Source organism: Desmodus rotundus, chromosome 12 (genome assembly GCF_022682495.2).
Source record: "Desmodus rotundus isolate HL8 chromosome 12, HLdesRot8A.1, whole genome shotgun sequence".
In the NCBI taxonomy this organism is placed as follows: domain Eukaryota; kingdom Metazoa; phylum Chordata; class Mammalia; order Chiroptera; family Phyllostomidae; genus Desmodus; species Desmodus rotundus.
In genome coordinates, this window is record NC_071398.1 from 61,690,227 (window position 1) to 61,742,186 (window position 51,960).

Sequence of the window (51,960 nt, forward strand, 5' to 3'; positions counted from 1 at the left end):
GCTGGGGGTGGGGCAGAGCACTCCTGGGGAGATGGCGGGGGGGGGGGGGGGGGGGGGGGGTGCTGAGGGGGGCCTGGACCCTGGCTTCTGTCTGGACCAGTGCCAGTGCCTCAGCTTCCTCACTGACTAATAAAAGCCTCCTTCATTTTTATTTCCATCTGTGGCAGGACAGGGTTCTGAATTCCTCCTCAAGCAAAACTCTAAAGCATATTTCTGTCCAAACCTTGGGTTTGTAAGTATAGTTTTCCCACCTTTTAGGATTCAGGTCCTCCTTGGGGTTTGGACCAGGGCTAGATCTTGCCCCTTGAGGTCTCTGTAAATCTACCATGGTGACTGGGGCTGGCACTTCAATCTGGCCTTATCTACCAAGAAATGGACACCCTCACTCTCCCTCCCACCTGGCAGTTCTCAGGTCCGACAAGGCCCCTAGACTGCCATCAGTTACACTGTTCACCAGGCGTGAGTTCCCGCCCCTGAGACCTGGCTTCAGGGTTTGTTTCTGATGCTCCTTCTGCGCCCTGGCAGTGCCGGACTCTCCTTCTACCCTATCTCAGAGCATGCCTTCTGCAGGAAGCTGGCCTGGTCCCCGCCGGTCCCGGCAGTCCTTCCACCCTCCACAGTCCCTGTCCCATCCAGACCGCTGAGCTGTTGGCATTGAGGTCTCTGCTCCTTCACCCTACATCTCGCGTAGCGCTCACCAGCATCCCCTTTCCTGGGTTAGATGCAGGAGCTCTAAAAAAGACACAGATTAAACTCCACAAGAAATATTTTCTAAATTGCACAATGACAATATGGCAAAACACTAAGTGAAAAAAATGGGAAAAAATTGAAGTAAGTATGAGGGAGAAAATATAAATTATATAGTACAGGGAGAACTCCTAAAATGCAATACCGAAAGCATAAACAATCCAATAAAAATGGGCAGGTAGAGGCATGTACACACCCTGAAAGTGAGCGCAGGCTAACGGGGCAGGAATCCTGGGTGTGCGGGGTCTCGGTTTAGAAGACAAGGGACGGGGCTCCGGGTGGGTGTGCCACTGGCCTTGCAGTCTCCTCACCTCATGGCGAGTTGGGGTGCAGCTGGAGGAGGACCAAAGTGGAACTATTAAAAGCGGGGGGCCAGCACCCTGGCTGGTGTGGCTCAGCGGACTGAGTGCCAGCCTGCAAACCGCAAGGTCGCTGGTTTGATTCCCGGTCAGGGCACACACCTAGGTTGCAGGCCCAATGGATGTTTCTCTCCCTCTCTTTCTCCCTCCCTTCCTTTCTCTCTAAAAATAAATAAATACAGTCTTAAAGAAAAAACGCAAGGGACCGTACCCTATGGCCCTTGGGTCAAACTCAGCCCGTTGCCTCTTTCTGTAAATAAAATGCTGTTGGAACACTGCCAAGCCCCGTTTGTTTATACATTATCTATGGCCGCTTTCTCTGTCCAGTGGCAGAAAGGAGAAGACAGAGCATGGCCTGCAAAGCCTAAAATATTAATTTCTTGCCATTGACAGAAAAGTCTGCATTTCTCCCTCTGAAGCACGGTGTCAAAGAGGGGCGAAGGCTACCCCAGCCTAAGGCCCACACACCCTAATTCCAGGGTAAATTGTGTGTTTTCCCACCCCTTCCAATCCTTTCCTTCTAGAAGCAATGATTTTTTCTTATCCTACACTTTGAACAACACTTTTGTGTGAACTTTTTTTCTAAAGTAAAAATTCAGTCTATTCTTGTTTTCGGCACAGTACACAAGAGGCGGAGTGTCCCCATCATAGATTTCACTCCCAACCCCTTGGAACGTTCATTTCTTTGGCTAAAAGGAGAGACTAGCTGGGAAAGCAGGCAATGCTGGGGCAGCTGAAATAAGGATGGGCAGGAGCAATGCTAACATCACCCTCACAGGGGTGGGCACAGGGGACCATTAGTCTCAAGCTGATTTTCTAGAATCACTTGCTGGAAGCACAGGAGCATCATCCCTGGATGCTCGAGCCGCCTCGGGCCTCGGTCGTCCCCACCACACAGGAATAGCAGCGCTTTCTGGTCGTCACCCTTGGTGTCTTGATGGATGTAATAGTAAGGGACTTGCCGTACTTCTTCTTGGGTTCAGACCTGATTTTCAACCTGTCCGCTTCCCTGTGGGGGGTCACAATTCTGATCAAGACCTTGCCGCGTGTCCCCTTGCCCTTCCTGGAGTCATACAGTCAGTCAGCAAAATACAGGGGCTTGTTCTGGATGCCCTGGACTAGGTGCAGGAAAGCATTTCCCGAGTCTCCCTTGATGTCCTTCTTGATGCTCTCTGACACATTATAAGGGCCGTAGCCCTTGTACCTTTCAAACGCTTTCTGGAGGTGACACACGCTTTGCTCGGTCACGATGCTGATCCACTTGGGAACGTCAGTTCCTTTCCTCTTCACTCCAGCGTCATAGAGATCCCGGGCATCTTTGTCAATCAGTTCATAATCAATGACAGAGTCCTCTTCTGCTCCTCTACCCTTGGCAAGGGCAACCATCAGCTCGTGGAAGTCACCAGACGTGTCGGAAATAATGTCCTTCTCCAGGTCAGTCTTGTACATTTCCTTGTAAACTCTGTTAGTTTCCTGCAGCTCCTGGTTGGTCCTTGAGCGGGTGATCTCAATGAGAGAGTCCTCATCAGTCCCCAGCCCCTTCATGGAGGCCTTCAGCGTGGAAGCCTCATACCGCGCAGGTGTTTTCAACAAGCCCAACATCACTGTCTCCAGGTGGCCAGACCAGACTGACTTGAGCACTGACAGAAGTTCCTTTTTAGTCCTTCTCTGGTAGGCGAAGGCAATATCCTGCCTCTGTTCATTGCTGCAGTTGGTCAAAATGTTGACGATGGTGACCTCATCCACACCTTTGGTTTTGACGGCCGTTTCAGTGTTCAAAGCATCCCGGTGGGCGCCAAAGTTGGTGTCAGGCTTTGACTGACGGGTATGCATTGGCGGGTATGGAGAGATCACCCTCCAAGCTGAGCTTGCACAGAATTTCGTGAACAGCAGACGTTTGGAAGCAGTGGGGCTGCGCACTGAGAGCTGTGAGCGTCCCAAGGAGCAGAGCCTTGTGTGAATTGTTAGTCCTCATGGCGTGGGAAGGAGGCCACGTAAGCCGAATTTGCAGGTAAACTCAGGACTCAGGGGACGCAAGGTCACACAGCTGGTAAGTGGGGGCAGCGCCAGAGTTTCTGCAGCGGAGGGCTTTAGAGACGGCCACGTGACCCGAAGGGGAGCGAGAGTGGGAACACTAGGGGATTTATTTCAAACTGCTTGATGTTCTCTTAGGACTGAGGAAGCCCCAGATATATGTGCTGTAGAGCAAGGGTGGTGAGCACTGCTGGAGACAGGGGGGGCCTACTTCCCGGAGCCCCTAAATGCTGCCCAACGCTCAGACCTCCTTGCTATGAGGTAGGTGTTGTTTGGGCGCCTCCCTGGTTCCTACCTCTGGCTCAGTCCTTTGCTACCTCTGGTCATCATATTCTCAAGAAGCAGAATGGTTGAGTTATTAAGAGCACATCTGGAGTCAGGCTGCTTGGGTTCCCACCCCGGCTCTGTCACTGGCTTACTGGCTGTGTGACCTTGGGCAACTTACTTACCTTCTCTGTGCCACAGTCTTCTCCTCTGTAACCCGGGGACAATGAGAGTGCCTCTCTCCCAGAGACATGAGGGAGCAAGTTACTATTTGCAAAGCAGTTAGGCTAGTGCCTGACACATCACAAACACTTTTTGTGTCTGTTGTAACTTTGATTATTATGGACAGTGGCCCAACACATTAACCTTGGCCTTTTTGGAGCCCAAGAGTCCAAGCCCTGAACTCTACGTAGCCATCTCTCATACCTGCTGCAAGCAGAGAACCATTTACTTTGCAAACACCCAGAAGATTAAGGTGATAACGGCCTCTTGTTTAGCTCCTGGCACATTGTATTTGCTGAATGAATGTAAGCTGTTATTATTATTTCCAAGATGGGCCCAGCTCTGCTTAGTCAGGGCCTCAAGTTCTTGGCAGCCAATGACTACGGGTTCAGCCAGAAGTCAGCTGAGCTGAATGCCTAAAGAGGCTCAGGGGAGGCTGTGGGTAATCAATAACCCTGGGAGTGCCATCAGCCTTTTCGTAACATGTACCAATGTCTGGAGGACCCCTTCCTGAATTTTCCATGACCCTAAGTTGCCCTTACATGGGGCTGGACCAGCACCTTTCAGAAGGACTTGAGAACTCAACGGGTGTATCATTAAGTGGGAGGAGTCCCCACACTTCCTCTCACAGTGCCCCCCACAGTGCCACTGTCCTAACCAAGGTAGCACTCTGGCTGGGTGGATGCCTGGGGCTGGTGTCCCTGTGAAAGGTAAAACTGGGCCCGCGGTGGGGGAGAGCATTCCTTTGCTCTTCTCATTGCCTTCCGGGGCTGAGGGACCCTCAGATGTGGTCTGGACACATGCGATGTGGCATCCTGGTGGGCTTCCTGTAGGTGCCTCCCTTTCTGTATGGGTAGTATGGCTGGGAGTAGAGTGGAGTGGAGTGGAGGGAGATCCTAGGACATTATAATTCTCAGCCTCAATCCACAGGCATTTTTGCAGCTGTCTCTTCTCTGGTTCACACGGCTCCTTGTTCCGGGCCTCGCTGCTTCTCCCTTCTGAGTTTAAGCCTAGTTAGACATATGTCTGTCCCCCGTGAATTTCCTCCATTCTCTGTCAACCGGGCCACCTTCAGTTAAACAGAAGCAACCAGGGCAAGTGCTGAGAAAGCTAGTAATGCTCTCGCATTCCAAACCTGGGGAGACCTCCCAGACGTCTATGCTCCCTGAGCTCCGCGGCTACAACAGAACTGAGGAGGTGGAGCATGGGGGGTTGGCCACACGGCACGGCAAGGTCAAATGGCTGCCTGACCTCCCTTGTCCGTACTCCACCCTCACAGTCCAGCTGGCGTCTTTGACATGTGGGGCCTACTCTGAAATGACTTTGAACTCTAGGCCAGCCTCATACCGGTGCGGGGAGGGCGATGGATAATGCTGGCGAACCCCGTCGGAGGATGATGGAAGACTTGGGCGAGCCCCCTCCATTCTCATGTTCTGTGATTCTCCTTCACTGCCAGCCACAGAGCATAAGCTCAATGCATGGACTTGACCAAGGACTATCAGCTGACAGGAGCAATTAGCAGAGAAAAAAATGGATGCGACAGATTTTATCTGAATATGCACTGTGGGGCCCGGTGAGAGGGGTCTGGAGAGGGGGCAGAAAAGCCTTGAAGAGGGAATGCAGTCCCTCCTGTGCTAACTCATCCCCAGAGGCGGTGCCTGCACTGGCCAGCAGCCCAGGGAAAGTGGTCAGTGGGCGGGGCACAGCAGCTCATCCCGCAAATACATGGTTGGGTGGCTTGAAAGGGAAGGAACCTTGGAATCATCATTTGAGTTGAAAAGCAGAGAGAAGTGGTTCTAGAAAAGGTGAGTTGTAGTTCTCAGTGTGAAGAGGCTGCTATGGGAAGGTTCCCGAAGCCCGAAGACCCCTTCTCCACCTCCAGCTGCTCCTCTGCCCTTCTGCACCAATTTGGCCTATCTTTGGGGTACAGTCATTCCACACATATGGATGGAGGGTTGACTATGTCCCAGACACTGTGCTGGGCAGTGGGGATTCAGCAGGGAAAGCACAGTCCCTGACCTAAAGGAGCTCACAGTCCAAGGAAAGACCAATAGACAATTATCTGTCAGCATGATAAGTTCTGTGATGGAGATAAGCCACCACAAATACCAAAGCAGCCTCAAGGGAGAGCAGAGACCCCGCCCACATGCCACCTCTCTTGGGAAGACCTCCAGGACTTGTTTTCATAACACTCTGTGCACATCACCATGTTATTATCCATCACAGGCTCGGCTCTCCTGTCAGGCTGTGAGCTCCTTGTCTAGATGTTTTCTTCTTATCTGTAGCACCCAGCACTTAATAGGAGCTTGTTGAGAGAATAACAGTGAATTTTTCTGGTTCCTGAGCTGCACACTGTCACCTGAGCTCCCAGGCAGCTCCCTGGATGCCTACGACAGCCACCTTCCCCCAGAGCATCATGGGAAGGTCCACGTTGGGAGAGGATTTCTAGAGCAGGGGGTGGATATCGGGCTCCAGATGCTCTTCACTTACCGGCCAGTGTTCCCCAGGCCTGGCACACTCCCTCCAGGGAAAGGGTGAGCCTGCCACCCTCTGACCGAAGTCTCTTTTCTTCTTCAGGATTGGCCCTCCTGCTGCAGCTGGGTGAGGGCCAAGCGTGAGAGCGGGCAGTGCCAGGGTGCCTGGGGGAAGGCAACAGTAGTCAGGGCAGGGTTTGTCTCTCGCTCCTGCCATTCCAGGCACAGCGACCAAAACTGTGTGTTACCTCACCAACTGGAGCCACTACCGCCCTGGGATCACCCGCTACATGCCCGAGAACGTGGACCCTTGTCTCTGCACGCACATCACCTACACCTTCGCTGGCATAGCCAACAACCAGATCAAAACCACCGAGTGGAACGATGAGGCATCAACGGCCTCAAGAACTAGTGAGTTCCAGGCTCGGCCTCTGTGCGGAGTTGGGGGCTTCCATGGGGGCCCTTCAGGAGTTCCCCAGAGACATCAACACCAGAATGTCTGGTCTTCACACCCTCATGCCACCCTGGCAGTCCCCATGTTCTGCACAGGAGAGGCAGGTTGCTGTCGTTTTTCTGGCTTGTTTTCTCACCAGATTCTCAGTGTTGTAGCCTGTGTGTCCCGGCAGGTGTGAAGGCTGCCCCCTGGAGTTTGCCATGCTACAGTGCATCCCACGCCAACCTAGGAGCTGGCTCCCAATATACTGTAAGATAGTTCTCGTGCCAGTTAAATGCTGAGCATATTTATCAGGTGACAACTGCGTCAGGCATTTTTCTAGGTGCTTTTTATGTATTATTTATGTTACCCTCACAGCAAACACTGCAAAATAGTCACATTAAAGATTTAAAAGATATTGTCACCCTGACACTCTGATAAGCAAGCAGCAGATGAGAGCCCCTTGTCGGTGGAATTTCCTTTACATCAGTATCTTTCTATTGCCAGCAACCCAGAACTGAGAACCCTGCTATCTGCTGGCGGCTGGAACTTTGGGACCCAGGGGTAAGACCTTGTACTCACGGCGGAATCACTCCCACGTTACTCAGTCTCTTCCAAGCTCCCAGGGCTCTGTGTTTCTCTGAAGTGTGTGGCCGGTGACCTCGGGTCTCAGTTTAGACACCCCAGAAACCTGGTCAAAGCTCTCCTGCAGCCTGTCCTTCCTCCATCACAGCTCTTACAGCACTGCAGCTTAACCGCCTGTTTTCTTGTCTGTGCCCTCCTGTGTATGAGATTCTCCACGGCAGAGACTCTGCTCGATTCGCCCCCCCCCCCCGCCCCCGCACTACTCAATGTGGAGGGAAAGACCAAATGACTGAGTGTCTGTCCAGACAATAGTCGGGGGCTAAGCGACGAGGCAGAGGATCCAGGCGCTTAGGCCACTGTTGTTTCCCCCTGTGCCTGCCCCATGGGAGGCTCCTGCCCTTCCTTGAGAGAGTCCCTGTCAAAGCCCATCACCGACGCTGTGACCGTAGTGATGTGTTGACCCCAGATTCTCCAACCTGGTGGCCACTGCCGAGAACCGCCACACCTTCATCCCGTCAGCCATCCGGTTTCTCAGGAAGTACAACTGCGATGGGCTGGACATTGATCGGGAGTATCCCGGCAACCGTGGCAGCCCCGCAGATGCCCAGCAGCTCTTCACTGTCCTGCTGAAGGTGACTCCTCCTGCCCGTGTCCAAAGAACACAGGTTCTGGCCCACAGCCGTCCAGGGAGAAGGTCTCTCTCTGTCTGGTGAGGGGTTCTGAGACAGGCTGACTGCCCTACAGAGCTCAGTCTTTCTGGCTCAAAGCCCGATTTCCTTAGTGCAAGATCAGATCTTTCTTTCAGGGAAAACTCACATGGCCAAGCTACAGGAAGTGGTATAAGGCAGCATAATGAAATTTAATAGACTTACAGTGAGAAATGTAACAGCCATGGGGACAGAAACATTCATGTCCTACCTCTAGGCACAGCAGTGGGAAGTCAGAGAGTCCTCAGACAGGTCCTCAGAGGGCAGGGTGGAGGGAGCGATGGACCAGCTACAGACTGAGGTGTTCAGGGGCTCCGTGCCCTGAGAGGTGGTGCAGACACCTCCAGGGCCCAGGGGACTTCTGCCCCTAGCACTGGACACAAAGTTGTTGGGTGAGCGCGCCTTCTGCCCTGGTCACGGCTGGGTTGGGCACAGATGTTTACTTTAATTCTCTTACTTCCTTTTCTTCCATGCCTGAGTTTTCTGGTTGTTAGACTCAATCACATACAGTTTGCAGAGCTAGGAGCCATTTTTGTCTAAACATAACCACTCTTTTCTTACTTTCCTGCCTTGACATTATTTGTTCATTTTAAAGTTTAACTCTCAGAGAGTCATCAATGTTCCTTCATTTGCAAGTTTTGGGGAGACAACTGACTGCTGTCCCCAGAGACCAACAGCAGTTTTGGGATCAAAGGACTCTAAACCGAGCACTTGGTGGATTTCCTCCTAAGAATGTGACCTTGTCACGTGCTCCCTGGGCCCTCCAGCCTGAGTCCAGTGTCCTCTGTTCTGTAGGAAATGTATGAGGCGTTTGAGCAAGAGGCTGCCCAGAGTAACAAGCCCAGGTTGCTGATTTCTGTGGCTGTGTCAGCTGGCAAAGGGACCACTGAGACTGCCTACCAGGTCCCTGAGATGTCAAAGTCAGCCAGCCCCACGCCCAGAAGCCCAGGCAAAGCTAAGCAAGCCTGGCACTTCCCCCATAGATTGGCCAATGCCCAGGAATCCTGGACAGGGAGGGCTCATCCCCAAAGGAATACATGATCCTAACTCCTGAGAGACATCAGAAGCCAGCCTGAACCATGGGCTCACTTCCAAACCTGTTTCCGAGATTCTCAATGACAAGAGGCTATTGGAGAAAGTTAGTTGCGTCTCTAACTCCCACCGGTTCTGAAGGTCTGAGCAAGGCCCTCTATATTGATGATGGATTGTGTGCCTTCTGTGTGTCAGGTGTCCTTGACATCAAGGCGAGGGAGAATGGAATAAAGAATAACAAAGCACATTACCTTGTGACACATCCGATAGCATAATTACAAATGACACATCCGATAGCATCTAGCAGCTTTAGGGGGAGCGGCATGGAGAGTGTGATTTCCCATTGGTCATTTCTCTTCTGTGGTACCTCAACCCCAAGCACCCGAGGTACATGGACCTCACCAATGAGATGACCTACAACCTCAGGGGCTCCTGGGAGGGCTTCACAGGCAAAAACAGCCCCATGTTTGCAGGACCCAATGACCAGGGAGACTGCAAATTCTTTAATGTGGTGAGTGATGAAATGGATTCAGGACAGCCAGTCCTACTGGGTCTCTTTGAGGCATGTCACGGGATCTCTGGCCAAGGACGCTTGATGGACAGGAAGAAGATGGCAGCCTTTCCTAACCCAGGTGGTGTTCCCTGCTTCCCTGTCCTTTTCACTGATTGTATTCATTTATCTTTCATACCAAAGAAGGCAGGAGAGTGGCTTGGGGGTTAGTCCCAAACAATGGAAAACTTTTTTTCTTTTTTTTAAGAAAATATTTTATTTATTTATTTTTAGACTGAGGGGAGGGAGGGAGAAAGAAAGGGAGAGAAACACCGATCTGTTGCCTCTTGCATGTCCCCAACTGGGGCCTTGGCCCACAACCCAGGTGTGTACCCTGACTGGGAATTGAACCAGCGGCCTTATGGGTTTATAGACTGATGCTCAATCCATTGATGAGCATCAGTCTATAAACCCAAAAATCTATTGATGCTAGGAGCCCATTTCGTGACCCACCTTTCCCCAACTCTTCCTCACCTCCCTTCCAGCCTCTCCCTATGCTGTGAGGTTTAGCTTCCTGCCTTATTATGTGTAGGCAGGTGTAACAATGAATCTACTTAACGATTTGTAGGTGGGTAAATTGGCTACATGTGATTTCAGTGAATTCAACCAGGAACTTAGGAACGGGTGTGGGAAGGTGTCCCAGGTGCACAGCCAGTCCTCGAACAAGTCTGAGCTGCCAGCAGGGGACAAGGGGACGCATGGCTGAACTCCAGTTGTGCCACCAATGCCCAGCCCAGGGTGAGGGGAAGGAAGGTAAGAGAACACTTCATTCCCAGTTGACACTGGGCCAGATTCACTACCTAACTTAACTCATGTGCCTCTAGACCAAGGTACCTCTAACACCCAGGTCTAGCGGGGAAGGCATTCCTTCCCTTCCTCTGAGGTTGGCTTGACCACATGCGATATTTGAAGTGGCCAGGGAATTAGGTAGAAAGTATAGGCTTTTCCACAGGCCTCTGGGACATGCTCAGCTGCTACTTAATAATGTCTTCCTCACCTCGTCCCCAGGATTATGCCATGAACTACTAGAAGAACCAAGGAACCCCCGCCGAGAAGCTGATGGTGGGCTTTGGGGCTTACGCCCGGACTTTCACTCTCACTCACCCTACTGACCATGGCCTGGATGCTCCCTCCTCTGGCCCCAGGACTGCCAGGCCATATACTTAGGAAGCTGGGACTCTTGCCTACTTTGAGGTAATGTCCCAGAGGGCCTGGGATACCTGGGAGAGCCCCTCTCTCTGTTCTAAAGGATTGGAGAAACCTCCATGAAGAGAGAACGAATACCCTGATTTCTAACACAGAGCACCCCGAGTTGACTTCTCCGAGTATACATGGTAGGGAGGGAAGGGTAGAGTGACCAATTGATGAGCTGTCTTAAATTTTAACCTTTTACAGTCAATGTGCATCTTTAATTCCAGGAACAGTTAACATTTACTGAGACAGCCAGGCTCTGCTCTGAGTGACTTCCATATAGTATCGTACCTAACCCTCACCACGAACAATGAGCTGCTGATTTTATCCTCTTATGCAAGAGGGTACACTGAGACACAGAGGGATTAAGAACTTTGCTCGAGATTGCAGAACTAGTAAGTGGCAGAGCTAGGATTCAAATCTACCATATTTTACTGTGTATAATGTGCACGCATGTTCTGTGCACATTATACATAGGGATTATTATGCCTATGGTATGTAATCATTATGCCGACACATAATGTGCATCCTTATTTTTCCCTCAAAAATTTGGGCAGAAAAGTGTGCATTATATACAGCAAAATGTGGGGTAAGTTGTCAAGCTCCCAGCCCTACCCTTATACTCTATCATCCTCGTGTTGGCTCTTTGTGGTGAAAAACCTTTCTAATAAGAGCAGGTAAATTTGTTTCTAAGGGAACCAGGGCACAAGGTACCAAGAAGCTGCCCTGCCCGTTGTCTCGCAAATGACTGCTGGCAGACCCAGGACAGGAACCCATGTCTCACCTCCAGCCAGGGCCCTTGCCACTGCGCAGCTGGAGGGGAAGCAGAGCCAGGGAGTTGGGATGAAATTGTAACCATACATTCTTATTTCCAGCAAAGAGGGGTGGGGTGGGGCGTACATCCAGGAAACAAACACAAGGAGGAGGAAGAGATGGGCTGAGCAGAGGAGGGGCCAGCTGAGCTGTGCCTCTCCTCCTGCACCGGCCCCAGGTCTGCTCCTTCCTGTGAGGAGCCACTGAGTTGTGGAACGCCCCCACCCCCCAGGAAGAACCCTATACCTACAAGGGGAACCAGTGGATTGGGTATGGCAACCCCAAGAGCTTCACCCTCAAGGTAAGGCCCTCTGCGCCCTTCCCTCTGCACATTCGGAGGGGTAGGGCACCTGCCCTCCAAGGGCATTTGAACTACACTCCCGGGAGACACGTAAGAGAAGGCAAGGCTTTAGGTTGAGCCAGCGGCCCGGCTGCAGAGGCTACATGTGATTTTTCCCCTTAAAAATAAAATAAAAGCTAATAATTGAGTAACACTCACTACGTTACATACCAAGCACAGTGGAAAATGTTTCAACGAATAATTCTAAGAGGAAGTTAGAACTCTGTCGCTGGAATTCTGTCCCTCCTCCCGTCCCATCATTACAAGATGGACCTTGAGGCTCAGAGAAGATAACAGCATCTTCACAGTCACATCGCTCGTGGCAGAGCTGGGCTGTGAACTTGGGTGTCTGGCTCAGGCCTAGAGCCAGTAACCACTGATTCAGGTAGGGTGCGCCCTCCGCGGAGAGGAGCCCCCAGTGACCCTACCACAGACCTGACCCTTGTCCTGGGAAAGGGGTCCCTTGCAGAACCCTTTTCTTACTCTCTTCCAGATTACAGAGTGCCCGCCTCTACCCTGGGCACCACCTCGGCCCCCATCATCACTGCGGCTCCTGGGGGTGGCAGTGGCGGCGATAGCGGATTCTGTGCCAGGAAGTTCGACGGTCTCTACCCCAGCCCCACCAGCAGGTGAGCCTTCTACAACTGCATGGATGGGGAAACCTTGCGCAGGCTTGTCAAGCGGCCTGGTCTTTGATGCCAGCTGCTCTTGCTGTAACTGGCCTTAGCCCTCCACCCATTGGAGCCATTGGGAACTGTAGGACAGAAGGATGATTAAATGGAAGTTTTGCTTCAGAGTGCCAAGTTGTCTATTTTGATTTATAGAGTTGAGTGATTATTGCCCGGCATATACGAGAAGCCCCACCTTCCTGCTCCCCAGAGCTCTGCAGAGGCTGGGGCTGGGAGAGAAGGAGGGGCAGGGGCTGGGACCTCTCTGTGAGGAGTTCTGCTTCTCTGGGCCCTCTGAGGCAGGAGGAGAAAGGAAATGGGAGGCAAGGAAGTTCAAGTCCTTATTCTTTACCAAAAACATGCCTCCAAAGACCTCACAGAAAGATCCAGGAAAGTGGCTGGACTCAGGACACTTAATTTACTGCCTCACCTCCTTCAGAAAGTCTTCCCTCACCAAGTTCACTCATCTCCCAACTCCAGCAAGCCACCCTTGCCATTTGGGGATAGAACAGGACAGCCACCTATAGGCTAGTCTACAGACTCCATGCTGCCCTTTTGAGGTCAGGAAGAAAGGCCATCAGCTCGGACTCCAAAATGAGCTCACGTTTAAAAACTAAGTCCATTACCACAGATGAATGTACCCTTCAGTGCCCTTAGGGACCAGATCACTGGGGGCAGGGGGAAGTTCACGGGTTGTGTCCTTTTGACGAAACCAGCACCAACAATGCGCAGAAGCCCCGGGACACATGGTTAAATCTGAACATTCATTTGTGATAACCTCTCTCTCACTTCCTGGCCCTGTCTGAAGGAGCTTAAGTGATAGCCTCTTGCAATGACCACTTGACGGGTGCCCGCTGATAAACCAATGTGTGCTCGGATGGAAGTGGCTAGGGACAGCTGTCCTCTGGTCTCCAGGACCGGTGGGGGAGGCACTGGTACCGCTGCCCTTTGGTGGACCAGCCACTTGTTCATGGCCTTCACCACGGACTGCGAGATGCAGAGTCACCAGGCCACCAGTGGCAGGCTCGGTGGGAACTGTGGTGAATCCTGGGTTAGGAGCTCATGGAATCTGAACAGGGAAACAGAAGCCAAGCAGTCCCACCGCTGAGCTAGGACAGCAGTCTGCACAGCCTGGCTACAGGGTTTGTCATTTACTCATCCGTCTACAACCACTTGTTTATTTTATTGTTCGACAACGTATTTCATTTTGCAAGCTAATGCTTGTGTCAGCAATGAGCTGAGAACAAAATCGTGGTGGTAGAATTTGTGGTGATAATAACAAATTCAAATATTGATGGAGTACTGCATTATCTGAAAACAATATTCTTTCTAAATTAAGAAACCTGCAGAGCAGGAGTATCCTGGGGATTGGTTGTAGTCCACAAACCACTTGTTAAAATGCATCGGGAAAAAAAATGGTGACATCCTATCATTCAAAATCAAAGTTGCCAAATTTTCAACTGTTTCTACGCAGATGGAATAACTGCTCTATAATTCTTTGACAGTGCTGATGTTGAACACAAGAAAACGCGCAGCGACCCGGGAACATGGCTTTTCTCTCTTTGCTGCCCGCCATGTGTTGGGCTTCAGAAATGCTCACTTCATTGGAGCATTACTTCTTAATTAATTCAAGTTCTCTGCAATGGTACTAAAGCTTTTTACATATGTCTTCTACATTTTCTGTTGCATTTTATTCCAAATCAATTACAAATATTTTGTCCAAGTAGTCAATGAATGAAGCTCCACAACAGGAAGCTCCACTTCCTGTTGAAGTCTTAGGAAGTTAATATTAATTTTTAAAAAATAAAATTGCAAATAGACTCTGAAAGAGGCATTGACCAACTGAAATGAGAAGTGTTCAAATGCTGTGTAATACACAACTTTGAAATTCTAAAATTGCATTTTGGAATATTTTAACCTGTGGGAAGGATCCTTTGATGGAGTCACTATTTTTTAGCTACTATTTCTAACTGGGCACATTAATTGCTATATTAGATTAGAAAGAGACACAAGAGACCTCCCATCTTGTTGTGTCTACATTTGGGGAAACACTCAGAGGAGTCGTAAAAAGAGATCACGACCTTAGTGAGTTTGTCTTGTAAAGATACTTGCTGAAGAAAGTCTCTCTGGATGGAGACAAAAAGATATCACCTGTGAAAATATTTGAGTTGAAATATTCAAACATTTTAATGGAAAAAAATGGAATTGAAAATATTTCCCATTCAGCAGAAAATCCTCTGAGCATCTGTAGAGAGAGTTTTTCTTAACTAAAAATTTTCTGTCCTGCAAAGAACAATCAATACAAGGTGTAGTGGGGCTGAATTGTGTCCCTAAACAGTCACATGTGGAAGTGCCACCCCCAGGGACCCTAAAGAGGTAACAGAGGTCAAGTGAGGTTCATTTGGGTGGGCCTAGCTCAATTTGGTTGCTGTCTTTTACAAGAAGAGGAGAGTAGGGCAGAGAGATGAGGATGTGACCACACGGGGAAGGTAACCATCTGCCAGCCGAGGAGAGAGGCCTCGGAAGAAACTAACCCAGCAGCCGCCCTCATCTCAGACTTGTGTTTCCAGAACTTGGAGGAAATGCGTTTCTGTTGTCTAAGCCGCTCAGTCGGTGGCCTTGTTTATGGCAGCCCGAGCAGACTAACACAAATGTTATCAGTGTTTTTGAAACGATGAACCATGGAAACCAACTTTTAAGAAGATTTCAGGCACTGTTATGAAAAAAAAATTAAAATAATAAAACTGTATTGGAAACAAATTCCAGTCTTCAGTAAAACGCCAGAAATATGGCTAAGAAGCTGAAGTCTGTGAATATATAGCAAGAATAATTACTTGGACTTTTCAATTTTGTGTTACTAGGCAGTTATATATTTTTGCTGTTTAGAAAAACTTCTTTTGAAAATAACTTTAATAGAACTATTTGATAAGTTTATTTGTATAGCAAAATATCCATCAAAAATAAATATTTTGAAAATCACATGATTCTAACACCCTTTCACTCTCCCACGCTTCTGGGCTTGGATGAGAGCTGAGTGAAGCGACCCAGAAGTGTCGATCAGCTGTCCCGCTCTGTCCTCAAAAGTCGGCAGAAAAGAAGCCCCCAGGTTTGCACCAAGCGCCTGACCTAGCCATTTTGTAGGCTAATTATGAGAACATGGACTTAATTTCTCTCAAATTTGACATATCTGGCCCATATTTCACAGCCATTTAAGCATCTCTGGCCCATGATTTCCCTCTGTGGTCCCTGTGGTTTGTACTTCAGCCATTTGTACGTGTGTCTGGTGGCTGTCTTTATCTTAAGAGTGTGCACACGGGAATGGCTCCTTAATGCCTGGCCCTGGCTGTGCCAGGAAGGAAGTCGCCCTCGGTATTCCCCCAGTGCTCCCTCCAAGCCCCTCCCTGCTGCTCCATGCATACAACTGGCACTTATGAGCACTCTGGGAGCCCTCTCTAAACATCAGCTTGCTGACTTCTGATACAGACGCCCTGAGGTCGTCGTGGTGGAGAAACACGGGACAGAGAGGCCAAGAGGTGGCCTGAGGTCACGCAGCATGGAAACGCACATCAGAGCTGGTGGTGTGGCTCCCGAGTCCAGGACCTTACCCCACACTCCAGGCTGCCCTTCAGCCCAACCCCACTGCAAGACCGCCTCTCATTCCCAGCCCAGGCTGGATAGTCTCAGGGCCACGCTTCTCCAAAAATGGTTTGTGGATTCTCTTCACCTCCCTCGGACCATTTCTTTGGAATCTTTAAATCCAGACGCGTAACTGCCCACTCATCCAGCTGGACTCCTTTCTATTTGGTTCAGATGGTTACTCTGGACTAACTTATCCTGCAGCCCTTCATTCACCAGGTGACACTTCCATTCATTTATCTGTTTGGACCAGTGTCTGTTTACTCAGCCCAGCACACACATGCTGCCTGATATAAATAGGCCCTCACTGGGTCACAACTGAGCAGGGGAGTGAACATCAATGAAAAGTTCGGTACGGGGCATTCCCATGGTATCCACTCCGTGTGCGGTATTGACTACAAGGTTGTAGGAGACAGGAATTGTGCCTCTTCCCTCTCTTCTTTCCAATCCTGACTCACCTTTTACTAAAAGAATACTTTTTCTTCCTACCTGGTTTCCTATATGCTATGGGAACACTCAGTATATACTTGAATATTTTAAAAAGATTTTATTTATTCATTTTTAGAGAGAGGGGAAGGGAGGGAGAAAGAGAGGGAGAGAAACATTGATCTCTTCCTCTTGCATGTGCCCCAACCAGTGACACGGTCTGCAACCCAGGTGTGTGCCCTGATTGGGAATCGAACCAGCCACCTTTGGGTTTGCAAATGACACCCAACCCACTGAACCACACCAGTCAAGGCTACTTATGCATTTTTTAAACAAGGAAATAGATTGGCAACCTAGAGTATTTAGGTCATTTATATTTAATGTAACTACTGACATATTTAGGTTCAAATCTATAAATAAATATATACATACATACATATATATATATGTATATATATATATATATTTATTTGCTGCTCCAGTCAATAACTAAAGGGAACTTTTGTTGAGGCCCCATGGCCATGGGACTTATGCAGGAGACCACTCTGCAGGGCAGGGTGGTCTGTACTTGACCTTCTCCTTGGGGCGTAGGCTGGTGGTGGCTTGTGACCTTTGATAGCGTAGGATTGCGAGGGAAACTCTTGGGACAGATTATTTTGTGGAAGTTGCATTTCTGGGTGAGCTGGCGGAGGGAAGCCTCAATAATGCCACCTGGCAGGCAGAGCACCAAGTTCAGGGTGAAATGTTGCTGGATGTTAAAATCTGAGCGAGGGTGGCCATCCTCCAGCTGTTTGCTCGCAAAATTCAGGCACTGCCGACTAGGCGGGATGTCCTCCTTGTCTTGAATTTGGGCTTTAACATTCTCAGTGGTGTCGCTGGGTTCAATTCAACCTCAAGGGTGGTGAGCTTGCCCATCAGGGTCTCAGAAAGACCTGCATCTCTACATCTGCCGATCGGCTGCCATGTTGAACAGAAAGAGCTAACTCCTTTTTGACTCACATTTTAAATATTTTCTCTCCTCTGTGGGGAGAATAACAATTATGAAAAGGAAGCAAGGAAGGAAAACCTTCAGAGTGCAGACTAGTTTTCAGGCAAATAAATTCTAGCCAAGTGTGCATAGGAAATTTGAGAATCTGGATGCTTATTCTACTTAAAAGGGTTGTGGAGGAGTCCAGCACCAGAAGTGAAGGCGCAGGGGAAAGAGAGAGACAGAGCGAGAGCATGTTAACCTGTCTCTGGAAGGGACTGTGGAAATCACTTGCTACGAATGCCTGAGTGTGAAATAGCCAATCATTCGCTACCGAAGCAGAGAAGATAGAGCTCTGCACGCCAGCCGTGCTGCGTTTTGAGAGCTATTCCATAGCAGAGCTTATTAGCATAGTTTCTGAGCTTGAGCCCAGTCTTCTCTTCTTGTAAACTGAAGTCAAGATAATATGATTTACTGGTCAATAACGGGTTCTTAAATGGGTTTGAGGCTTTGGAACGCTACCCGTGTCAACATTGACTTTAGAAGCAATCTCCATCCAGGAGAACCTGATGAGTCTGGGGAGGGGAGAGAGGCTATAAAAGGCAGGCTGAACTAGGGAGTCGTTACTACTGAGGAAAGATGGCCAAGCTCAGCCTCCTCACTGGTAAGGACCCACCGCTGCTCTGTGCCTGGGAACCACTCCCCCACTCCTGTTTTTCTGCCCCTTTAAAACTTTCTTTTACCTTCAAACTCAACCAGCTCGCCTGAGATGATTGCTTTGGGCAAAAAAGCTCACTTCATTCCCTGGTGATAGGCTTTCCCCAGCCCTTCATTCCCCTACCCCCACCCCCAAGCCTCAAGGCCCAGGAGCTTTAGTGGTCTCGTGAGCTGAGCAGGAGTAGAGGGGAGTTGGCTTCTAGGAGAGACCCTGACACTTTGTCAGCCCCAGAGGTTGGGAGTCTACAGAGAGTGTTAAAAGGACGCAGAGTAAAACCCCGGAAACCCTGCCTCCTGCAAACGAACTCGGTGTGGGAGGCTGCCATGGTCATAGGTGGCTCCTCTGGCTCATTACTCTCTCTGTGGCTTTAAGGTCTGCTCCCCGTGCTCACAGCTGAGACAGGTACGCATTCTTCTCGGGAGGGACCACCACTGGCATTCCCCTTTTGTTTCTCTGTCATTTGGAAACTCTGTCCTTCTGCCCTCTGTCCTTCTACATAAAACAAAGACTATTCATTAATTTTTTTAGAGAGTTCAAAATTCCCCGACCAAGTTAAAGGACTGGGATCATTGGCCTAAAAATCCTGAAGCTGAAACCGGCTCAACAGGTGGTCTTCCAAATACACAATAACAATAAAAAGTAACATGATGAGGCCTCTCCAAGGTGCCTTCAGCTCTGTTAAAGTATTTTCAAATCTGTCCCCTTCTCGGTGTTTAAAATAACTCTTCTCCAAGAGGAGGACAGAAGAGCATTTCCACCCCGCCTCACGGACCAGTTCGCTAAGGCAGCGCTGACTGTTCCTGTGACTTGTCCCAGGAAATACAGGAAGGCCACGGCAGAATCTAAACCTGAAGCCAGGACTTGACTCCAAGTGGATGGTCCATTTCCCCCTGAGTGAAATTATTCCTCAGGGAGACAGCTACAAGAGCTAAACAGACTATCACCCTTTTTGGGTGATAGATTCCAAATGAGTGAAGTGGGAATAGTAACAATAATACCTACCTCACAGGGTTTTGGTGACGATGAATGAATGCATTTAAATAAACTACCGACAGCACTGCTTGGCACAGAACTGCTGAGCGAGCATAGTGACCGCCAGTATTAGTGTGCAGAGGGAGCTGGAATACATTTAAGCCAGAGCTTGCAGCTTTAAGATTTCATTTCAGCAAAGGGCACTGATTTCTAAGGCTCTTTAATTCTCTAGAGGGACAGAGCTGCCTCTGAGAAACACCTTCCTCCCTGAATTGCCTGCTAATTACGGGTTTGCTGCCATACACAAAGATCTCAACTGGGCTCATGTAGAGACCAGAGATGGTGTCATAAATCACGTAGAGATCTGGGGACATAACAAACACAGATTCTGCAAATGTCTTACTTGCTGTAAATGCCCTCTTCACCTTAACTGTAATTCCACCACGATGTTTTTTAAAAATGCTAATGAATCCTCTGTCATTAACATCATACAATTTACCTGTCAAAAGAGGGGTTTAACGTGACTAAGCCCTGGGCCATCTGCCTGGAGGGGGCGCTCTCACTAACCTGCTGCCATTGCAGGATTATATCATGAACTACTGGAAGGACAATGGTGCCCTCGCTGAGAAGCTCCTAGTTTGATTCCCAACCTACGGACACACCTTCCTCCTGAGAGACCCCTCCAACCACAGAATGGGGGCTCCGACCATGGGCCCCGGCCCTGCTGGGCCCTACACCAGGCAGTCTGGATTTGGGGCCTACTATGCGGTATGCTCCTGGAAATCTTCGAGAGGAGGAGGAAAGTGTCATTCTCTAGGCCATGGATTTAACAATATAAACAATTCAACACTTCTTGGCTCACTTCACATCGTTGGCTCATTTCAGGAGGCAAGATGAGCTCTCCTGTTGCACGTTAGGCTGGATTCCAAATACAGAGAGAGTAGGAAGAAAGGGTATCATCAATGAGATTATATCAATGTATAGACACTTCTTAATGCCTGCCAAGGCATTCTTTGATTTAAGAACTTCTCCCAAATGGGAGAAAAGATCAAAATCCTGCGTGAACTGAGAAATGTGCTGATAGAGCTCTAGGTCTTCCTTTCCAAGTAGCTTTCGTTTATCTCTTCTCTATTCCACACCACCCCTCCATCCCCATTGCTCCCGCTGCACAACCTCCTCCTCATCTTCTCTTAGATCTGTACCTTCCTGAAGAATGGAGCTACCGAAGTGTGGGAGGCTGCTGAGGAGGTCCCCTATGCCTACAAAGGCAATGAGTGGCTTGGCTATGATAATACCAAGAGCTTCAAAATCAAGGTAGGCTGTGATGCCCGTGAGTTTGTTCCCATCTGTAGCCCTGAGGCCCCTGGTTGGCCTTGATGTCTTCATATCATTGGATTTCTCTCTAATTACCGCAGGCTGACTGGCTGAAGAACAACTTTGGAGGCGCCATGGTCTGGGCCATCGATCTGGATGACTCAATGGGCACTTTCTGTAATGAGGGCAAATTCTCCTTGACCGCCAGGCTGAAGGAGGCCCTGGGCCTGCACCCTGGAAGTGACTGACAGCAGGAGGGTGCTCAGGGGTCTATAAATGCTCCTTCTCCAACTGAAGACAGTTCTCACATCTGCCCACCCCCCATTGCCCAGGGAGCCTCTTCCCATTTCGCCTCCCTGCTCTTGAGAGGCCGGTGCTACAATCTTTCCCTGCCCTTGAATTTCCATGCCAGAAATTTCATGCTCTTATGGGAAACCAAGCCTACCTGGGTGGGTTTTCCAGGTCTGCTAAACATCTGAAAGGTATGGCAAAGCCTCAAGAAATTATTAGGCTGACCTCACCACATAAGCATGTGCTTCTCTATGATCCCCTTATTAAGTCTCTTGCAGCCACCTGGGGAGGTTTAACAAGAAACGCTCAGCAATATTCACATGTTTCCAGTCTGTGATTGAGGAAAAGTACCAACTCCCTGAACTTTTCCCAGATTTTCTTTTCGAGCGTATTTACTCAAGACCTATATTCAGATCCTAGAAAAGTATTTGGCCCATTTGGGTGCTCAGTAAATTTGTTTTAACGATTTTGGCATTGTAAGAGAAGGGAGAACTTTATAAATTTAAAAAAACAGCCTGGCTTGACATTATAGCTTTCCCTGTTCCTGAGTGTGGAGCTATCCCGCCATCTTTTCAGCTCTAGGGACCCAGAGCTAACTGTACCCGACCCCCTCTCAGCCCATCACAACAAGAACTCCTCCCAGCAGCAGCAGTGGAAGTGGAAGCGGAAGTGGCTCCGGGAGCAGGAGCATACAAAGCCAATGGCCTCTACCCTGTAGAGGGCAACAGAAATGCCTTCTGGCACTGCCTAAATGGCATCATGTACCTGCAGAACTGCCAGGCTGGGCTTGTCTTTGACGCCAGCTGCGACTGCTGCAACTGGCTCTAAATCTGACCTGTCTCCATTCCCGTGGGCTCTGAACAGTCTCCTTTGTTCAGCACGCCTTGCTTCTACCCAGAGTTCTGCAATAAAGTCCATCAGTCAAAACATGAGTGGCCTTGGTGTCCAGTGGTTTGGGTGGAGACCTCTCTGGATGTGGAAATGCCGGCTGTGCATACGGCGGAGTGGCGGCAGTGAGTAACATGGTCGAGACCGCACACAGCTCTGAATCTGCCTGTGCCGATTGGCACGGAGGTTGGAGACTGTCAGGGGGACGGTCTGAAGGCTTGGTGCTGGGATGGGATGGGGACATGAAGAAGATAGTTCCTGTAGCCTGGTGATGTTCCTCAGGGAGGAGCTCATGTGATTCCGTGAGACTTGGGGGTAGGGGCCTGCTTGGCTCGCTCAGAGAGCAGAAGACAGGGGTGCTCTGTCCACATCCCCTGAGGTCCCAGAGCTGGCCCAGCCCCTCCTGGGTTAGCAGCTTTGAAAACACCTGTGCTAAGGAGTGGACTCTTTCTGGGGTGTCTGCCCAGCCCATGGGCCAGCAGTGTCCCTTTTTCAGGTGTCCCCCTCCTTGAACCCAAAGTGGTGATCACCAGCTACTGTGCTGGGCTGTATCAGGTCCTCCTCTGGCTTGGCCGGTTGACTGGAATGGACATTGGACTCCACAGGGCCAATCAAATGACCACCTCTTGGGATCTGCAACGGGGAACAAGACCGGTTGCCAGTCCGTGAAAATGGCTGCCCTGTAACAGGTCAGCGCAGGAGCCGTAGCAAGAGACGAGAATGGAAAGTCGAGCTGTACACAGAGCAAGGACGCTAAGGGGGAAGTGCAGAGAAAAGCCATAGCGCTGTGGAGAAAGAGCACCTACCAATGGCTCTCCAGCCAGATCCTGGCTCCTCGCCGAGGCCCAGAGGCACTACTCCCGGTAGGCTCTGGGAAACTCCCCTGTAACTATCTAACACATTCTTTGCTCCTTATGGTGGCTCAAGTTTCTTTCTTTTAGTTGCAGCTAAAAGAACTTTAATATAAAAAGAATGTAATAGCTCCTGCTGACTATGTGTCAAACACTGTTTTAAGTGTTTTACATGTATTTACTTATTGAACTCTCCCAGCAACCTTGTGAAGAAAATTATATTAATTCCAGGAAACTGAGGCACAGAGGAACTGGGTGGCCTGCCCACTATCACACAGCTGATAAGCTGCAAAGGCAAGATCCAAAGCCAAGCAGGCTGGTTCCAGAGCTCAGAGTCCCAGTGACTGCGATTCACTGCCTCCCTTGACAGACCTCCCTGTCTTCGAGGAGGTGGCCGAGTTCTGGTAGTGATGAGGCACACGCACGCAACTTTCTGCGTAATGACCATTCATGAGCTCGCAACACTCACCGACTATGTATTATCAGTACATGTGTTCCAGCTAATGTCCTAGGTACTATAAAGACAGTGGTCCAGTTTGGATTTTATTGTTAAGTGAAGCCACTAGAAGGGTGTGGCAGGGATAGAGAAGGGGCTGGAGGAGAGTCATAGAACACAGAGAATACTGTGCATTGTGACATATTCTGAGCACTCCCATGACACACCTTGGAGATGGAAGACATGGGTATGGGAGACTAGGGCCCTCAGTGGTCAGGTGAAGGCAAGAGTCAGTAAAACTGGGCATTGTTATAAATGTAATTACATTTCTAGCCAAAGAATGATAAAGCTTGGAGAAATGCAGAACATAGGAGTTTGGGGGAGTCATTTTGGAAGGATTTTCCTGTTTAGGTCGCTACCAAGGCAGGTGGCAGGAAGCCATGTAACAATGAGCTGAAAGGGGACTTCACGGGTGGGGCTACTGCTTAGCTGCCAGTTTCAGTGTCTCCCTTCATTTTCTCGGTTACAGTCCGCTCAGGAAAGTGGTGACTCATGAGGATTGGACATGAGGAAAACCGGATTTTTGAAAGCTCCTCTCAGAGACAGCTCTGGCTCAGAGGTTCTCGGAAACTTTCCAAGTCCGAGCCATTCGATCGACCTAGGAACACACAGCACCAGAATGCCACGGGTCTCCCAGCCGTTCCTCTGGAACTTCGCCCACGGTAATCGTGTTCCTGAGCTCTAGCACATTGTGAAAACCCGGTCCTGCAGTATTGGAGTCTTACATGGGAAGAGGTGACATATGCACAAGATTACTTAGGGACCGATCCAGGCGGGGGTGAGGAGGTGTTCGTCTCACTAAGTCACGGGCCTTGCCTTGGGGTGGCAGCCACCCGAGTGCACGGGCACCATTTTTTAAAATGGCATGAAGGTACCCTGGGAGTTAGCCGTAGCCCTGGGCACAGGTGCTAGATTGGAAGTGCACTGACATTGGTTAAGTGCCAATTATAAGTCGTTCCCTTGTCATGCAAGATTTGTCCCATGGTGTCTCCTAAATTCTCATGGCAGCCTTAAGAGGAGAGAATGATTAGAGCCATTTTATTTTTTTTTAAGATTTTATTTATTTATTTTTAGAGAAAGGAGAAGGGAAGGAGAAAGAGAGGGAGAGAAACAGCAATGTGTGGTTGCCTCTCGAATGCCCCCCACTGGGGACCCGGCCCGCAACCCAGGCATGTGCCCTGACTGGGAATTGAACCAGCAACCCTTTGGTTCACAAGCTGGAGCTCAATCCGCTGAACCACACCAGCCAGGGCATTAGAGTCATTTTATAGATGAACCAGGGCTTAGGTAGATGGAGTTATTTCCACAAGGTCACATAGCTAGTAAATGACAGGCTAGGACCTATTGGGAACCTGTTCAGAGTGGCTTCAAAGCCTGTGTCATCTTCTGTCCCCAGAAGGGAGAGGCTGGTGTTTAAAAAAGACTGGCAGGTGGGATTTAGAAAGTCTGCTTTCCTCTCCTCCAGTCTGGATACGTCCATCCTTCAGCAGAACCTGGATCAGGGGTTTTCAAGCCTATTCAGATCCAGGTCCCGCTTTGAGTAACAGGTTATTTTGTAACATTTTGAAACATCATTTTGTAATTATTTTATCCTAAAATCAAATTCAAGGATAGCATAATCTACCACACATCATTTCATAAACAATACCATGCCATAATGTTAATGTAAAAGAGGGAAAATTCCTAATAAAACAGTGTATATACATGTTCAGGTATGGCTAATTTAGAAGACAAGGAGGAATTCCAATAGTTAGGCTCTTACACTGGATAATGGCTAATGGATAGTCTAGGGTTAAGAGAGAAGGTTAATACCATTTCATACAAGCGGTGTAGGAAAATAGCAGAATTATGACAGACACTGGCATTTGTGTTAGGAGGATCACTAACACTCCAGATTTACTGGTTTCTAATAACAGAAGAAGGCAAATAGCTTTAGTTAAAGTAGGATAACATTTACAAACCATCCAATTACAAACCATTGAATTAAAAAAGGGAAAAGGGTATGATTATGCTATTCTGTAAAAATAATTAATGTTAATGTGTTTCCTCTAGGGTGGCCAGATTTTAAAAAATAAACTATTTTATTATTCATATATACCAAAAAGGGCCCACAGTGTAACTAGACAGATAAGTGAAACATGCAAGGTGAACACAGAGGTATAAGCAGTCAGCACCCAGTTCAAGAAATGGGACACCATTGTCACTTCAGAAGCTCTTCCCAGGTCCCTTCTGCTACCCCCTCATCCTCCTTTACAAAGCTATCACCTTTCTGACTCCCGGCACATAGACAGCTTTGCCTATTTCTGAACTGTATGTAAATTTAATGTAAAAATGTTCATCTCTGAATTGTTTCATTCAACACTGAGATGAATCTAAATTACTATGCATGCAGGATTTTAGTCATTTTCATTGCTGTATAGTATTCCTCTGTGTGAGTCTCACAATTTATTTTTCCATTCTGCTACTGAGGACAATTGATTACTTCAGGTTGGGACTATTATGGATAATGTTGCTTTCCTCGCCCTTGTACATCTTTCGGCACACAAATGGATGCATCCCGGCCGAGTGAAAATACCACGGAGTAGAAATTATTGACCATAGGCATGTGGCTGTTAAGCTTCAGTAAATACTGCCAACAGTTTTCCAAAGTGAACGTGTCAGTTTGTACTTACACTGAAAGTGTATTCGAGATTTCCAGTCGTTTGACGTCTGTAGCAGCAGTGAGTGTTGCTGTATTTATAATTTTAGCCATCTGTTGGGTGTCTCATTGTGGTTCTAATTTGCATCCCTTTATGACTACTGAAGTTGAGTACTTTTTATACGTTTACTGGTAATGTTTATGTGTTATCTGGGTAGTCGTTTTTCTGAGGTGCCCTTTTAAGTCTTAAGCCTTTTACCCATTTATAGTAGGTTCTTTTTTCTTATTAATCTGTAAGGGTACTTTACATATTCTAGCTCCACACTATGATGTGAGTGATGTATTTTAAATTTTCAATATCCACATTTAGAAAGAAACAAGGGAAATTAATTTTATTATTTTATTTAACCCAGGATATCCAGAATATTATCATTTCAAGATTAACAATATAAAATTTCTTAATGAGATATTTTGCACTCTTGCTTTCATTTTAAGTCTGTAAAATCTGTTGTATATATCTTACACTTTTTGCACATCTCCTTTTGGACCAATCACATTTCAGTGCTCAGGATGTGCATAGTGGTTACTGTGTTGGAAATTGCAGGTCTAAAGATGCTTTTTTATGCTGATATCTTCTCCCAAACCATGGCTTACTTTCTTACTCTCTTAATACTATCTGTTAAAAAAAAATTATTACAATGAAACAGTTTCAAACCTAAAGGAAAGTTGTAAAACAGTATAAAGTACTATCCCCTTCACCCAAATTTCTCAGTTGTTAAATGCTACTTCTCTCTCCCCCTCTACATAAACTTTTTTTCTGACAGAATGTCCCCATCTTCCCTAAAAACTCTAGTAACTCTCCCAGAGATTCTCTCCAACATTATGACCACATTTCCCTGCCAATCAGAAAATCAACATTGATATAACACTACCATGAAATCCACAGACCTCATTCAAACTTTCCAGCTGTCCCAGCAACCTACCCTTCCTAACTCATCCAGGATCCTACCCAGGAATACGTGTTGTATGAGATTGTTATGCTTCATCAAAATCCTTCAATTTAGAATAATTCCTCAACTTCTCTGTGTCCTTCATATCCTTGATAATCTTGGGATACATACATTCACTTTCTTTTTGCCAGTCTTCACATGAAATGTGGATTCCATTCTTTTACCATTATTTCTTTAGCACATGAAAAAACTATTCCATTGTCTCCCGACTCCCATTGTTTCTGTTGGAAACTCAGCCATCATAAAAGTAACACACCTTTTGCTCTGGCCGGTGTGACTTGGTTGGGTGGAGCATCCTTTCATAAACCAAAAGGTTGTGGGTCAATTCCTGGTCAGGGCACATGCCTAGATTATGGGCCCAGTACCAGTCAGGTCGCATACAAGATGCTACTGATCAATGTTTCTCTCTCACATTGATGTTTCTCTCCCTCTCTCTCTCCTTCCCTTCCCCTCTCTCTAAAATCAATAAGCATGTCCTTGGATGAGGATAAAATAAATAAGTAAATAAACACACCTTTTTAACCTGATTGATCTCAAAAATTTCTCCTTTGGATTTTCATTAGTTTTATTATAATATGACCAAGTAAATTTCCTTTTTTTTTTTTTTGGTCTTGCTTGAGCTTGCAGCATTTGTTAACCTGTGGTTCAACTTTTTTTAATCAATTCTAGATATTCTCAGCCATTACCTCTTCAACTCTTGCATCTGCCACATTCTCTCCTGCCCTCTCCCTCTCTCTCCATTCCTCAAGGAACTTCAAATACCTGTGTACTAGACCTGGCTGTTGTTTCCCTTCTGTCCATTACACTTTTTCCCCTGTATTTTCTGTCCTTCTGCCTCCCCAGCTTCAATCTTAGTACATTTTTCTGATTCATTTTTCATTTCATTTATCCTTTTTTCTGCTTTTGTAATTGCTGTTAAACACAAGCATTGAGTTAAGTTTCAGTGATGACACTTTTTATTTCTGCAATTTTCACTTCATTCTTTTTTATTGCTTCTAAAATTCTCCATCTAGTCATTTAATTTCTGGAATCAGCTTTATCCCCTCTATGGAGCTGCCTTGTTATCATTTAATCTGAAAAAATTTTTAAAAAGATTCTATTTATGTATTTTTAGAGAGAGGGGAAGAGAAGGAGAAAGAGAGGAAGAGAAACATCATTGTGTGGTTGCCTCTCACACGCCCCCTACTGGAGACCTGGCCCACAGCCCAGGCATGTGCCCTGATGGGGAATCGAACCCATGACCCTTTGATTCATAGGCTGGCACTCAATTCACTGAGCTACACCAGCCAGGGCTAATTCAATAAATTTTTAAATGAGACAAAAATCTACTTAAAACATTATAGCAAAAATTGAATCTACTTAACCTCATTCAATTAGACCCTGCAACAAAGCAGGTGGTTTCCTGGAATAATTATTATAACAGCCTCATAGTAGTCAACTAAGAAAAGCAGATAACTGTCTCATAAAGCTTAACAGACAGCCTCCATAAACATCAGGCATGAGGTTATAACTATGATTAGAAAATATACATTGTGGGAAGTTAGGGACTTCATCAAAAGTGTCCACAGTGTCAAATTTTGTCTAAGTGTTCTTCTGTACTGAGCAGCCACTTGCATAGCTTTTTTTGTACATGATCATCAAACACTGGATCCTTGACGGTCCTTAGAGCTACCTGAAATTCTGCCTTCGCTTCTCAAGGTTGACATTAGACAATGGGTTGTACAGGAGATACACGTACCATAGAGACAGTCCATCTTTGACTGTAGCATGTTCGGGTTGGCTTTATCGAAAAATTGACAGATTTGCATCAGTTAGGATGCAGGTGTGCCCAGAGGAGGTTTTATTAGTAACACAACCAAGAAGATGGATGGGGGAAATTCTCTGTCCTTGAATACACAGGGATCTTTATTAACTTTGCTTTTACGGTCTGATCTGTCTTTTTCCTTTGGCCTCTAACTTCAAAAGCCAACAATTTACTTCATGGCCACCTATTTTTCCTGTTTTCTTTTGCTTCCTATGCTCACCCTGTAGTCTTGAGGCTTCCTCTAAAATCTCAAGACAAGTACTGTGGTTTTAAAGTCCATGTTTGATAATTCCAAATGTCTGGATTTCCTTTGGGTTTATATCTACTTTTTTGTTGTTGTTGTCAGTTGTTTTATATTTCATGTCAAACATTTTGCATGAAAAAATAGTAATTAGTTGAGACTCTGGGTGATGTTATGTTCAGAGATGATGTGCTTTCATTCCCCGTATGCAGTAAAGACAGAAGCAGATCGCCTTCATGTGCTTAGGGACTGCCGATTGAAGCTTTGCCTCCGGGGCTGTTGCGAGTTGGTCTGTTTCTTACTTACCTTCATTCCTAGGGTTCTCTCTTCCCCAACTAAAAGCCCAGGGTGCTTTCCAGTCCTCCCTCCTCCATGGGCAGCCTCATTTTTGCTCCCCAGCTTTCAGAGATGGTTCAAAGTTCTGCCCAAATCTGCTTCTCAGTGGCTTTTTAATTAGCAAATGGTCAAAGGGAAGAGCCGCATCAACTGTTGTGTCCGCTGCATCGGGCTTGCCCTCCATCTGGGATCTTGACCCTGCCCATTTTTTGATTCCTTAGTATATCTCTGACGTCTTCAAATATTTTATTTAGTCTAGCTTTTTTATCTCTTCTCAGCCAGAGGATTAGTTGGAACCAAACCAAACTACTCATGAGGGAACGGGTTGTCATATTTTCAAGGTACTTTGTAAGATATGTTTCATGTCACTACACAAACACTAATTTCTTTTTAAAATAATCATCAGCGAAGGATATGTTTTATTGATTTCAGAGAGAGGAAGGGAGGGAAAGAGAAACACTGATGTGAGGGAGAAATATCTATTGGATGCCTTCCGTAGGCACTCGACCAAGGATCAAACCCGCAACCCAGGTATGTGCCCTGACTGAGGATTGAACCTGCAGCCCTTTGGTGTGCGGGACGATGCTCCAACCAACTGAGCCACTCAGCCAGGACTGTAAACACTAATTTCGAGAACATTGCAGGAATCTAAAATATTAATAAAATTGAAAGTTATCCATCAGTGCCAAGATTTCTGTACGTGTTAATTACCAGGGCATTGCTGCCATGTGAGTGGACAGAATGCCCGGAATAAACCATGCCGCACCTTAGAGACAGTATCTTTGTTGCTCATCACAACCGTGTCCTGCATTACTAGCCTTTCTGCCTTCTTTCTCACTAGAAAACACCTTCAGTGTTATTATATGTGTCAAGTACAGCCAATTATGTTTGCAGAGTCCAGCAGCTCATCTGTGCGCTGTGTGGGACATGTGACAAGGCACTGCCCAGCGTCCAGCCTCCCTGGCCCACGGGGCAGGGGCCTCCTTCCAATAATTTTTAACAAGTAAAATGCTTCCACAAGTGTCCAAAATATCCTCCAGGACTCGGTATCACCGTTTGTGTGTGGACACCCTGCATTAAATGTATAATATCACCCCCTGCATACAGCGCTAGTCCAGGGTGCTTGTGGATCCCATGTCATCCTTCAGGGCAAAGAGTTGTACCGACCTGTCACCCCACTCCTGACAATCCCTAAAGGTACCCTAAAACCAAGTGAAAACAAGTGACAATATGCAGGACAAAGGTGAAGAAGCCAACACACACACCCTGTGGCTTCTTCTTGGGTTAGGATGGGAGTGCTCCTGAGCTGGCTGGGTATTGTCTTCAGGAATAACTGTTTGCACCGTCACCTTGCAAGTACCAGGCACTGAGTTGCTTTAATTCTGTTATCTCAATTGTCTCAAAATACAGAGGAATTATTATTCCCAGTTTGGAGATGAGAAAACTGGGACTTAGACATTTACGTGACTACCCAAGAGTTTAAAAGTATTCGGCCCTTCTGTGATTCTGTTGCATTCTTACTGCTCCACTTAAGGCTTCTAGCCCTGTTAAAACCTGGTGCCCCGTTTAGGGGGGCCAAGGGACAGCCTGGTGGGAAAGGCTTGAGGAAAAGGAAAACTGGGTCTAGGAGGCCCCCATTATGGAACTATCTAAGCTCCATTCGGTCTCCAATTTCCGCTGCTCCTGGTCACTGTCCTAGTAGCCCACCTCCATAAGCCATGACTGCAGCGGCTGCATTTTCCTAGTCCCTGATCCTGGGAGCCCTCATTTCCAGCCATTCTGAGCCCCATTGTCCCCTCTCAGCGTACTCCCGGTGGCCCAGTTTCCAAAGCCCCTACGCGCACCCTTCATCCCCGCAGCCCCGACAGCCACGGGTCCGGGAAACCATCCACTCCCAACCCCGCCGCAGCACCCACACTCCCCCGGGCTCCGGGGTCGGGAGGTGCAGATTCCCACCACAAAGGTGGCTTCCCGGGCGCCCCCACTTGCTGCGCAGGCGCACTCTGAGCCAATCGAAGCTGGTGCCTCCGTTCTCTTGGCAACGCAGTACACAAACGCTAACACGAAGAGCGTGCCCCATGTGCTTCAGAAAAGCAGGTGAGGAGGGTTGAGGTGGCGGAGTCAGGGGTAGAAGGCAGGAGGAAGACTGGGGAGGCAGGGAAAGACGAGGTGCAGGAAATGCAGCAGTTCTCTCTCCTTCGTGGAGTTTGTCTGGTTTCTGTTGAGAGCTCCGTAGGGGGGGCCGTGTTCTCTGCCCCACCTGCCCACACCACCCCCTGCCCACCCCCACAGCTTCCACTGGGATCTAGGGGCCTTCCCTTATGTGGAGTGTCTCCTCTTTCTTGACCTCCAGAAACGCTGGCTAACTACTCCTTTGGGTCACGTCAACAGAGAAAGCTCTTTCCTCACTCCTATCCCCCCAACTTTTTGGGGAACAAGTTTCTCCCTCTTAGGGGAGCACCCCACAGAGGGCCTGGATGTTACACAGCAGAAAATGTGAGTATTCACCTTCCCTTAGGTGTGTCTCCGTTCCCCATGTATTTAAAGATAGCCAGGTTTTGTGGAAGAAAAGCTACAGAACTTGGGACCTTCCCGGTCCCAACATGAGAAAGTGCCCTTGTTCTCTGCAACCAGGTGCCAGGGTCAAGGTCAGAAATGAAAGGATCATTGCTCCCCCTTTCCACCTTCCACAAAACACGAGCCTTTGCTTCATAGAGTTACTGGGAGAGTCCCCACTCCATTCCCACCTCCAAAGACTTGTGAATCAATGCCAGTTACCTTCCCGTTAGTCCGAAGGTGGACTGTGGATGTGCTGGTAGGTGAGCTTATGAAATAATATGATCAGACACACTTGCATTAGAGCAAACTCGGCTCTGTGCCTCGGAGGACTGGACTCACTGGTAGGCAGAGCAATGTCACTTACTCTCCCTATCCAGCACATTCCTTTGCAAAGCTACCAGTTACTTATGTAATTGTTCAAATGGTCTTAACTCAGGGAACTTTTGCAGAGAAGATTCAGATAAGAACATTCTAAGTTCACTCTGTTTTGATGACCATGACATTCTCTGTGTTCTTCTTTTTCTTTTTCTTTTTTAAATATATTCTACCCACAGAGGTATGACTGGGTATACAACCTCTCTAAGATCCCGACCAGCAGAAAAGGATATTCTTTGGGAGCCAGAACAGCCGCGAGGTTTAAGCCAATCAACAAGGTCAGAATGACTGCACGTGCTTAAGTTTTCATATGATCCATGGTGTGTGTGTATCTGCATCGGGGAGCACAGGGCGGTGAGTGGGAGGTTACCTACACAGTATGCTCTGAAACTCAATAAAAAAATAGACATTTAGGCAAAAGCTATTAAGCCTTTCTGAAAAGTCTGGGCATTAGCCTTGCAAATGCGTGTTCGAGTATCCAGGGAGAGTGGGGAACAATTCTTCGAAGAAGTGGCACCAAATCAGCTTCAGTGCCGACCGAGACACCTGATGTTCAAATCCTGGAAGCTTTGTTTATATGCCTCGGATTATCTTGTCAGTTAAAAACTAAATTCCAGCTTCTCCACCCTTTTGTGTGATTAGATTTCAAGTCTAAAAGTCTTCAGTGCAGCATCCTAATCTCTAGGACATTTTCCGGACAGTGAAGCTCAAAGACAGGGATACAGGCTCTAAAAGAAAAGATCTCTGAGTGGGATGGTGGAGGTAGTAGCTGCAAAAAGTTCCTTCGGTTCTCTGTGCAGCCTAGGTTGACTTCCACAGCCCAAGCACGACGTACCTTCACGCAGCCGGACCACGCCTGTCTTGGTTCTTGGTTTTCTGTCTGTCATAGGCCTCTTTCTGTAGCTCGAGGTGGTTAAACCATGGCTGATACATGAACAGGAAGAGGGCGATTCTGGTTTTTTGGTACTTAGAAGGCTTTCTGTGTACACCTGTGTATCATCCTCTAATATATTGATCTTTTTCTTGGTAACAGGATATGACACCTCACCCAGGCACATACCAGACAGTGAATCTTCAGGAGCGAAACATCAAACAAAATTTTGCTCCATTTAATGTCATGTTGCCTCGATTTGGGACATACTCCAGGGACAAGTATCGTCCTGGGTACGTGTCCTCTCTTCTAGGGCATTCCAGTGAAGAGCGGTAGGGAAGGAAGGACAAAGGAGGGGTCACCCCCAAACCATGCCAGCTAAATAGCCGCTTACCTTTAAGACTCAGCCTCTTGCCTTGCAGATCTCTGGCATCATAGAAGTGTAAGCTCACTTACTAAGTATTGATAAACCTGGTAGGCATTTTTGTAGGTTCCAGAGATTTAGCATTAAACCCAGGACACAAGGTTTCTGATTTCTTGGAGCTTACATCTGAGCATCCAGACAGTTGAGAAACAAATAAATAAGAAAATATCAATAGTAATAAGGAGAGTGGCCATATAATTTATTAGTCTGAACTGACACATCCGAGATGCAACAGGGGCCTTACTAATAATTATACCAAGACTATAGCCATAAGCCGGGTCTATCACCAGCAAACCAGGGAGAAGTGTGACCGGGTGACATGCTTTGGGGAAAACAGTACAGGATGATGATATGATAGAGAGGCTACTCTATCAAGGCTTGTCAAGAGAGGTCTTTCTGGGGAAATGACACTTGATCTGAAATCAAGGAGAAGACTGGGCCAGCCTTGGGAAACCTGGATGTGGGGAGAGCTGCGGCACTGAGGGGGTTCGCATATGGTCACTAACACCTAGACATGATGTTACCTGTTTTTATTTCTAGCCCTGGCACGTACAACCCAGAAATAAGGCCACCCCCAAAAGTCACCTGGCCAATGAAATTTGGATCTCCAGACTGGGGTCAGGTTCCATGTCCACAGAAAAGAACCCTAAAAGCTGAGGTAATAGGACTGGGCTTCTGTAGGGCACTGTCTAGTTCTTACCTAGGGGTTCCTAACTGGGAGTCTGTGAATGAGCTCTAGGAAGTCTTTGCTTCCCTGAAATTATATGCACAATTTTATGTGTATATGTATATGGGGACTTGGGGGCGGGGGGAGTTGCATAATTTTATTAGATTTTTAAAGTATGCATGACTGCACAGAACTTAACATTTTAAAATTCAATCCTCAAATAACTATGGTGGGTACGGGAGAATTCTATGGCAGAGGAGGAATGGAGACTCAGATAGTTACGTGACTTGTGCAGTCTGCACAGAACGAATCTACATCTTGTGGCTCCTGAGCCCCTGCTCTTTCTGTCTTCAGGGGGCTGTGCAGCATTCCGGTAAGAGCATGGGTTCTGGGGACAGACTGCCTGGGTTCAAATCCCAGCTCTGGTACTTACCTGCTGTGTGATCTTGGACAAGTCCCCTGATTTCTCAAAGCCTCAGTTTTCTTACCTTTAAAATGAGCATAAGAAAACCAATCTGGTAAGGTTGTAAAGATTGCAATAAGGTAGAAAAGCATTTGACATAGTACCTATAACGTAATAAATGCTCAACCCATGTTAGCTGTCGTAATCCCAAAGGTGCCTTTTATTTCCTAGTGGAATTTCAGATTAATTTCACAAATACTTAGGAAATGCCCACTGTATTAGTGTACCTGTGCTAGAGCCTGTAGGTAACATTCAAAAATTAAACGTATCACCTTCGCTTTCAAGAACTTTACCAGCTAACTCAGAGATTTACCAAATAAAAAATAATTCCTGGCACGATAGACACCAGAGGACGACGACACGGAGTCGACGTCCACACGAAAGTTGAGAGCACTGCGAGGCCAGGTGGCTGCCGGGAGGGGTTCAGCTGGTCACACCGCTGCTGCAGCCCCGTCTATTTTGCACAGCCAGGGGGACCAGAGCCAGGGGGCTCGCATCAGAAGCTGGGCTGAGACAATACTCTTTCATTGCAGCTGCCCACTGACAAGGACTTCAGAAGACATCGGAACCACATGGCTTACTTGAGCCTGTTTTACAGTTGAGGAGGTGGGACCTCCTTTGCGAGCTGCTCCTGACCACAGAGTCTCCTGGATGGAGGACAGAGCTGCTCCTCCGCCTCTGCATAGCTGTGGTCCCCTCGTCTGCCCCATGGGGCCCAGGGCAGGGCAGGGGGCTCATCACCACACGTGAGAGCATAAAGACCGGTCCAGAACATTCTCTCTCCGTGTGCTGCTTTGTGGGGTGCATAACGCAGATGGGGCTGGGGAAATTTACTAGTCTGAACTGACACATCCGAGAGTCAACGGGGGCCTTATTAATAATTATACCAAGACTGTAGCCATAAGCCAGGTCTGTCACCAGCAAACCAGGAAGCATGGTGACCGGTGACCTGCTATGAGGAACGTAGGAGCGTGGTCAGCGGGGTGGCACACACGGCGGATCGCTCGTCTGTCAGTCTCCAAACTGTCAGCACAGGATATGACTAAACGCAATCAACTCAAGTTGGACAGGAAGTTGAATTGTTAGCATCCCTAGGCTAGACTATTGACCTCCTTCTGTCACTGACACAGATGTCACAGAACTGTGCTTGGCTCTGGGGCTGCAGGAGAAGTGGTGCCATATGCTTCAGAGCCCCCAAAGGAAATTCAGCCTGATTTTTTTAAGTGCAGAGTGTTCCGCAGCCATCAGCCTGCCCTCCCCCAGGCCGCTGATGCTCAGCGCTGTGAGAAGCCAGGGTGCGGGATCTCGAGAGTAGAAGGGTAGCAAGATGACTTGGAGAGTGAAAGACTTTCCCCAGTGCATCTTCAACCTCAATGGGCCTCAAGGTAGTAAAGGCCCAGAAGCCAGCCTCACGCGTGTTAGGACCAGATGGCCCTGCCCCAGAGACTGGGGCACAGCCTCAGGGGCCAGAAGTGCCAAGACAGCTGGAAGGTCCTCCCACAAAAGGGGAGCCCCATGTCTCCCCAGCACTTCATGGCGTGTCTGAAGAAAGCAACACAGACCTGATTTCTCGCCAGTGTTTGTCCCATTTGATTAGCAGAGTCTCACTGATTGTCCCCCAAAGAGAAAGCCTCTTTCCCAAGAATCCAGGCTCTCCGGAATTTCCCCTCTTCTTATGATTTGAGACTATTCTTTCGTACACAATCAAAATAATGTGTGTCACCTCATTGCTTGGATTCTATGTGCAGGGGACAGTTGTGTCCCAGTCACCATGGAAGTCATAGGTTATCACATGTATGAAACCAAGGAGGCTGAAACAGAGATTCTGACCCATCGGGACCCTGGGGGGCATTTTCTTATAGATCATTTAAGAGTAAGAAACAGTAGCAGTCGAAAACCTGCAATGCCAAGTTGACATTCATATGGCCCCACCAGTGTGGCTTCCTGGGGGTCCCCAGGGAGAGGTTATTTCTGTGACCCTCATAGGGATACATAGGAAGTCTCCTTTACCTCCTTGGAAAAAAATTTAAAAACCAGGGCAAACCCAGAGCTGAAGGTTAGGACACGTGGGTTCCAGGAGCGTGTGTCTAAGGCACATCCCCAGGGCCCCGGGAACCACAGGTGACCAGCTCTCCTATCGCTTTACCAATAATAGCTTTCTTGATTGTATAAGCTTTTCAACAGAAACTAATGAGGATTGCTGTTATAAGGATTTGCCACGGTCTTAAATCGTGTTCCTCTTCTCCCCAAAGCCCACCACGGTGACAATTTAAAGAGGCCACCACCTTGGCCTGGCCGGCTGGGTCAATTGATTGGAGCATCGTCCCATGCACCAAAAGGTTGTGGGTTCGATCCCCGGTCAGGGTGCATATGGGAGGCAAGCTGTTGATGTTTTTCTCTCTCCACCTTCCTCTCTCTCTAAAATGAATAAACATATCTTCATGTATTTTAAAAATAATAAAGATGATAAAGAGGCCACCAGAGCCACTAAGTCCCCAAACCTCTTCAGCAAGCAAATGAAGGTATCAACTCTCCCAACAAGATGTTTATATAACTACTTGGGGTATTCTCCCCTCAAGAGCTGAGGAGTCTCTGCTCTGGGGTTTGGGGGGCTGAGAGACCCTGTGTACTTCCCTCCCAGTCCCTGCACTTTGGCCTCGGTGGTGCTTTTGCCGGCAAACTGAGCTGCTGTGATCAGCAGTCTGGAGCATCCTGTTTTCTTTATCCCCTTCTCCAGAAGCCTCTAGCGTTTCCTGGAGAGAGAAAAAAGAGGATGGATTTTAGCTTTCCTCATTACATAATTCCTATAGTAAGTACCTCTTTGGGCTGGTTTCTAGCTCATAGCAATTCCCTCGTTTCTGGAAATAGCCCCTGAAATATAAGGATAGGTCCTGGTAAGAGGTAACTTGGAAGAAAGAGGTACAGCTTCTTCCCAAGAAGACCCTCAGCTAGTGCTCCATTCCCACCTTACTCCAGGTGGCAAATTGCTGTTTGTTCTCAGGGGGGCTTCCCTGGGCCCTTTTTCATTCCATATTCAGGCAATGCCATCAAATCCATGTCGACAAAGGAAGTCAGTGACAACATGAAGAATTTGTGGTTGGCGTCTGTGGAGACCACGGTGATGAGCGAGGCAGAGGCCCCAGGAATCCCTCTCCACATCTCCTCCAATATCAATTTTCACTTTGCACTTCATAGTAACCCCTGTGGAATTTTTACAGTTAAGACAAACTCAAAAATATTCATGTTAGTCAATAGATGAGAGTTCTTAATTGAAACATGATTTCCTTCAGTAGACCCACTGAGTAGTTTTTTCTATTTATTCATCAGATCAAAGGTCCATTTTCTTTATTAGTGGGATCTCTCAGAGCCAGTGGTTCAGATATTAGTTTTTTGATTTTAAGATGTTCATTTTTTATGTTTACTATTTCCAAAATTAAGATGTGATCTACAGTATGTGAATACATTTAATAATAAAGTACATGTCACCCAAAGAAAGTACTATTAAATATATCCCGAATTGACGCCCTAGCAGTGCACGAAGGTGGTAAAATTCTCCATGTACCTATATTTTCTTTAATTCCTCAGTATACATTGTAGTTTGTGGGTGGACAGGCTCTGCCGTCTCTCATTAGATGCAATTCTCTTCCGCGGGGTTTCAGGTTTTGCCCCGGAGAGTTCCATGGTGTGGTGCATGTCTCTAGTACTCTTTTATTTTTTCCTGTAATTTCCACTTGTTTTTCTTTCTGCTTCAATTTTGGATATTGTTCATCTCCTGAGTTTTCAGTCTCTGATATAATGTTAAATCTATCTAGTATGTTTATAGGAGTGTAGATATTGTAATATGCCACTGCCAGCCTTCTTAATGGATTGGTGGACCTTTTTGATGTAAATTGCATTGACTGTGGGGTTGGTTTTGGGTAATACGGGCTTTTTAACAATGTTAGTTCTTCCAAATCATGAACACAGGATATGTTTCCATGTGTTCGTTTCTCAATTTCTTTCATCAGCGTCTTGAAGTTTCCAGATCTTTCTCTTCCTTGTTAAGTTTATTAAGCAGTATTTCATTTTTGATGCTATTGTAAATGGGATTGATTTTTCATCTTTACAATTCTTTGCTCAACTTTATTCAAGTAGCTATTTTCATTATTTCATTGCTCTCTCTGTACTCTTGTTAGTTACAGTCACGTACAGATGTCCTCACAGTTGCAGAAGTGATTAAGTCGTGAATCGCTCACTCAATACTGCCCAATAGAAATAATTACTTAGCCCACCTCCTCCCAGTGCCGATACCTTAGAACACTTTGCATTTCTTTTTCTCTTTTCTGCCCTTTTAATTGTTCATGTCATGCATTTTAATTCTACTCATTTTAATCTTTTTGTGACTCTCTACTATTGCTTTATAGAAGTTCATTTACAATTTTCTGTTTTAACCCTTTTCATTTGCTCTTCATTTCTTCTTGCAATTCCATTTATCAGTGGGATAATTTTTCCTGGGTTGGATAATTCACTATGTTGTTTTTTTCTAATTAAGTCTTCTAACAACTGTTTCAATTTAATTTTTTCTAAAGATAGCTTTATTTCACCTTTGATTTGGGCAACACTGCTGTTGGCATAGAATACCGGCTTATCGGGTACTTAGCCCCTTAATTCATTCTTTCTTCACTGATTGCCATGATTCACATTTCTTTATACTCGAAGGCAGTGGCCCGCACAATTTGCTTTATATTTAAATCCCCTTGGTAAATGTCAAGTGCTGACACCTTTCCCACTCCTACCCGTAAGGTAAGAGGCAATCCCTGCCTGGGACCCAGTTCTTTTCAATTTTACCTTGTAATTCTAACGTTCTGCAGAGCCTGAGAAACTCTGAAATGAGAGAAATGCTCTTCATCTTAACTTATGGTCGAAAAACTTGGAGTTCTTAAAAAAACCCAAATACTGATTTCCTGGCCCCTCCCCCGCTGTTGCAGGACGCTGGGCGAGCATGCGCCCAGACACCCTCTTGTACCTCAGGTGGGTGTCCTGCCAGCCGGGGCCAAGGACCACAGCCCCTGGAACCGTGTAAGGACAAGTTCCTCATCCTCGGCTGTCCGTGAGGCCCTCGGGAGCTGTAAGACCCTGGGCACCAGGCTGCACCCCACATCAGCAGGTAAGAATTCCCGGGTCTGGACACAAACACGAGTGTGTAAAACTCTCCAGGTGATTCCAGTGCACATCCAAGCTGAGAACAATTCAAGTAGATTGCCTGTCTTTAATCCCAGCTGAAATCACGTGATACCAGATGGTAAATCTGGTTTTCGCCCTTTCCCTCGGGGATATTGGTCTGCAAAAACCTGTCTGTGCGAAAGGATGTACACCCAGGCTTTGGGGCCGCTTTTAGAGGGAACAGGAGTTTTGGAGCACAGGCTCCAAGATCAGAAAGTAAGTACCATGAATACAGAGCGGGGTGCTGAGAAAACCCCTGCCTAAGTGGGCATCTGGTGATGCCGCTGGGCACTCACTGCCCCTCCCTGGGCCCTCACTGTCTGTCCCCTGGGCACTCACTGCCAGCATGCAGAGTTCTCTGGGCTATCAGAACCAGCACAGAGATTGTCTGAGCAATCCCACCCCCTGCTTCCCTCCATCGTGTCTCGGGTCAAACGGGTCTCTCACTAGGCAGGCTCACCCTATGCCGTCACAAGACCATGGATTAACTGTGGCTGCTTTAATGTTTTACATGCATGGAAGGACCCAGAAGGTATCCACTGTCCTGGGAGGGGTTGATATGAGGGCTGTGGGGCGGGTGACTCCTCCGTATTGTCTGCTGTTGATTGCAGGTCTGCTGGGTTCAGATAGCACAGGACTTGCTCACTGTCCTTTGCCAACACTTGTTGTTTGTTGGTTTATTGATGGCAGCCATTCTGACAGGTGTGAGGTGATATCTCATTGTGGTTTTAATTTGCATCTCCCTGATGACTAGTGATATTAAGCATCTTTTCATGTGTGCATTGCCCATCTATCTGTCCTCTTTGGAAAAATGTCTATTCAGGTCTAGCCCCAAAACTTATTGCTGGGGCTAGACTAGAACATCCAAACCTATGTTGAATAAAAGTAGTGAGTGTGGAGTATGAATATATATGTATATATTCAAAGATGCTGGCTGTAGCTACCATGGTGTTGAACCAGGAGAAGGCATGATCCTTATCAGCACTCAGACGTCATCACCGTTTCCCCCTTCCTTCCTTCCTTCCCCAATATGTATTTGGTTTAGCCCAAGCTCCAAGAATTATCAGAAGAACCATTACCAGGCCATTCACCCTAGTCCTTGGAAATCACCTTCAGTTCCAGCATCTACTCCTGGCGGTCTGGTGGTGTAATAATTATTCTACGGAGCCTACAGTAAAGCTGGACTGGCCTTTCGGTGGCAGATGAACCATCCCTTATTTTAGGGTCCTCTAGCACCCAGTTACCAGTCACATTGCATTGGTGCCCTCTCACCAACTCCCAAATCCCTACAGGAAGGTCATCGTAACACAGCAATAGAAAAGAAAAATGACATTTCCACTCACAAAACACTTATTATGACTCTCCCCTCCCTCTTTCTCTTTTCCTGTCCGTAGGGCCTGGTTTTATAGCTCCTTGATTGTTCAGAGTCCCCCAAACACTCCTTTCTGCCCTCACACGTCCGTGCTTTTGCCCATGCAGCTCCCTTCTCGTACAAGGCCTTTCCCATTCTCCTCTGACAAACTTCTACTTTTATTCTCTGCCCTTTTCAAATGGTACCCTTTACATCCTTCAGCCAAGCAGAATTGACCATTGCCTTCTCGTTCTTACCACGCTGTACATTCTCTCTCATGACTCTTCCCCACGGCAGTATTCAGCTGGGTGCACACACGTCTGTCTCTCCACCAGAGAGAAAGCTTCCCAGAACTATCCTATTCATCTTTTTGCTCCGACAGTGTCTTGAAAGGTGCCTGGATCTATGCTACTCAACGAATATCTAATATCCTTGAGGTATCTCAATAATACCTAACATCCTTCATGAATTCCCCAAACGGGCAACATTCTCCTGTGATCGTCTTTGCCCTAGTTGAGAGGGTAGAAGACATTGTGTTCTTTCAGATGTGCTCTTTCATAGCCCCTTCATCCTTGTATATCTGCGACCTGCAGCCTCAGCACTGGCGTAGTACCCAGCACGTGATGCATGCTCCATAAATACTTGTTGAAATAAATGAAAGCATTGCGAGTAAACACTGATCCGTTAACAGAGCCCCTGAAATACCTGCTGCTAAGTTCCAATTTAGAATAAACTACTAAAAGCAGAACACACACAAAAAAGACATTTGGGAAGGAACTTCAAAGGTGTTTGGAGTTTCCTGATTTATTAGTTGCAGAAAGGGTGGGGATAGGGAGCAGAAGGGGTCAGGATAGTTTAAAATGCTGCCGTGCACCCACAGAAACATTAGTGCAGTCCCAGAGTCCTGCAGGGAAGGTACAGGCCACTGCCTCTCCTGTCTAGGCAGAGAAGGCAAAGCCCACCCTACTGTTGGCCATATCATAGACAGAGTAATACTCCTTGAGGAAGACGTCTCCCAGAATCCACAGGGGCTGCCCATTGGAGGAGGGCAGGTAAGTGGCCTCGATCCCCAGCCTGCAGTAGCCGTTGTTCTGAGGAGACAAAGGACATAAGGACATAACCAGCTGCATTGTAGAGACCTTCCCCCACCGGAACTTGCCCCACCCTGTGTTCCCTGGCACCCGTTGGGGTCTCTGAATTCTTGTTCACCCTCAGCCCTGCCCCTGGGGATGCCCCATAGCTGCCCAGATGTGAGCTGGGACACAGGACAGCTGTTGGCCCATCCAGTCACATACCCAGGGAGCCTGGCAGTGGCTATGTACGTTGAAGACATAAGTGGAGGGAGGCAGAGGGAACTGGGCGCCTCTGACAATGAAGGTGATGGTGGGCAAGCTCTGCACAGAGTTACAGTCGACCACAAACTGGGAGACAGGAAGGCAAAGCTGTAGCACGCCAGGGGCCTGGAGCCCGGACTCAGGGCCTGAGCTCCCCTTCCCTGTGAGACTCTCTTCTTGACCTTCCCGCAGGGGCTTTTGCAGGGCACGGACAGCAAGGCCTGACTCCAGGTCCAGCACCAACCACGCCCTCATGGTTCCCGAGTCCTGTCCTTACACACATCTCAGCTCTCAGCTTCGGATTGTATCCATATGGCCATGTGGAGTTGGCTCACTCCAGGACACAATTTCTACTCTCAGAAAGTACGATTACAGAGAAAAGACATGGATACACAGTAACAGAAACACACACACCACACACCAAGCACACCCACACCCTCGGAGACCAGGATTCCGTCTGGCCACAGACTCTCACATGCGGGGAGAAGCAGCTACTGATACGTGAACCAGCGGGGGGAGGTGTGGGGACAGGAGGCTTCTTAGAGTAAAACTCAAAGGCACACTCCCAGTGAAGACAGAAACCCACGTGGAAGGGAAAAATGCATTGTGCCCTGGTGACAGTGCCGTCCAATCACAGCAGCCAGACCCAGCTGGCGTGTGTTCCTAGGACCTGCAGTGGATTAGCAGCACCTCCTGGCCCACAGGCTGGATGGAGCCAGTATTGCTTGTCCCCTTACCCTTCCTGGTATGGAGGGCTCATCCCTGACAGGTGTCCCCACCTGATCTGTCCCACCAGTGGCTCAAGGGCCTACCCAGCCCTTCCTCCTCCCTCTCATGAGCCCCCTGCCTGAGCTCAGGCTCCCGTGTTGAGGATGCCTGGATGGACCAAGAAACCCATGGCTTCCCTTTACTAACATCACTGTTCTGAACCTGCTGGGATCTCGTCACTTGCAGAAAGGAGCCCATGTACTGCTGGGGGACAGCCAGCAGGAAGGTGCCTGTATCCATGATGGCCTGGCAGCCCTGAGAGAACCAGCCAGTGGCTTGGTTCCCAATGACAACCTGAGGGGGACACCAGTCACAGAGAGAGTCAGGACCCTCTGCTGCCAACATGACTATGACTGCCCTTCATCCCCCCAACCCCGCAGCTCCGACATTCCAGCTCTTCCAGGAAGCCGGGCCACCCCCTACCTCCTCTGCCCAGGTAATGCTCCTGTGCCATGTGATCACTGGGGTAATAGCCTCAGTCCCAGCCTGGCAGGAACTGGAACTTGTCGTCTTTAACCCCCATGTAGGTACTTGTGGGTCCCCAAACATGCACCAAACACAGCCAGGGCTTCGAGTCAATTAATAGCTCCACCTGGAGTACCCACCACCTGGTGCTGGACCCTCTTACAGGGACTAAGGTAATATAAAGAGGGGTAAGTGGTACTCACTGTTTCTAAGGAGCTCGTTCTAGTAGAGACGAGACAACGTAAGACACTGAGCCACGACTAACACTATGAGGCAGGAGCGGATAAACTCCACACTGTGAGGTACATAGAGTCCCATGCAATTCAGTCCCTGGTCCCTGGTCCAGCTGTTTCTGCTGCTCTACCTTTCCTCTTCACTCCACATATGTGTGTTTGGTGTTGTCCATGAGCCAAGGGACTTGGAGAGCCAAGGGGGAAGCAGACAGACACATGTCTAGTAGAAGGGCAGACACTTAACAAAAACACACAAACGATGCAACCCCACCCAGGAAGGGCCACGGAGGAAATGCTACGTGCCGGAGAAGAGGGGAGTTGATCTCGTTGGTGTGTGTTTTGGGGGGCGGGGGGATCAGGTCAGACAAGGATTTTTCTGAGCAAGTGATGCTTTAGAAAGAATGAAAAAGACATCTCTATTCCAAGCACATTGAACTAGTCCCCAGACCTGCCTTAGCTCTTCTCTCTTTCTGTGTCTCTCTCTCTCACTGGGCATTTCCCAGAGGCTCGCCCAGAGGTTAGGACGTGTGAACTGTGACAGGGGCACAGGTAAAAACTATGGGAGGGAGAGGCCACTGGGCTGGGCCAGCTTTTTGGAACAGATAGGAATTAACCAGCCTCGCAAGGATGTGCCCCAAATTCAGGCACGCACAGAGGAGGGGAGACGTACGACAGGTGGTCGATTCAAAAGCAAAGAAGCGAGGAAGTCCTGACAGGGTGTGGGGACACAGTACAGGGATTCGGGGAAACCCACGCCTTGGATCAGGAGGCGGTGTCATGGCCGTGTCGACAGGCAGAACTGTGCCTTTTGTGTGGCCTTGAGCACAGGCCCAGGGTGTTTTGTCTTTAACTCACACGTGATGACGAATTTTTGAGGACCTTGGCTATCGGTGTACTGATTCTCAGTCATGGGCTTTGGGATCGGATCCACCTGCGGTCAGATTTTGAAACTGGTGAAATGCCTGCCCTGGGTAACTTGCTTAACCTCTGAGCCTTGGTTTCTTTATCTGTAGAGTGGAATAGACGGCTGCCTTCCCGGTGGTGGTGTGGCTAGTGCGTTCAGTCATATATGTAAAATGCTGAGCGTGGTGTCGGACACATGGAAGACGGCAGCGCCAGCTGTCAGTTACTGATGATGGAAGGGGTGGAGACTGTGCTGACTGCGATAATGAAGCTTCCAAGAATGAAGACAGGGACCTGTCTTCACATGCCTGGGAGTGGGCCAGTCTGCTGGCACGACAGGGCTCCGTGGCCAGTTCAAACATTCAGTGAAAAGCTGGCTGCCAGAGTGTATCTCAGCCTGAGGGGTTGGCGATTCTTTCACAAAGCCGTGGGCAGGAACAGGAAATACTGTCGTGCTGGAGAAGCACCCTGGGAGTGTCCACACTCCACAGGAACTGTCCTCTCTACTCACTCCTGAAAACCAGTCTGCCAGTACAGTTCCCGGTGACGGGGGCCCAGACGATCTGCCCGGAATAAAGCCGGGTGTCAGCCCCTTAGAGGAGGAACTCCCCACCTTACTGATAGGTTGGTTGGCTGAAAAGAAGTGTCAATGAGCGTGAGTTTCCATAACACGAGTGGGTTGTTGTTCCTCTCTCTCAGCTTCCTCCCTCCTACACTCCCTCCCTCTGGCACAGAGGTGCTGCAGAGCGAGGGCTGCTCTCCAGAGCTCACCTGCCTGGAGACACAACAGGAAGGGGAGCCCTCAGAGAGACACTCAAAGTATTAGGAAGCTGGAAACATGGACCATCCATAAAAAGGATGGAATTGGAGGCCAGGCACCTGAGAAGGAACTGTAAAAGGATCCCACAGAAGCCCTGCCTGGGGCAAAGGGAGAAGCCCCGCAGAGAGTCCCTGGAATGGGCCAGACCTGGATCTCACAGGGGCTCTGGTGGGGCTGCTTCTGTCCTGGTCCAGTTGGGCCCTAGATGCTGCCCAGAGGATTGAGGTCTGTTGGGTTCACGACCCTGCACCTGCCAGTCACAGAAGAGAGACATTTGGACCTCAGGTCCTCTGAGGATCGTGTGTTTAGAGGAAAAAAAAAAACCCAGGGAGTCAAGCACGTTGCAAAAGTTCATGGCCAGAGGGAGTAGGAAATGCCCTGGATTTCAGCTCCAGAGGCTTATGTTTGAGACCTGGCTTCACACCTACCGGGGGTGACCTTTCTCAGCATTCACCGCCTGTTTGAGCTTCCGTTTCCTCACCGGCAAAACGAGGCTAACGGCAGATGTGTGAGATGTCATTTGAAATTATTGCTATGAGAACCCTTTACTAAGCCAGAGGTGTCATTATAATTATCATCTCATTGGCCCAAAAGCTCCCACAGAGCCTTGCTTGCTGATCTCTTCCCAGATGCGGCTTCTTACCGAGAGAAGGAGACGCTGAAGCTGGGCTGGGTGAGCTGGCCCTGCTGCAGCGCGCCCTGCGTGACCGCCGGGGCACTGCCCACCGCCATCTTGGGGTAGGCCAGCCCCCGGATCCCAGCGAAATCTGCGTAGCAGAAGGGGTGTTGGGCTCATTCTCGCTCCGGCCGAACTCCTGGTTATTGACGATGAGGTTCCGAACCCGGGGCCAGCAGACGGAAGCACTGAACGGTGCACACAGACAGACCCTTCCCGGACATGGGAGCCCAAGAGCTGGAATCTGGAACCTCTCCTGGGGAGAGGAGTTGGCTTCTTTCCTGCTGAGCATCCTCATGGGTGTGGGTGTGGGAGGCGAAAGGGCAACAGCGTCACCCAACCAGGCGTGTTTTGGAGACAAAGAGCGTGGGTGCTGGGGAAGCAGAGGCGGTTGTTTCCTGGAGTTCAAGTTTCCATTTCCAAGGTCGGGGACTGGGTTTATACTGATCAATCCGTGCACAGGAATGATAGAGAAACTGTGGGTGTTGGATGTAAAGACACAAGAACATAGTGAGAGAACGTGCCTTTAAATATCCAGACTGAACTTGTGCGGAGGAGGAAGCAGATTTCTCTGTGTGGTTGCAGAGGGTAGAGCTAAGACCGGGGAGCAAAGTCGCAAGAAGACGCCACAGAAGAGCGTTTTGCAGCCCAGACTGCAGTGGAAGCGATTCCCGTCTCCGGAGAAAGGCTGAACGAGATGGCCTTTGGTGTCTTCCTCAACTCGCAGCTCCAGGGGAGGTTGGACCTCACTACTTATCATGGATTTCTCTGACCGCCAGATGCTCTAGAAATGGGAGCTGAAGCCCAGACCCTCAGAAGCTCTGAGAACATCACTCACGGTCACGGTGTCGTATCCAAGGACCACACTCAGGCTGCCACTCCCATAGGACAGTGTGTAGGTTTGCCCATTGTTTCTGAAGGAGGAGGACAGGCTGGGGTTGAACCTGTGGTGATCGGCTGGGAAAAGATGGGATGAACTGTTACCGTCATGCACTGCTTTCCAAAATACTGGAGGCAGCTCACCCTCCATGGCCTGGGGCTGTCAGACCAAGTCTGGGGGCGGCTCAGCCTCAGACCCGTTGTGACGTTGACAAACTGTGTTAGCCCCAGAAAAGCCTGTCCCCTTGGGTAACAAACTGCGCCCGATTTCCTTCCAAGCCATCATTCTCTGAGGGATAGATCCCCTCAAAAGTGTCAGGAATTCTGGCCCACTTGAGAGAGCCGAGGGAAAAGGACCATGTAGAAATAATTGGCAGTTTTAGCCTATTTCTGCTGTCTCTCTCCAGAATGGCCAGCACTTCTGAAATGTGGCCTGAGGGCAAGGTGGCTAGAAGTCCCTCATTTAAGGACGGGATAATGGATATGCACCAAGAACTCTGGACTTGACATTATAAGGCTGGGCTCCATCCTGACCCCGCCCCTCGCTCCGCTCCCACCTGTGGGCAGGTGGTGGTGGTGATGTACCCACAGCAGGCCTGGCACTGGCAGTAGGTGGAGAGCACCCACAGGCTGGAAGAGCCTGTGTCAAAGGGGACCAGGAAGTTTTGGGGTGGTATCCCAATGCTGATCTCCCCAAAATAGAAAGCCTACAAAGAAGGCTTTGTCACCCTCACTAAGCAGCTTAGCCTTGTCCTGGAAAAGTTGACCCACTAGAAGTCACATTTTGCCCAAATCATTTCCTTGGAGGAAAAAGAGGCTTCTGCCACAGTTTTTCCACCCTGTGTGGAGCTAGTTCTTCTCAGTATTTTACTTTTTTGTTGCTAATTGTGAATCCCTGACCAGCTGAGACAGTCTTGCTAGACAATATCTTCTTCTAAATGGATTTTCTCCTTTGCAATAAGGTGATACCCCCATAGATTTACCACGCCATGGCAGAGCAGGCAACATTGGAGAAGCAATCACTTTGTTCTCCTTTCCTCCTACTTCTCTCTCTCTCTCTCTCTCTCTCTCTCTCTCACACACACACACACACACTTCTCCCGCTCTCTTCCAGTGTTAGATACTTCCACCACTGCCCTCCTCCCTCCTGGTCACATACCAGCAAATGGTGCTAGGATGTCTAGGACGAGAGGTCATATGGGAAGCCAGAAGAGAATTTCACTGAGAGGCAGATTAAATTCTAAGTGAATTTCTCATGTCACTTACCTGCCTCCCCTTCCTCTGTCTACAACATGTGAGGTCCCTGAAGTGGCTTCCAGCTCTGATGCTCTATGTGACATGTCACTAAGAACAGTCCACAGGGCACCAGGAAGTTGAGATGCCCTGGGCAGACCCCGTAGTCTCAGGAACGCGTGAATACTTTCTCTGGACACCTGCATATCTGTCCAGAGCAGGGAGCTCACAGGGTCTGGAGTCACTGGGGATTCTCCCAGGGGCCTTGCACATGTTTTCCTTCTTTCTCCTGCGGCTCATTGCTAGGACTTTCTTGGGATCTCTCGACTGAGTCGAACATTCCCACTATGAATCTTTTAACCATAGAAGTGGGGCTTTGGAGAGATGGGCCGGTAATGAGAGGAAAGGAGGAAGAACAGGGAGCTGCTATCCTATTAGGTGGTACCAACTCATTGTTTATTCAGATACTTTCCATAGGAAAGTGAAAGTGAGAAGTGAGGCCAAATCAGAGCTCATGAGGGGGATAGATAAGTATTTAAAGATGGCTGTCGGCCAAGAGTTATGGACACGCCTCCCCCTCACTCACATCCAGGTAGTTGGTGATGGATTCATAAGTGACAGCATCGATGTTGAAATAATACACGACAGCGGGTCAGCCTTCAGGTGGCTCTTTAGGAATTGCTACAGTAAGCCCTTCTCCTCCAGTGTCTGGTGGATAGACTTGCCCTTTTCCAGGATGATTCTGCAGAGATAGGGTGAAAAAGAGGGATGAGCTTTGCCTTGTCCCACTCAAGCCATCTCTTCAATGATCTGACCTAGAGTGTTCAAACCTCTCCTGTACTTGACTCAGGAAGCACCTGTTAACAGGAAATCCTCCTGGATTTTAGCGAGTTCTAACTACCACAGTCATTCCAGGATTCCCAGCACAGAAATGCACTACATAATATTTTTGGTGTTTTATATATTATTTCCAGAGAATAAATGTCTGTTTCTTCCCAGTCTGTCCTCTAAGCTGGAGACAGGGATGGTCCATCCTTCTTAGCCAACAAAACACCCAGCCACCCTTACACACGGCACACACATACTCCATCCATCCATCCATCCATCCATCAATTTCAAGTCTTGGCCCCCAGTGGGGCTTCAGTTCGAGGTACCAAGAAACAATCTAACCTCTCCAAGAGACCTGTGGAGGAAGCCCTTTGTTCTTCCCCGTCTTGTCTGGCTCCCTTAGGGCTGGAATTCACAATGAGCCGAATCCCAATACACACCTTCCTCACCCTTCGACAGGTGTAGAAAAACCACGACCAAGACCAGGATCTTCGTGGTGCTGATTTTCAACTGCCCACCAACACTCAGGATACAGTGACAGACCCATGTTGGGCCCACAGAGGGAGGCCGGGCCCCTCTTACACCCAGATCTCCCTGTACTTTTAACCTTGGGGCCTGTGGGCTTCTCTCCCTCTGCAATAGCCTGTCCCCTACACATCCAAGGACTGTTTGCTTTTCCCTTTGGCAGGCTTGAAGGTCTTTAAAATCCACTCCTGGTCCATTTAAAAAGCAGTTGATGGCTTTGCTGATGGAATCTAGAGATTAGGACATGATGGCAAATGGAAGCTTACTGGGGACAAAAGATCCCTGTGCCTGTGTCTGCTGGGAAATGCACGTGGCAACTTCTGCCAGAACGGAACCGTTTGCTCTTGCCTCCAAAGCACATGTGTTTTTTTGAGATCTGCAGTCTACTCTCTACTTCTTTCCTGCCTCTTCCTCTGACCAGCCTCATCCATAGCTTTCCATATGTGATTCTCAGAGTCCATGACAGTCTGCTCTTTAATTGCAATGTCTCAGTTCACAAGTTAGCCAACATTTATTGAATGCCTACTCCGTGCTCACTTCCGTACTAAGCTCTGGAAGGGCAAAGATAATTAAGAAATGGCCCTTGAATGCAAATAGCTGCATGCCTGCTAAAAAGATTGACGCATAATGAAATTGTGAGGCAATGTGACTACTTTAGGCACTCAAATGTGTGTTGAGTTAAGTCCTCATAATGCGAGCAGGGAGAGAGGATGCGAGCTCCTGGTGGGGCGGGAAAGGTGGCACAGAAGAGGCAGCATCTGAGTTAGGGCCTTGCAGGCTGCTGGATGAGGAAGTACGGGAAGTGGGAAAGGCATTGGAGGCAGGAGGGAGGCATGACTGAGAGCAGCAAGAGTGGACCTGTGTGATGAATGCAGAGAACATGGTGAGCCCAGGGGCCAGAGAGCAATCCCCAGCAGCAGCTGCCCAATTCTCCTCCTGCTCATTGTAACTTTGAAAGTTGTTTCCTACTCAGGAAACCATTTGAAATGGGAAGGACCATAACGCTAACATAGGAATACTCTTGCTCTCTGTAAAGGACTAGTGTTTGTTATTTTAACTACTACCCTACCAAGTTACGCACGACATGCCTCATAACTGGTCACAACACACCACGGTCAGAATCCCTGCACTGTATAGTGTGACCAGATTGTAAGGCGGGCCCTACATGCCAGGCTAAGCAATAGCGACTTTATTCTGTGAGCGGTAGAGAGCCACTAAAGTTGTTTAAAATCCAGCAAATGACGCACTGAAGACCTTTTCTATGCCATTTATACTATGTGGCGCTTTAGAAGCATCAGTGGAAAGGGCCAGTTACCAACATGATTCTCTCTGTAAAATTGTAGCCGGCGGAAGAGAACTTACTGGAACGTTGTCATGAATCTGCCCTCCAGGCCGCTGAACTAGGCACAGACCGAAAGAAGTTTCCACTTTCATGTGTGTGATTTAATGTTTCTTACATACGTGCTAATAAATAAATTCTTCAAGGGAAACTTAAGAGCTACTGTATAACAGTAGCTCTTAACTCCCACATACTGAGCATCGTTTCCGTCCCAGGCTCACACTTCAAGTCACGGTTGCTGATTTAACTGTCCCGTGACTACGCAGTTAACAAAAGGCCGAACTGGGACTTTACGTCTGGTTTCTCCGAACTCAACCTCTACCTAACCACAGCCTCCTCTTTCGAGACTGGTGTGAACAAGTTCTGTTTGCTTCCGTGTGCACGAGACTTTAACAATAATAGCGATAAAGAAATTCATACTTGATTCCCCCTTTTCTTTGTAGAAAGATATTCTAATCGCTTTTTTATACTCCAAGTTTTCTTCCCAGCTATGTGAAAAATGTAGCCCTGTGCGCTGCTGCCACCTGGTGGCAGTATTCCTCACTTGCCAAAGCAGTTTTGAAAATTAAAAGTGAGAAAAGTGGAAGGTGGAAGGATTAGTCAAGGAATGTGTATGAAGGACCCACGGACATGGACAGTGGGGTGGGGATTGACTATGGAAGGGGGGCAGGCTGGGTGGAGGGGAGCAAAGGGGGAAATAATTGGAACAACTGTAAAATATTTAAATAAATAAGTAAATAAATAAATAAAAGTGAGAATAGCTCAGAACATCTCTACTCACTTTCCCGGGTGTAGGCAACTGAGCTCATTCATCAGTCATGCCCACTGGAGCCTGCACCTCGTCCCCTCCTGCCCATGTCAACCAGCCTAATAGTCACCTTGCAGGTGCTTCCTAAAGCTTCTCCCATCCCACAACGGTGCCTCTGACCTCTTCCACTTCCTTAGCACCCTGGACTCTTACTTCTACATTTATTAACTGATAGTCTACTGTTGGGAGCAGCTGCCCCTTCTTCCCCGTTTGTTTCCTCAGTTATTCAC

General features: G+C 48.2%; 2 protein-coding genes and 2 pseudogenes across 2 annotated transcripts; 2 read left to right on the forward strand and 2 right to left on the reverse strand.

The window, feature by feature from the left end:
* Positions 1-1,878: 1,878 nt before the first annotated feature.
* LOC112313975 (annexin A2-like) lies at positions 1,879-3,545 on the reverse strand (annotated as a pseudogene).
* A 1,444-nt stretch (positions 3,546-4,989) lies between these two features.
* On the forward strand, positions 4,990-21,571 carry CHIA (chitinase acidic). The gene is given in 13 exon segments (XM_053915890.1): positions 4,990-5,035; positions 6,204-6,227; positions 6,323-6,484; positions 6,487-6,511; positions 7,041-7,097; positions 7,585-7,750; positions 8,621-8,745; positions 9,245-9,368; positions 19,721-19,906; positions 20,333-20,452; positions 20,554-20,692; positions 21,326-21,428; positions 21,430-21,571. Coding segments are annotated over 13 exon segments (1,419 nt in total).
* A 9,483-nt stretch (positions 21,572-31,054) lies between these two features.
* Positions 31,055-35,196, forward strand: CIMAP3 (ciliary microtubule associated protein 3). The gene is made up of 6 exons (XM_024569981.4): positions 31,055-31,104; positions 31,361-31,503; positions 32,121-32,219; positions 32,975-33,105; positions 33,777-33,894; positions 34,900-35,196. Exons 1-6 carry the CDS (start codon positions 31,086-31,088, stop codon positions 34,966-34,968), a joined length of 579 nt encoding a protein of 192 aa, XP_024425749.1. The 5' UTR covers positions 31,055-31,085; the 3' UTR covers positions 34,969-35,196.
* A 6,661-nt stretch (positions 35,197-41,857) lies between these two features.
* LOC112313978 (pepsin B-like) lies at positions 41,858-49,605 on the reverse strand (annotated as a pseudogene).
* Positions 49,606-51,960: the final 2,355 nt, after the last annotated feature.

Bases quoted from the DNA above. Each gene is read 5' to 3' on its own strand.
- CIMAP3 (XM_024569981.4), top strand. The intron at 32,220-32,974 runs GTCAGAATGACT...TCTTGGTAACAG, and splicing joins GGTTTAAGCCAATCAACAAG to GATATGACACCTCACCCAGG. The intron at 33,106-33,776 runs GTACGTGTCCTC...TTTTATTTCTAG, and splicing joins AGGGACAAGTATCGTCCTGG to CCCTGGCACGTACAACCCAG.